Source organism: Condylostylus longicornis, unplaced genomic scaffold (assembly GCF_029603195.1).
Source record: "Condylostylus longicornis isolate FDR11 unplaced genomic scaffold, ASM2960319v2 ptg000153l, whole genome shotgun sequence".
Lineage (NCBI taxonomy): Eukaryota > Metazoa > Arthropoda > Insecta > Diptera > Dolichopodidae > Condylostylus > Condylostylus longicornis.
In genome coordinates, this window is record NW_026578121.1 from 2,214,745 (window position 1) to 2,286,833 (window position 72,089).

Genomic DNA, 72,089 nt, shown 5'->3' on the forward strand with positions numbered 1-72,089 from the left:
TCATCGACACTCTCACATATGAATGCAAAAAAAAGCCGTCAAAGGCTACTGCACTTGAGAAAATAATAATTCTCAATATTCTTTTTTCTCTCTTTCAAGCTATTAAATTATGTCACGATATTTATTAATTATACGTGATATGTAAATAGTAGGTATGTACGTATAGCTCAAATTATATACATACATATGTACATATATAAATTTTAAAAGAACTAAAATTTTAGTTTACGAAAAAACTTAAAAAAATGAGAGAATACAAAAAAAAAAATTGAAATATTTTAGATGTAATAAGTGTATGTACGTACGTCACACAGAAAAAAAATTCATATGTACAGAATTCATAAAACACATTATATACATACCGTATTGGAAAACACACACACTAATGCCAATCTTCGAGGTACATGTAAAATTTACAACGTTATTTTTCAGAAAATACTAACGTTAGGGTTACGTGGGTTATTTTTATAAAGATAGTTTAGAAAATTTTAAGTTTTTCTGTATATATAAGTAACTCAAAACTCTCAAAAAAGTAGTTTCGTGACTCCTCCATAATACCGACGATGTACTTATTTCATATCAAAATGTTAATATAAGAATGCTCATATTATGTACATACATACATACATACAGGTACACAATATGTTCACATGAACTAATAAATATACATAATATAAATACTTACATATATACATACATACTTATTAAAATTTAAAAATATGGACATGGCTCTCAAAAGACTGAAAATGTGCATACACAATCTGTGGTCTAACAAAAAGTTAAAAAATCATTTTATTTCGAATAAATTAATGTCAAAATTAAGACATGTCATGTTTTTGAAAACAAAAGTGTTACATATTTAATACTGTTATATATGCCTCCAGAACTTAATTTCATTAATAAAAAAAAATAAATTTTTCCAGAATACTTATATATTATTCGACAAAGAAATTCAATGGTTAATTAATTGAAGTATACTTGTACTTACGCATTTTTTACTTGTAACCACAGAATATTTACATACATTCATATGTACAGATGTGTGGTATAATGGAAAATGTACAAAATTTAGTCATGATCGTTTTTTAATGTACAAAAAATGTTGGTGCCTGCTTATTACTTTTGTTTCTTTCGTTTTTTTAATCATTTTTCACATCACATCAATTAAAAATAAACGAAAAATAATAAAGAAAGACAAAAATAGGACAAAACAGAATAAAAAACCAAAAAAAAAAATAAAAGAAGAAAAAACAACACTAAATGACGTACATACCTTCGTTTTTAAAGGGGCTTGGCATTTTTCATTTCATTCTTTCAAATACAAAATCAAATATTAAAAACAAAAAAAAAAATTAAATAATATTTTCTTATTCAAATATTCGTATGATTTTTCAATATAGCTATAATAAATTGTTAAAGATTGTATATGACATACACACATGCAAACATATTTATCTATACATAATATACAATATGAGCATAATATACATACATTATGTATGTACCTACGCAATTATGTTATTTCAATGCGATATTACGAGTGATTGTGGTTGATACGTATGTATGTATATGTATGTATGTACCATAATACAATTGCGATATTATCAACATTGTTAATAAACGCATGCTTAATTTATGAATGCACTCATATACATATGTACATACTTATATTATGTATTTTCAAATACATATGTATGTATGCTTATTTAGATCATTTAGTTTTGTATATAATTATGGTGATCATACATTTGCGATGTTGGTAAATTCCCGATAATGGAAGCGTCAAAATCATTATTAACTTATGTTTGTCTTATTGGTATCTTATGTACATATAATATACATGGTATAATTAATATTTATGATAATTGTTTTGTTTTCATTTTCCACTTTATATTAAAAATATTTTAGGCGACGACATTAATTTTTTTTATTTATAGTTTTTTTTTTTTCTTTTTTGCATAAATATAAAATTGATATTATTTTTTTCACTATAGGCAGTTAATAAAAATTTTACTGATTACAAATTATAAAGAATTTTGCATTTATATTGCATTTTCAAATTTTCTTTTACTTTCGTAATTCTTGGTAATTCTTGGTAATTCTTTTATCTTATGGTCATAAATTCAATGAATACATAGAGACAGCCATATATAAATGTATTTAATTAAAAATTCAGGATTATTTCTATTTCAGAATTAATAATATGTATTTATGTATGTACATACATATATATATTGTGTACATAAATATTTGGTACGTAAATGGTAACAAAATCTTCAACTAATTTATAATTTATATTGAGTCACTCTTTATAATATTATGTAACAATAAAAATTCTAAGAAAAGAATAAGTTAATATTGAAATGTATGTATGTACGTATGTATGTACATATGCACTTGATATGGTTAAAGAATCTTTTTCATCATCAACTCAAAATTATGTACAACTTATTTATGTACATATGTACATTTAAATTGTTTCGGAAAGCTAACCTAAAATCTGGAAAGTACTAGTGTAACTAAAACTATAGTAAATTTCAAAATAAATAAATGTATGTATGTACATATAAATTTAGTTTCTAGACTGTTTTACATACTTTAATAATTTTTCTATTTTTTTATATTTTATAACATTTAAGTATTTAATAAAAAAAATTCTAAATTTTGTGAGTATAAAATTCTTATAAAATATTTTTTATAACATTGACAAACAGTGCAAATTATTTTTTTTTAATAAATGAAAATTTCATTCTTTACATATAAGAATATGCTCAAAATATTTTATTTCATGACATAAAAATATTTAGTGTAGGCACTTATTAATATAATTTGAATAGTTCCACTTTATGTCATTAATTTTATTTATATTATCCGCATAAATTACTCAGTGTGTGGCCGATATAATAAATTAAAATATTGTTGAATTCGTAAACGCATACATAATAAGTATGTTTGCGTGTGTATATTTACGAGTACTCATATTTACATACATACATATACATATTATGTATTTTTTTTTATTTTTTAATATTTTTTTTTTTGAAATACATACATACATACATACATACATAATATTTTAATTTTAGACATACATAAATAAATGTAAATGACATGTTATTGGTAAATAAATTTTAAGAATTAATAAAAATAAAATAGAATACTCGTAATGCAAATTTACATATATTTTTCCAATTATTCATATGTATATATATATGTTTGTATTATGTATATTATGGTAATAATTGTAAATTTGGTTCACTTACAATATACAATAGCTGAGTGAGCAGTTCTTTTACTTTAATTTTATTTTTCTTATAGAATAACCTGCCTTGAACAAAATTGCATTATAGATTACAGGTTGTGTTTACAAATCAAGCGAAATTGGACAACTAAATTATACAAATAATTGACAATAAATCGAAAATTTTAGTAATAACCATTTTTTTTTAATTGTTTCAGTAATCCAAAAATTGATTAGAAACTTGAAAAAGATTCTATTTTTGTCATACAATTTTGTTTGATTTGTAAACGTTGCTTTAAATTAGAACAAAGAGTACCCAATTTGAATATCCCGATTTTGTACTAAGTTGACGTGCTTAGCATGTCAACTTAGACATTTTTGTGTAATTGCTACAGATTATCTTAATTATAATTATTATAATGCACTTATATGTATGTACATAATATGCACTTGTATATGGAAGAATTCATTTGGGGAACGGTTTTCAACACAAGTTATACATGTATGTACATACAAATTCATACCATATTCTTTATTTTTAACGTGCAAACATACCTAACGTGTATATAATCAAATTTAATTTAGTTTATTTCTTTATAAATTATACAAACATACAATGCTATTAATTTAAAGAATTACATATGTTATTACTATGGTTAATGCGTCACAACCAAGTTGAAATTTAATTAAAGTGGTGTTTTTTTTACAAATAATTACACAAACTATAAAATTTCCTTAAAATTACAAAAATCATTTTTCTCCCCCGTCACTTCGTTCATATGTCAAACAAAATACATATTATGTGTCTACATACTTATGTATGGATGTGTGTACCATTAATTATTGTAATAAAGTTCCTTTTTTATGATTGTAAATTAAATAATGATGTAAACATACATAGTTGTCGCTGATATTTACCCTAAAATTTAAAGAAAATTAACCTTCTATATCAAATTCAAATAAAATATCTCATTTCGTTATCATTAAAAATATTTCTTTTAAAGAGTCTATCTTATATGAAAAAAAATATATAAAATATCAAAAATTCTTGATTTAATTAATAGATTAAGTAACAAAAATCAAAACATCAACATCCTTTTATTGAAGGTCATGAACGTAATAAAAATTTTGTAATAAAGTTCAAAACAAAACAAAAAAAAAAAAATTTGAAAATAAGTCATGGCTGTACAACGCACACATTTTCTCTCACCCTTAAACTCTCATTTGTTTTTTTCTATTGAATACTTGTTAAAGTAAATCGCTGTTATTGAACTTAGTGCGTAGCATAAATTTTATAATAAAATTAATGTGACCAATTCAGTTTTTCACATTTTCATAACAAATGAGAATTTCATTTTTGTTTCGAATTATGAATGTCAGTCAGTTTGGTCTTTCAAAAGAAAAATGGTGTCCCTAAGTGACACAGTAAACAAAAATTAAATTTTCCATAATTGGTGCAATTTGAGCTCAGATCCTAATTAATATACTAATTTACAAAATTTTCGATTTTGTTTAAATTTCAAATTTTTAATTAATTGTATTCTGAAACATAAACAAATAAAATTACTTTGACTCTTTACAAATCCTGTAATTTAATATTAACTCAATTTTTAATTCAAAATATAAATTACAAACATAAATATTTAAATACATACATACAAACTTAATGAATTCAAATATTACGTAGAAATGTATGTATGTATAACAAAATATTAAGTGTAAAATATTTTGACACAAAAAATTTTGTAATATCATCTGTACTTGTACTACATAATTTTGAATAATTTTTTTACTTTTAAAACTGATAAGGATAGAAAATTTTATAAATAATTTTATTTCTATTTTAAAAGAAAGTGAAATGTGCGTATGTAAAGTATGTTTTCTGACACACCCCTCAAATTTCATAAAAATTTTGTGTTATCTAAATAAATATAACAAAAATGTGAAAGAGCAATACAATTTCAATATAATGTAAACTTGTATGTAGAAAATTTGTATAGTGGGGTGGCAGATGTGTTTGAAAAAATTTTAATCAGATTTATGTAAAATTAATAATATGTTGGTTTCAAGAATGAGTGAAGTCCTCCGAACAACATTATAGGCAACAGTTCTGATCCTTATATTACAAAATCTATGAAAATTTAGCAAGCAATTGGGGGACGTTATTTCCTTTTGTATGAAATACTTTAGCAAGAAAAGAATTTTCGAATATTCTGAAACAGTTAAATTTTTTAATGTGTCTTTATTTTACAACCGGTTTTGCATTTTATTTGACATATTAAAAATATTTTAACAAATATTTACGTTTATTAATTTTTCAAACGTAATAATTACTAGCAAGGTGGCAGAAAGTACTAGAACATTAACTTTTTACGAACGCTTAATAAGATTTTGCTATGCTTATCAAAAAAATGTCAATAATTTTGTTATACGAAACAATGCAATATGTAAGTGATGAGTTGTTGTACACAATGTCAATAAAAACTGTATTTTATATTTTTCTGTAATCATACATTAATTACTTATACGAGTATTTACATATGTATGTATGTACATATATTAAATAAGAATCGCGTATATTGTATATTTTATGAAAGATTAAAAGGAAACTGTCACAATATTTACATACATATAAATTGATACGACCTGTCAGTTTTTTTTTTTAATTTATTTTCAGAAAAAAATAATATTTTATTTAATTATTTTTATGTAATTATTTTTATTAATCTACAATATTATTTAATTATTTCCTATTTTTTTCTTTTATTTTCAAAGAATTATTGTATGTGATTTTTAACCGAGAAACCGAAATTTATAAAGATTTCATATCAAAATCACAATATTTAAATATAACAATAATAATTATTGACCCTTAGTTTCAAATATTTTCAAAGCAATATCAAAACAGTGCAAAAGAATATGATAACAGCAGCTTGTATAGCAAATAATTATGTACATCCATATATGTACATACAGATAATCACTTGTTCGAAAAATAACGCAGACAAAGTGAAAAGAGGAAGCTTATCTTAAATTTACCAAAAAAAAAAAAACAATTGCTTTGAAATATGCAAAAAAAATTTTCATCATTCAATGAAACACAAACAAATTAATTGCATTCAGGGAATAAATACTTCAAGCATTTAGTTTCCATAAGCATTCACAGCAGTATTTACAGTTTGAGTTCGATCATATTTGAAATAATTATGATATCATATTATTTTCTTGTATTACATACAACTACATACATACATACTTATGTGTATTTCGTTGAAAAATTTATGATGCACAATTTATTTTTAGCAGATCCTCTTCAAAATTTACACACAACTTAATTTTAATTTTGTTATACAAGTGCAAAATTGAGTCGATTAATAAAATTATCCGCTGTAAATATTATATCATGACATAAAAATATTGCAAGCGATATTATTGTTTATACATGAATAGAAGAGAATGTAAGAATACAAAAATCGCATCACTATTGAATAAAATAATGACGAATTAAATTTTTATATTTAATTTTTATTTTTAAAATTTAAAAATAACATAAAAAATAATATTAAAATAATTTTCATAATGAATAATCACAAAATGCTCTAAACATTTTTCAAGAAAATTCACAAAAAAACCAAAAAAAAAAATTAAACTACAAATTAAAGCGTAATATGAATAAAAAAAAAATTTTAAAAATTAAATAATTTATGAAAACTAAAAAAAAAAAACAAAATGAAACAAAAAACTACTTAAGTTCATATGAACTTTTCTAAATTTATATCATGTAGCAGAAAATGTGTATAATAAACTCATGACTCTAATTTATATGTACGATACATTTTATTTTATGAATACATAATTATATCCATTTACATACATATCTATGTAGAATATTCCGGCTACATATGTGTATATGTATGTAATTAACAAAATAAATTTTTAATTTATTTATTTATTACTTTAATTTTTCTTTTTTCGTTTTCAATATATGTAAGAGTAAAAAATCATGTTGACAAACAACAATCAATTCAAAAAAAAAAAATACAAAACAAAAATAATTTTAACAACAAAAGTAAATGTTTAGACACATCTATATCTCATATAAAATATACAAAATAATATATTCAACAGTAACGTTGAAAAGGAATGATGATAAAATTAATATAGTAACAAAACAATAACAGAAATAACAGCAAAAGTAATAATAAAGAGAGAACAAGAATAAAAAAAAAAAAAAAAAACATATCAAGCGAGAAGAAAAATATTTAAGTTGCTGGCAGTGGCACTCGCATTATCAATATTCGTCATCATTTAATATAGCGCCGCTTATTTTAATTTTTTATTCAGTTGGTGTTTAACTTTTGTGGTGGCAACATTTAAGCAAATAAAATAAAATAAAAGCGGAGGAGACTTTTTTTTTGTGATTTTTTTATTTTATAAATTTAAAATTAAAAAGAAAAACAAAAGGAGAATTAATTAAAAGGGACATTTAATATTTTAAATATTTTTTCATTTTGAAAATAGAACAATTCAGTTTTTTTTTTTTTAAATAATTCTTTATTATTTCTTGTATTTGTGATATTAATTTTAGTTTAAAGAAATAAAAGTAAAAATTAAATTAGAAAAATAATTTAACTTAAAAATAGTGAATTTTTCCCTAGTATTCTTACATTTTTTTTTTTTTTGGAAAAAATTCTTATTTGCTATAAATAAATAAAAAGGTTGGTTTATGCTAAATAAAAAAAAAAATTCTATATGCTACATTTAGTTTTTATTAATAAATAAGTATGAAGTGTGAATGTTTTTATATTTAATTTTTTTTATTACCAAAATTTTATATACTTTTATACAATTATAAATATATTTCATTAAAAATACGTACTCTAATTCAATATAAAAATATATACATATATATGTATATATACATGTATAATATGATATGATATATTATGTATTTATGTATGTATGCGATTATTTTACCTTATCCTTTCGGTGTACACACATTCATACATACAAAATATAAGTATAATTCAGAAATATTTTTGCTCAATTTAATTGCATCTTAAAATTTATATAATATAAAATATTTAATACTATACAATTTATATTTAAATGTTATAATGTACATTTTTGTATATATTTATGTATGTACGTACATATGTATAGAATCTAATATTTATATTAGAATTTGAAAAACGTGCTCGATTTCTTAGAAAACCAAAAAAAGAACACAAAAAAGAAAAAGAAGAGAAAAAGTACGCATATTTTAAAAATAAAATAACAATGTAACAAAAATAAAAAAAAATCTAAAAAAAACAAAATCAAACAAAATGTTTATAAACATAAATTGCCAAAATATATTTTTGTGATACATTTTCTGTAATATTAATTAGAATATTTTAAAAAAATTCCTTGTGAGATTTCCTATTAGTAAAATATTTCTTTAGATTTATTATTTCGTATTTCCATTTTATAACTAGAATATTGAAATTATTAAGTATATATATGTACCTATTTTCTGTTACTTATATGTAATTTGTGCAAATTATGTATTTATGTATATTAAAAAAAATTACAAATTAAAATATAAAAGAAATCTTAGAATAACACTAACGATAGAAGTTCTTTCACTGCATTAAATAAATAAAAATCCTACAAATAACTACTTAATGTAAAAAATAAATAAAATATTGTTAATTAAAAAGTTAAATGGAAGGTTTTTATAGTTTGAATTTTAGAATTTACATAAATATTTCATATAATAAAATTTCTCAATTGTTATACATTGACAATAAATTATACAAGAATTGTGAATAATTAGAATAAAATATTGACAAAATTGATAACCTGTGCATATTATGAACATAATTTAATTAAGAAAGGTTCTTAAAGAATTTATTCATGTATTTCCTTATTAGTCATTTATTTTATTGTAAGTAAATTGAGTTAATTATTAATTAATTTTTATCTTATTAAAATTATAAAAAAACAGAATTTTATTCAATTTAATAATGAATATTATTTATTATAAAAATATTTAATAAACTTCTAGTAATATTAAAAAAAAATCCAGAAAAGAAAGAAAAATAGGGTTTCATATTTCATTCATTATATATTTATATATATTTATTAATTTATGTTAAAGATTTTTATTATTTAATTCAAGTAGATTGCAGTAATTTAATTAGTAAAGATTAAATTTTGTACTATACTTAAGTCGTTCTTGTATACACTGCTTTTAATGTAATTGTATTAATTCAGAGTACGGTAAGTACGTCCCAAATCTACAAAATATAAAATAAATTGTTATCACAGTTACATTATGTATATTGTTATACTTGTTCTTAAGTACAATCATATTTTATTTCCGGCCTGTAATGATTTCAGTTACAATGTTTCTAAAATTCAGAAAAAAAAATCTTAAATTTTTGTTAATTTTTAATGTGAATAAGTTTTTTGTCACTAAAATATTTTTTATATTTTGATAAAAGCATATGATTTAGAAATAAATTTGTTTTCTTAAGTAAATGATAATTACTTAACTCCTATACTGTAACCCGATGAATATGCAAGTTTTGTCATAAATATTTAATGTACATATTTACTTATATATGTATGTATATTTAAATACATGTCATTTGAATATTATTGACATAAGTAGGTACGAATAACAAAATATCGAATAAATGAACTATTTATTTGATTTCCTTTTCTTTTTTTGTGTTGTTTTTTTTTTTATAGAACCACCTGCGGGACATTTTGATTATCTTTTATTTACACATATGTATAATTATTACGAGTATTTGTAAGAAATTATATACGTACCTATATGTTATATTCAAAAAATTATTTTGAATGAAATAATAAAAAAAAATTATGAATTCAGAAATATAATTAAGAAGTACGAATAATATAATATGAACTTACAAATACATATTATGTTCCTATCTACAAGTTACACACATAAGTATTATTTATTTGATATAAACATATGTGCATATATTTAATATAATTTATTTATGATAAACAGTGCGTACAATTTTATAAGTATATATACTTATAGTGTACTTTAATAAAATATAATAGTGAAATATTTATAGAACAATTAATACTTTATATTATTATACCCTGCACTTCGTGAAGGGTATATTAACTTTGGTATGGAGTTTGTAACTACTTGAAGGAGTCATCTGCGGTATGGACATATATATATATTCTTGCTCAGCGTAAAATTCTGAGTCGATTTAGACATGTCCGTCCGTCCGTCCGTCCGTCCGTCCGTCCGTCCGTCCGTCCGTCCGTCCGTCCGATCGCACGATAACTCAAAAACGAATAATGCAATCGACACCAAACTTTCACAAGTTTTTTCTTTTGTGCCAAGGACGAACCCTATTGTTATTGGATTAAATCGGACAACGGGTTCGGGTAGCTGCCATACAACTCCAAGAGTTTATTTTAAATATTTCAAAAACTAATAAAGCTATAAATATAAAATTTTGTATAAATGTGTCCAATTATATTCTACACATGCTCTAAAAATTATAATGGGATAGCTGCACCGGTTCGGGTGGCTGCCATACAACTCCAACAGCAAATTTTTTATATTCGCCAAAATAATAAAGTCAGATTCATGAAACTTGGCAGTCATGTGTCCAATTATAGGTCAAATATATTTCCGAAGTTTTGGAGGAATTGCTTGACAGGTTCGGGTACCTGCCATACAACTCCATAAGCTAATTTTAAATATTTGGAAAAGTAATAAAGTCAGATTCATGAAACTTGGCAGTTGTGTGTACGATTATAGATCAGATATATTTGTGAAGTTTTAGTGGAATTGCTTGACAGGTTCGGGTACTTGCCATACAACCCCAAAAGCTTATTTTAAATATTTGGAAAAATAATAAAGTCAAATTCATGAGACTTGGCAGTCGTGTGTCCAATTATGGGTCAGACATATTTCTAAAGTTTTGGTGCGATTGCTTGACAGGTTCGAGTAGCTCCCATACAAGTCTAAAAGCTAATTTTAAATATTTGGAAAAATAATAAAATCAGATTCATGAAACTTGGCAGTTGTTTGTCCGGTTATAGATCAGATATATTTGTGAAGTTTTGATGGAATTGCTTGACAGGTTTAGGTACTTACCATACAACTCCAAAAGCTAATTTTAAATATTTTTAAAAATTATAAGGTCAGATTGATGAAACTTGGCAGTCGGATGTCCAATCATAGGTCAGACATGTCCGTGAAGTTTCTATAGAATGATCTCACAGGTTCGAGTAATTGCTACACAATAACGAAAGGTGCAGGGTATAATTCAATCGGTTTATACCGACTGAAACGTTTTTACTTGTTATTATACATTTAAGTATGTTATGCCTAATATAAAACTAAAATCAAGAATAATAATATATTTAAATTGTAAATTGTCGGTCAGCGACTTCTAATAGACAGAATTAATTGAGTAGTATGAATTTACAATACATATATAATTGTGCATAAGGGTTCATAAGTAGGTATAAGAAAAGAAATAAAAATATTACATTAATAAAAATAATTAATGAGAATAAGTATAAATATAAAATGTTTCTAGGCCACTAGAAGAATGAGAGGAAAATGAAAACTATTTTCGTTTTTTTTTTTTTTTTTGTGCATAAAGTACATACAAACATAAGTACAGATGTATGTATATTTTATAACTTTAATAAAGGGAAGAAAATATATATGTACTTGTTATTATAATGTTATATTTATCTAAATAGTTACTTTACCATTCATAAAAATTTTATAATTTAATAGAATGAATCTTACAATATTTGTAATTTAGTTTAATATTTAAAAATAACTACCTATACTTAGTAGTTTGTAAAAATAGGTATATTAGGTATTATTACTTGATATAAAGGCACCAGAGAACGTACTGATATAAATAATTCAATTCTAACTAAGTTTTTAATATTGAGCACGCTCGATTAACTTAAACTGCAAAATCTGTCACAATAACGTGCTAGGTAATGAAAGTTGTGCTTAAAGTCGTAAAGAAATAATTAAAGTCTTTTTTTATAACTATATACTGTAAAAATATTACAAATTGGAAAAAGAGTATAACAGAAAAATTTTGTATATTGAAGAATTATTCGAATATGTTACAAATTTGCAAAAGTAAGATATTCAGTTTCTGCAAATTTGTAAGTGTGTGTTTGAATTATTGAAAATTCTCTTAATTATTATACTTAAATCTTTTAAAATTGTATTTTTATTCTCTCGGAATTGAATATATACATACATATAAGTATATATATTTAGAACTTTAGACTGATAATTATTTTTATAGTAATTTGTAATATTGTAGAAATTGTAAAGCTGTTCAGGCATAATTAATTTACTAAGTATATGATTGCTTGAATAAATAAATGTAAAATGTATTAAATGCCCTAATTATATCAAAAATGAATAATTTATTATAATTAAGTCTTATCAAAAAATAAAAAAAATAAATGGTTTTCCCAATTTAATAACAGACATATTATGTAACGTAGTATATGTAAGTATGTATATGTAGTATTAAACTTTTACAATTTCAAAGCTATTTTTAAAAGAATATTATGTTGAGTTTATTATTCATTCATTTAATTTAGACCACAGTTCAAATATCAAAATTAAAATTTTATTTATCTAAAACCAAAGTCGCCTACATTTTATTATATATTAATTTACTTACTTTACTGTATATGATTATGATTGGTTAAAGTAGTGATTAAAAAAGTACCGTTTATAATTAATTTATTTAATTATAAAGTACCGTTTAATTAATTTTTGCTTTTTGATTTATGTACTTTGAAGTGCTAATATAAGTTATTCCATTATATTTGCTATATCATTGGCAGCACAGATAAGTACATACAGATAAACTACTATATTCACATATACATATACATACATATACATATATGCAAACTTATACTTACATATACAGCTTTGTATATATTGATAATAAAGTACTTTAAAGTACCTATAAGTAGTTTAATTATGATTTTGAAAATATTCCATTTATGATTTTGTAGAACTGATTTTTTTTTTTGCTGTTGATTTTTTTTTTTTCTGTTATATTACTCTGATAAGCTATACGTGAAGATGATAAATATTTCTTAATACTTTTTTAACTTAATTAAATTAGACGAAAATAAAAACGTGATTCTAAGTGAATAATCAATAATTGATTTATTACTTATTCCTATAATACTTAAGAAACAATAAAAATTTTTATTAAAAGTGATTATATTTTGCTTATTTTATAATTAATATTAAAAAATATTATAAGTGTATATAATACTTCTTCACATATGATTTCTAATGTACTTAATGAGTAGAATTTCGGCTTAAATTAATGTAAAAGAAAAAGGTGTGTCTGAGCTTTACTACTTATCGAAATAAAAGCTAAATAGAAGTATGAATGTACGAGTATATATATATATTTAATATGTAGGTAAATTTGGAAGTATTAAGTATTCTTACATAAAAATTATTGAACTTCCTGCGTGGATTAATTATAAATTATGATTAGAAATACAATGGGTATTTCCGAAATTATTTTAATTATTAATTAAGTATACTAAGTATTTATTTGATAAAATTATTACAAATGAAATTTAAATATTAAATTTCATTTATTAATTTTATTTATTAATATAAAATTAGGTCGTCTGGGATTACATTATATCAAATCGAATTAAGAAATTAATTAGAAAATTTTAGAAAATGTATAGAAAATAAAATTTATGATTCATAATAAAATATTGAAAATTTGCAATATCATTCCTTGGTATGTACTAAAATTTGATTCCAAGAAAAAAGTATTAAGTATGAGTACTTTAAATTGGAAAAAGAAGACAGGAAATATTGTTTATAAATTCGGTTTTATATAAAATTTTTAACCTGTAAGTAAACATTTGTACGTTTGCTAACTATTTGTGCTATTTATTTATAAAATTTGGCATTGACAAAAATTCAGTAGAAAATCAGTAAGAAATTCAAATTTTATTATTTACATAATTTCATTATTAACTTCATTATATACATACAATATTAAAAATGTTGTTTGATAAATATCACTGTTGATGTTTTGTCATTAAAAACTGTAAATATGCGTAACTTGCAGCTCAAGCCGCAAACTCAGTTGGTGTAGTTTTTTCTTAAGGCCATTAAACATTTATTTAAAAAATTTTAATACTTACTTAATATTTTTTTTAAATACACGATTCACCTTATGAATTGTAATTGCTGAATTGTTTAAAAATGCAGTATTATTGCAATTTTGATGTCACGGTATTTTTTAATTTGTTCTCTAACTATTATATACGAGTATGTATATGCAATTTATTGCATTAAAATATTTATATAGAAAAATCGTGATAGTTATTTTGTTTTCTTCATTTTTTTTTTTGTTTATAGGTATTATAAGTTAATTATGGAAAATTATATATTGTAATTTATACATTATTTTTGCAGATATATATACATATATCTATATATATAGGTATAATAAATCGTTGAATATTTATATAAATTTTCATACAATTCATACTATGTATATATAGTTATTTATTAATTATTTTCTTTTCTACTAATGTTTACATTATGGCGAGACATAGATTTCAATTTATTTATTAACTTTTGTTTATTCAATATAATTAGGATGAGAACCTATACAATATGGTATGAGTTAGGTTAAAATAGATACAAAATTCAATTTAGTATGCTGTTTGAACAAGCTAAAATGTCAAGGTTTTTTTTTTTTATCATTACAAACTATATTTACATTAGTTAAAGTTATATTTATTTTATATTGTCGCTAAAATGGCATTCACAAGAGATCCTATAATAAAATTTTTATATAGGATATTTTATTAATTCCTTTGTTATTTACAATGTAATTTATATACATTTTTCTGTTATAACAGTATAAAATTTAATTGTAGAAGGACAATCATACTATGTATTTCTTTATTTAATATTAAATTTATTATGTTTATTGTGTGCATTAGAAAAGCCTTCTATTATAAAATTTGTGATTAATAAAAAAATTAAGAATAATAATTTTTATGATAATTTTTTTATTTCTTCATTGAAAGTTGTAAATTTTAAATATGTAAGTATTTTTTATATTGAAAAATTTTAGTTATTTTATTACAATTTTATGGTAGATAAAATATTTAACAATATTAGAAATAATTTACATTCTAGACATTTTTATTTGATTTTTGATAAGAAATTTAATGAAAAATGGGGGGCTTGTGTATAATTTACAATAACGAAAAATTGTTTGTTTTTTTTTTTTGTAAAATTTTTGTCACGTGTGAATTACAAATAAGTGATCGAGTACAGTAATAAATAATTAAAATCCAAAAGCTTTAATATTAGACATTTTTTTTAATTAAACATTTTTTATATTATTTTTTATAAATTTAAATAATTTGTGTTATGCTAAAACTGTTTATGTATAGCACAAATAATATAACAGTTTATAATATATAATTTTTATTGTATATGTTAGTATATTTAATTATTATTTGAAATAAATATTTATAAATTAAAATTGAACTCATTTATTTAGCAGTAAGTTTAATGAGAAAGTATAAACAGAATTTTGTTTATTTTAAAATTTAAAAAAATATATAATTGAGTCGGTAATATTTTTGTGTTATTTGTTAACTCCTGTTAAATTTTATTGCTAAAATATAATTTTTCACTAATAACGAAATTTTGATATTTTTTATTAATTAGCAATATTTTATTAAATAATTAGAATACTTTCAAAATATTAATATAAGTTACAGAATTTAGACTACTAACGCATTCATAATTCAACTGATTTTAAGAACTTAAGCAAATAAAATTTCGAACTTTCGTCCGTATACATACATATGTTATATGTATGCAAACGTATATTTGTATTATTTTAAATTGAAAATAATGGTAAAAATTTCGCTAAAAATGCTAATTAATTATTGCGACAAAAAATTTTGTCAAAATTTTCAAATACAATTTAAACTTACACACATTTAAGAACACTTTTAAAATACCATCAACATAGCAAATTTTATATTTGTATTTTGTTATACATAATTTTTAAAAAAAAATTTAAGTTTCAAAAACTTTCAATTAAAATAATTTAAAATTACAAATTAACATGACAGTGCTAAAATAATTATTAAAAAAAAAAAAAAGAAATTTATTAGCATGATAATATGAGAGGCCAAAATAGAATTTCTAATTGCTGTTAATTAAAATACCCTTCTGTATTAATTATTTTGAAGTAAAATTTTTTTTTTTTAGAACTTTAGGTTTAGAACGGTGTAAAATGAATTTTTGGTTAACAACAATACTGTAGAAATTATGAATTAAATGTTTAGATTACAAATTTAATTATTATAAATTTTCAGAATTATATTAGTGATCCCCTAGGGATCGAAATTTCGATGAATCACTCATATATATAATAGAAATTGAAAGTAAAAAAATACATTGTCTGTTATAAAATATCGAATAAAATGTCTTCTTATGTCCTAATACTACAATTAACGTAGTTTACTCGTACTTTGAATGCTGTTAGCTTATTCCAGTTTGTCATTTATTCTCGCTTCGGAAATTCGAACGTATGACGCATGAGAGAAATTCAAAATTCTCATTTTATATGAGAATTTAAAATTTCTCTCAATTCTGAGCAACCGTTATAATTTTGATATATCCAAAACCCAACCATAAGTACACCTATAAGTATATACATATTATAATTGTATTGTATTGTTTATTGCAGAAATTATTTAAATATGCGTATTTGTGTTTTATAATTTTTTTTTTTTTGAAAAATATTTAATAATTAAACAATTTAATGTTAATTTTACTTTGATTTATTGAATTCAAATTCGATAGATATTACGAGATATAAAATATTATGTGGTATGAATGTTTGTGTAGATTAATATTTTTAATTTATTATTAAACATTGTAATTTATAATCTTATTTATTAATTTTCTCTCGTTTCAGATTATTTATACATATATAAAATAATTAGATAAGCAACAAAAAACAAATAAAAAATTATATAATGACTAATATTGAAAGACGTAGTAAAGTAAACCGTTTTACAAGTAAGTAAATAAAATTATTAATTTTATATTTGTACCTATCCATATTTACGACAAATTAAATAGTTGTAATTACATACTTTTATTATTTACTTAAGTAAATAGAACGGAAAAGTTTTGTTGATAACTTAAATGCACCTTTGCCAAAAATAAAAATTTATTCATACATACTTATACGTATGTATGTATGTATGTATGTATAGGTATATTGAAATTATCAAACCTGTAGAATATTTTACGGTATTTAAATACACGTTTAACTCAGTCAATATTGATTTATTTGATAAATATTTTAAAATTTTATATATGTACATACTAATGTATATTGTATGTTTATATTGTTACAAAAGTTATAATAGTTTTAATTATTGAGAAAATGTTAATGAAATTTTCATTATCACAATTATACTGTATAAAAGATTCGTGCTTTGTAATATTGTTAGAAGCTTTTCTTTATAACAATATACCCTTTTATTATAACAAATTTTAAAATATAAACAGGTGGTTTTAAATTGGAATTTCATCGTTATATTGTAATTTAAGGTTAAATTAAATATGTATGTATTTACTTTTAAGATAATTTTTAAGCATACATATAAGTAAGATATGCTAAGTAGAAAGTTCATTGTCAACATTATGTTTGTATATGCATAATATTTTATGTTAAAATTTACATATACATATATATAAATTTAAAGAGTACTCAATATAAACTGTTATACGTGCATATATTTGCACAAATATAAAAGAAAATATACTTTGTTCTGAAAATATTCATAATAATAGTTGATGCATATACCACATACATACATTTACCATAATTTAGAGCAGCACCCGGCAAACTATGACCCGCGGGTCACGAAGTGACCCGAAGCATGATTTTATGTTACCCGCTTCGAGTTTTTAAAGTAACTTTCCAAATCTATGTAAGAAAAATAACAAAAAATTGAACGAAATTAAAGAATTTTTTATTTTCCAAACCATTTATTCAAATGTTATAATGGATCAAGTTATAATTGTGAACAAACATTTTCACAAATGAAGTATATATTAAATAAAAACAGGAGTAGTTTGACTACGGAGCATTCTGATGAATGTGTCCGACTTAAGGTATCAACATATGAACCAAACTTGTCCAAATTAACTGCAACAGCACAGCATTATGGAAGTCACTGATTTTGAACTTATAATATTAAATATTGGTTTTGTTATTTTTTGATTTATTTTTATTATATGTGTATTGAATTTATTTCTGTTATGTTTCTATTTATTTTAATATATAATAAATGAATTAACTTTTCGTTTAACTATTCTTTTTAATTGCTTTTTTATAAAATTGCCGCTGATCCGCTATGAGTTTAAAAAAATCTGATTTTTGACCAATTTTACCCACGACCAAAAAAGTTTGCCGACCACTGATTTAGAGTCTTCTGTTTTTTATATTCAAAAATTTTGTATACGAAAATTTTTTTTCTGTGTAAAAAGTTTAGGCACGTACATACATAATTTGATTAATGTTATATTTCGGAACATTTTACAACTTTAGTTTGCAGACGAATCGAATCAGCGACCAGATTCCGAAGAAAAACATTGGTAAAAATTTATCATTATAGAACTATGAATACGGTAGGGTTTTCACATATAACAAAATCAAAAGACTCTGGCAAAAAAAATGACTGGACTCCGGTACAATTTATGCCATGCGGAGAAGAGTTTTATAGATTTTATATAGTTAGTGTAATTATTGGGAGCACACTTTTTGCTCTTTCAGAACTATTGTCTATCTATGAATTTCTAGTTAGTGATGTTATAATTTTTCAATATACGAGTATTCAAAATATTCATGAATAATAAAATATTCAAATATGAATTAAAAATTAATTTTAATCAGAAAATTTCTAGCTTTAATATAAAAATAAAAATAGCAATGTTATTTATTACTCACATTTATTATTATTGATCTAAATTTCATGTGTAGGTTTTTAAGATGTTAAGCAGATCTGTTAAATATTTTTTTTCTAAAAACTTAATGTAATAATAAATATAACTTTAATTATTTATAAATGATAGATGATCGAATACAATATGCAAACTTCTATTTTTTTAATTTTTAAAATGGAATTCCACAATTTTTATGTGGGTGATTATATTTGAACATATGCACACACACAGGTACTTCAGTTCTTTCTTCTAATTCTAGATTTTAACTGCATGGGGTAAAATATTTTGTTTGTTTAATTTTAAAAATGAATATACAGTATAAATTATGATGCAATAAGTAATTATTAAGCAATTAGAACAGATGATTTATTATTTCCAAAACGAGATATTATTCTTATAATAAATTAAACAAGATTACAGTTGAATTTTGATAAGAAGAATTGCAAGGGATCGAAATATTTGTTCAATTAATAGAAATTGTTCATTTATTCTGTTTTAACACAAATATCACTTAATATGTATATATTCGGAAAATTACTTGCACTTACAGCGTAAAAGAAACTACACTACTTATAGATAGGAAAATTATTAGTAATTCAACTTTTGCAATTTAATAAATAATAGTTGTCCTCCGTATTATTACTACAGACACACAAAGATTTGTGTATTATGAATTAAATTTAGCATAGACAAGAACCCACTCAATAACTACACATTATACAAATCAATTGTTTCGTGGAATTTTCAGGTTTTTCGACGAATTTTCTTTTTCGGATAGTGAAACTTAAGAAATACTGTTAAATAGTGAAATTTAAGAAATTGAAGAAATTTTTTTTTTTATTTTATAATCAAAGAGCAAGAGCAAACGCTTCTTGCCCCAGTTATTTTCGCTTAAATCTTAAAGAAATTTTTATTTTTTTTTGATCCATTTTAAAATGTGTTTATTGTTCCTCATTCACAAAATTATACGATAAAAATTAAAATTTATCATTTTTGTCCTTGTTCTTAACCTCAATGGTGCAAATGGTTAAATAAGTTCAATTGAGGAAAAAAAAAGTTCGAAAACGTGTTGTACTCGTAATTGAACTTGAGCCAAAAAAAAATAATTTCTTTAACATTTCATAATTTTAATATTAAACATTTTTTTAAAATGTTGTTATTGAAAATTTTTTCTTTTGCAAAAAAGAAAAAAACAACTTGCGAATATCAGATGAACAACAATATAATAACAGTGGAACACAACACAATCATACTTACTATATACAAAAACAAGAAAAACGAAAGAGAAAACATTCGCTCATGTGATCTAATAAATTATTTTGTGGCGTGATTTTGTTTAGGTTTATTGTTTTTCTACTTGTTTTTTTTTGTGTTTTACCAATATTCGTGTATATGATTATATAAATTAAGAGATTATTAGAAACAAATTTAAATAATCTAAATAAATAAATAAATTAAAAATAGATGGCGTTTTTTTTGGTTTGTTGTTTACTTCCAAAAATGAATGCTGACCTTTTTTTTTGCTGCGTCTTTTTAAAAGTTGCGATTTTATCTCAATTTTTTTTTTATTTTTTGCCTGTCTTAAATCTCAACAGAATATTCGCATATTATGTGTGATGTGATGCGGCAGCTGTTTGACGTCAAAATATCAAAAAGTAAAAAAAAAAGGAGGTACGAATTTTTAATTTTTTTTTTTAAATCGTTGTTTTTTTTATACTTTTATAAGAAAAATCTTATACTAATACATACAAAATTTGACGTTTCAAAGCAGTTCATTTGTGATAAATTTTTTAATTAAATTTGGGGTGCTTAGAATATATTCTTCGAATTTTATACGACTAAAGTCTAAGAACGCTTCTTTTTCTTGTGTACCTTCCGAAACGGGTCAATTAAGAAATAAGAATAATTACTTTATAAATTAGGTACATATTTTATAACCTGTGACTGGTTAAAGCAGTTATTAGTATAGGTTACAAAAGATTTTTACATTAGAGTAACCAAGAGCCTGCAGTTGTTTATCCTGTTAAGAGATTATGTCGTATACATCGTATGCGTCAATTTCAAAAGTTCATTTTTTAATTAATGTCGTATATGTGCATTATGCCGAAAAAGAAAATTACATTTTGCTTTGAAATTTAAAGTTAAGCAAAAAACGAAAATTTCGTTGTTAATAAAATTACGTGAATGCGCGTCTTCGCTTGAAATTAATTCAGCACAGTAAATCGAGCTTTCTAAGAAAAACTAATCGCTTAACAGGCTTTTTGTCCGATAATGTAATTATTATTAAATAATTAATAGCATTTTCTTTGCGTCTGTACTTAGAATGATGTAAATTACGGAATGATAATTTTTCATTGTTATTTTGTCTTACTTATATTATATAACTATGTCTTTTTAGTGAAAATATTTTTTTAATAGGATTTTTTCTAAATTTTCTTTTTATGCTCCCAACATGTCTCTGTTGCAATAAGAGTGGTCGCCTTATTTATTGTCATTTTCATATTAAATGAAAAATAGCATCGAAGAAACTCTGTCAATGATGACATTCAACTTTAAATACAAATGAATTTTGCAATAAAATTTGAAAATTCTAATTAATTTTTGATAAACCCAATTTGGGAAATTTTCAAAAAAAATTCCCAGTCTTCTGATTTTTTTCAAATCAAATGCTACAAAAAATTATTGTACGGACACCATTGACTGTACAGTTAAAACAGAGGTATGAGGATGTAGATATGTACAAATGTATGTACATATGTATGTATAAAACTTATAAAACTTTCAAAAATTTAATCTTTTGTTTTTTGTTTTATTTGAATTTTTTAATTAAAAAAAAACATGTGATCTACCATTGATGTAGATAAAACGGAACATGTTGTTTTATTAATTTTTTTTTGTTATTTATAAAAATTTTGTTTATAAAATTATTTTCTATTTTTTATTTCATTACTGATATTCTCTTTTTTAATGACAAGATTATAAATTGTGAAATAAAATTGGCTTGGTAACCTAATCTATTATTTTAGAAATTATAAAGCATATTGTATAAGGAGGTTGTTATACGTACTACGTAAATTCATTTTTGTCCTTTTCAACTTCATTCTATACCGTGTTGTATGTACGTACGTAGGTGTGATTATAGTTACTAGGGTTAATTTTTTTTTGTCACGTAAATTATATATTGAAAATTATACTGTTAATTTGCTCATGTATTCGTACATGTAAGTAAATGTGTATATCCATGATTATGTTTGATTTTATAGCTAAAATTTGTAAACACATACATACTATACATAGGTATAAATATATTATAGAAAATTAAAATTCATAGCCTTGAAAAATATGTACAGATAAATAAAAAAAAAAGCAATGAATCGCAAAATAAGTAGAAAATTTTCTATTAAGTCTCTACTTTGGTATTATAGCTTTTATTTATTTTTTGTTTTTTTGTTAAAAAATAATGTATGTACGTCAATAGATTTGTTGGCAGCACAAAAACAAAAAAAAATATATCTAATTTTTCAGTTCGCGATTTTGGTATTTGTTTTCGATTTATTTTGGTTTTTAATGTTTCCAAAAGATTTAAGTACATTCATAATTAGTAGAAATAATATAAGCTATACATTGTCATTAAAATAATTATTAAATTCGAGGATGGATTTGTAAATTTTAAAGAAGTTCCAAGAGACTGATTGTTTCTAGTATATTAATTAAAATATCTATATGATCTATAAAGATATCTATTGATGATGATTTCAGTATCAAGGTTTCATTCACTTATGAATTTGTTGAAATTGCAAAAAATGGTTTCGAATTTTAGATTTCAAAATTAAAATAATATTATATTATTTGTAACTTGAATAAGTAATACAAAATTTTGAAATTAGAGAAATTTTTTTTTGTTGTGATCGCAGCCCGCCATTGTAGACCTCTCAAATCCCTCTACCCTGGCCCTAAATTTAAAAAATAAGCATCAGGGAATTTGATGTGAACTCCGCAACGCTGGGAAAAGCCCCGTCCAAATCCTGTGTGCTTCTTGACAGAAAGAGTAGAATAGTATTGCCATACAGAATATGTATTGCCGTCTCCTTATCGTCTCGGCAGATTCTACAAAAAAAGGAAGTCCAATTTTATGATGATTCACCAGAAAATGTACAGTAAAAAAAATACAAATCTGGTCTCGATTCATTCCCAACACCTCGATTCCCCTCAAACAGAATGCCAAGTATATTCCTATGTCAGACATTAAGAGTTCCTAGAACAGGACGGGCCGAGTGAAGGAATCTTAAATTCCCTCCGGTGATAATTAATTATTACTATATATGAAATAAATTACTGTAATGTTACTCATTAGGTGTTACTTATAGTTTCGCAAAAATATAATAGGTCAAATTACTTAAAACTCATATACATAAATAATTGTCATCAACAATTTAATATGAAAAATGCTAATTTAATAGCATCAATTATTATTATAATTTTTTGAACTTAATTAATTTTTGATTTATGAACGGTCATATATAATAATTTATGGCTGGTTTATTGTTGTATGTAATTTCATATTTTTATTATAATTTTAATTATTATTTACTATAAAAGTAATCGTATATTATTTTTTAAAAGCTCAATTATAATTTTAATTAATAACAATAATTATTATTAATAATAATTAATGAATTGTTCATGAATTATTTTTTTAATAAAATATTTAGTTATTTACTTATTTTTTTTAAATTGAATTGAGCTATTAAATTGCATATATCATTTAATTAACATGCCATTTAATTGCATATATTAGAGGGAAATTACATCGTGGTTCCTGTAGATATTTACCGGGGAAAATGTAATAATCAACACCTAAAAAAAAAAAAAACAAAATTAAAATAATTTGTTATTTTAACTAAACTTTATGAATATTAAATATTTTTTAAATAAATTTGAAAATCATTTTGGAATTTAAAATGAATAACGATACTAGAATAATAATTAATTTGATATGGTAACTTTTATACTAAATAGAAGCGCGGTAGAAAAGTAGCAAATTTTTTTGCTTAAATTTTTTGCAAATTTTATTTCGAAATTATTTTTTATGTGTGTAAGAGTAGTTTTTTTACATTATCATACTGTTTTAATTAAAACTATTGTAATAAATTTTGGAATCTAGTTAATTGTGACCACGAATTAATGAAATTTTAAAAAATTTTGTTTAATAGTTGGTTTTAAATTTGATTTCATAATATTTTTGCTATAGCAAAAATTTAAGAGAGAAACATTAAGAGAGAATCAGAAAATCCAATTGAAAAATGAGTAGTTTTGTTATAAAAATTTACAAATTTAATTTTTCATTACAAAGTGATGGGAGTAAGGTGACTGAAACAGTGAAATACAAAATGAGGCAATTAAAATATTATATAAACTTAATTTAATTAACAAACCACAGAAAAATTTTGAAATTTCAAGAAAAATTTTTTATAAATTTAAAAATGCCTAAAATTAACAACAACATCAGTTGCATTTTTGAATAAAAAATGAGTTCATTAAGTACGTCACTATAATTATTTGAAATCGAAAGTTGTTTTTGGTTAATTAACATAAAAATTATTTAATTTTACCTTTTTTTTTTTAATTATATACTTACCCATGTATTTTTCATGTTTTCCATCAAAATATTGATTAAATACGTCATACAAACTGATTATTACGCTCAGCGCTAAGCATACTTATTGTAAGCACTAAAAATACGTGAAAATTTCTGTTTCTTATTAAAAAATAAATACATTAACCTGTATATAGTAAAATTATAGAGGTGAATATAAAATATAATATATAACGGAATAAAATACCAATATTGTATACATATTATTATAAAAACAGCGTGTTATTAAAATTCGTTGGTAATTTTCTCAGAAAAAAACAAAAATTATTAAAAAATACTATTAAGTTGATTTTTAATTTTTTATTCACTATAACTTGTTTTATTTAGTTGTATATGTGTATGTCTATGATAATTTAAGTAGAATTCAATAAAAATATCAACACCATTAATGATTCTTAATCCTTCTTTTCTTGATTTTATTGAAATATTTTTATGACAGTTTTATTAACCGTGTCAATAATAGTTAGTCATTAGTGTTAATAATAAAAAAAAAAAATAGTAATTAAAACTGAGGTTTCTTAAGTTCAAATAAAATAATTTACATATTTATGTTAGTGTGTAACCGAATACAATTACATGTACAGGTGAATGTATGCTTGCTTGCAAAACACAAAAATATATTTCATGTGGGCAAAATCTTAGGAAATCGGGGTATCCTGACGATGTCTCGGGGTAGCCTAGACGGAAGAACGATGATCTACAAAGGACACCGGCTGTTTAGGGGGGATAGGCATGGGGCTAGACTAGGGTTGTCTTTCAATGCATCATGCTGCAGCTGGCGGCAGATAACCAAAATGGCGAGATTTTTCACTATTTATGCGAGTGACCGTTTCTAGGTGGGGTCAGACTAGTTACTGTCAGAAAAGTGCCAGTACATTTTTTTTGTTTTTTACATATACAATGTATTTACAAATAATTAATTAATTACCCTATATATGATTGGTATACTCAAATTTAGATTTTTCCTTATTTAAAATTGTGTTTAATGTTGTGATTCATTTAACAAAACCGATACCCGTACGTATTTACTGTCTTTTGATTTATGGTTTTCTTTTAATCGTCTAATTAAATAATAAAATTTTTATTGTTTTCAATACATACATATTTAAACTTGTAATATGAGAGAATATTACTTCATGTATGTATGTATGAACAATTTTAATATGAAAAACGTTAAGGTAAATTTTGTCTAAACGGTCTATTATTGATATTTGATATCTTACTCATATTTGATGTGTTTATTTATTTATGTATGAGATTTTTACACATTTTGCTATGCAAAAAAAATTTTATTTACAAAAGTGTGTTGGTTGGGTCGGTACTTTTGAAGTTTTTATATGAAAATAATTTTTATTTAAAAATAGCTTCAATTTCATGGAATAATAATAAGAAAATTAAAATGAAAAAAATTGACAATGTTATCACAATTTGATATATTTTTTATTTGCATATATGTATAAGCAACAAACATACAAAGATTTTTATACAGGGTAACCAAATATGTTTGTAGATTTGCCTAGTTGCGTTTCAAAAAGATTGACTCTTATTAAGTATTCACGGAAATGAAAAAGTGTTCAATGGAATTTATTCAAATTTTTGGAAAATTATTAAATACTCCATTAAATTTAAAATATTAAGAAGTAAGGAAATTAATCAAAAAAATGTTGCCCTATTTTGTAAGCTAAATTTTTCGGACTTAGAGCTCACATTTAACCAGTTCCAACGATATGGTCGAATTTAGAGTTTTTTTTTTTTCGGTATCTGTTGAAATTTTACTTTATACTGGAGTTGCTGTCTTGACTATATCCCAGTCACAGACGAAAGATATTATTTACGTATCGAGTAAGAATATTTACGTAATTTTAAAAAATTCGAGGGTAAATTCGTTTCAGTTTTTGATCTTTTAATTTTCTATTCGCTTTTTTAATGAATTTTGAATTTTTCTAAGATAATTTACTGCATTTGTTGGATAACTTAAGTTATAAATTGAAGAAAATAAGTGTATATATGAAAAATAATTGCGCACTTTAAAATAATTTTTTAATTTTACTTAAGTCTTCATATAAATAATTAAAATTCCTTATACATACAAACTTTTCTTTAAGTATTTAGATTTTTATTTTAAGCGCTAAAGTTCAACTATTTAAACTATACAGACATACATCTATACTTTGTTTTTAAGTTTGATTTATTTTTTTTATGCAAATTAAACATCGGTCCGATGCTCATTTTTCACTCTTTATAGTTTTGTGTATACCGTATATAAAATTAGTATTCAACATGAGTCTGGTTTTATTTTTTTTTAAAGATAAATTTAATCCTGAATTTTAAAATACATAAAAATTATAATTTGAATATCATTTAACTACTTATACATAAAATGTAAATGTACGACATTGTATTGTACTTTTATACCTGTATACTAAGTAAAATAAGATAATAATTTCAATTAATTTTAATGATCACATTAAAACGCCCTCTAAATTAAATATATACAGAATTAGTAATTGTCATAATAAATGAAAATGATTAAAGTGTTAAAAGGTAAAACTTTCACAATTTTCTTCAAATAACACGATCATATAAAAAATTATTGGATATTTGAACATTCATACAGGTACTTAATTATACCTGTATACTAACATTTTTTTTTTTTTTGAACATTTATTTAGTTACTACAATTGTAATTAAATTGCTCAAGTACAAGTTGATTACAATTTTCTTGTAACTTTCTAAAAAACAATAACTTTCATTATATTTTTACTAGTTTATTAAATATTTTGTTTTTCTCTCATAAGTTTTTAAAGGAATCTATAAATAATAATTTTTTATATATACATATGTAGATGACGCTTTTATGTCTGATTTAGAGCGCTACAGTAGCTACAACATAAATCATGTTCGAAATTTACTTTTATATATTGGATTTTGATATTGAAATATTTACGAGTAGAATTGTGAGTCAAAGTGTTTTGTGAACAAATTGTTTCGCGTAGCTATACAATAGTATTTCTTTAATAGTAACAATTAATTACGACATGTATATTGATTTGACAATTTGATATTTCAGTTGTAATCATGCTGTTTATTGCATATTGTTTTAAGTTTAATGATTCAAAATGATTTTCTTGTCACATTTTTATTTTTTATATATGTATATAATAAATGTCTTAATAATTAATAAAGAAAAATTTATGTCAATTATTTAATAACATTTACAATAATACATTAGAAAGTGTATATTCAGTAAATATATCGCACCCCTGCAACAAAATTGTTTTATACTTAAATAATGTGATTTCTTAAGTTTTGAAATTATTGAGAAAATTTTAATATTAATTTATTAACTGTATTTCATTTGTTTACTTAGTTTAAAAATACATTGAGCAGCCCTTTCATTCCAGAGAAGCAATATGTTATGTACATCCCTGAATATTTTTTGTTGATTTGAAGAATTATTGTTATTAATGAACTAATTTTAAAACAATAAGAATTCTATTATATTGTTTGTTGCGTAAACACATATACATTTATAATTCTTGGAAAATATTACTCTCATAAGTGTATTATAACTTTTATTTAAACTTATTAGTGACATTGTTTACAAATTTCGGAAAAAAATTCCAAAATTTTTCAATCATCTTTATTCTGTTAATGACTCTTTTTCTCATTATGTGTACTCAAATATACATATGTATGCATACATAGCACGTAAGAGTCCTAATTAAATTAGAATCGCAAATATTCTTGTGAAGAAAAAAAAATGGAGTTAATAATTAAGATATTTGAGGATAAATGAAATTTAAAAAAAAATAAAAAATAATAAGAAAATTTCGTGAGTCTTTTATTTTCGAGAATGATTGATGATCAATAAATATTTCAGTAATATGGAATACATACTTAAAATAAGTTTATGTGCGCCCCTGTGCATATAAATGTATATAATTAAATGTGTATATGTGCTTGATTAATTTGAACATTATATAAAATGATAATTATTTGGCCAAATTCTCAATATAATTATTAATTATTTTTAAATATTCTTCTTATGATTAATGCAATATGAATTCACAATGTAAAATGTCAAAAGATTTAAAAAGATCTCAATAATTATTAATTATCATTCGTATTTTCTCGAAATTATTGATTACTTGGAAAAAAGTTTCGAATAAATGATTTAGCAATAAGTGTTAATTTTTTTTTGTAGTTGCGCAGTTCGAATATATGTAGGTTAAGAATTTTACATTTAAATTTAATGTTAGTACATACTACAAATTTTTTGTACGAAGAATTACCTGAAACTAATTTAATTATTACCATGAATAACCATTCAATTTGCAATTTTTTACTGGGATGTGTCATATACTTGTTTGACATGAAATACTTGATATTTATAAAGGAGCTAAAAGTAATTAGAAAAATGTGGAAACGATATAATTGAACATTTTCTTAAAATAGATTCATGATAAACAAGTTCGTGTACACCATAAAATAACAAATAAATCAAAATTTGAATTAACATTTGACACAAACTTTCATATAAATTTAAAATGTTATTTAATAAAGTCTCATATCAGGCGGTACTTAGAATTCTGAATAAAGAGAAAAAATATTATTAAATTTACGGCCACAGCACGACAATAAAGGGTCATAGAAGGTCGGTATGAAATAATGATAACATAATTTAAAAAATTTTTTTTTGTGTATTTAAATACTTTTCGGTTTTTTTTTTTTTTTTCGGCTGTTACTTAATCTGACAAATTTTTGACGTAAATTCAATAAAATTTACGGTTATGACGTTCAATATTATAATTCGATTAATAAGAGAATAAATTTGAAAGTTTTAAATGGTCCGCAACTTTATAATACTTACAGTCGTATGGTATATACATATATGCATGTATTTTATTAGTCGTAAAAACCGCATGATTTTTTTTATATTTTTATTAATAATTAATAAATTTAATTTTTTCTTCTCTTGTTTTCTTTTATTGACGTAGTTTTGAATAGATTAAAATGATTGTTATATGTTAAATGTTTAATACATGTTTTAACAACTGGCTACCACTAGTTAAAACCTGAGAGCATCACTTTAAATAAAAATTCTTATTAATCTGTTGTATTAAAAATATAACACTATTATAAAATAACTGAAATAGATGAAGCCATAATGTTCATATTTGTTCATAGCCATAATGTGAGATTTTAAGTAAATTTTTAAAAATATATATTGCCTAAAATTATTTGCCTTTATAAGTTTTATTAATAAAATTGTAAAATATGTTTTGGCATTTTATTATTTATTTATAAACATTAATTACAATACAAAAATTATAATCAATAAAATAAAGAACTAGTTACCAAAGCTATCGACGCATTTAGAGATTTTATATTCGACGTGTTTTATGGACATAGTTGAAGGAAATTTCTTCATTTTGCAGAATATTTGGATGACTTTTAGTTGACAGAACGAATTAAAGCAGAAAAATTATAAAAAAATTTTTCTCACACTATGGACTCGAACCACTATTACCCTCCCGCTTTCTTAATGGATGTTCTACCAATTGAGCTATAAAGAAGTATACAAAAATGAGTGGCAAATTGTTCTTCACATTCCTTTCTGAGTATACTTAGTGATTCTCTTTAGTTATTTTCGATAGCATTTCATGGAGTTAAAACACTTCACAAACTTTTCTATGACATTTTTATTTTAAGAGTATTTATTACATAATATTAGATTTTCTATGTTTCCGTTCCAAGTATTTTTAATATGAACAGATTTTCACATATAATATAAAACTATCGTCAGGAAGTGGGTGGTTATAGAATTAAAAAATTTTAATTGTTAAAAATTTTAACAAAAAAGATGAATAGTTTTTTAAATTAACAATAGTGAGAAAAAAAAAACAAACATGTTCTCAATTTCTTAGGTGAGAGAGAATATTGAAAATAAAAGTTTTAAAGTATTTTATCTGTAAACAATATATTAATTCTATATCACTTGAATAAATTAAATTCAATATATTATACAAATATTTATTAAAATTCTTATAAACATTTAAAAAACATTAAATAACCTTCAAACCGGTTAACATTATTTAAATTTAGAATTCATTATATAGGGGTATGTACAAGTGTAGTTTCTATTTTTTTTTTTATTTTTATTTTTACTAGAAAAAGAAGGTGTGAATTAAAATGATAATAGTATGCTAAATATCTGCTATTAAAATAACACCTCATTTAAAAATAAAAATAATTTAAATAAAAAAAAAAAATTCGAAAACCATAAGTAAATTCAAATAAGTTTAGAATTTAATTAAAATTTTTTGAGGACACGAGACGATCAAGGGGTACTTATACATATACTATTTGTAATCCCGATTTTTTCGATATACGACACCATAAAATTCATAATTGTAGAAAGTTAATTAATGTTGCCATTTGATTTTAGTTTTAACAAAAAAAAAAAAAACAAAAAATAATTATTTATTTGCTTATTTATTTTTTCATAGAAAATAATTATTTTGTTTAATTTTATCTGTACATATCTATAATACACCATTACTATATTCAGTGGGTTACTTAAAAATTATAGTAATTAACGAAATAATTACTTTTTAAATAGAATTACATATAGTATACTCACATAATAATTAACACTTATAATGTAAAATTAGTAGTTTCGCATTTAAAAAAAAAAAAATTTATGTTGTAGATTATTAACATAACAGCGTGTACTGCTTTATTCATAAATCTTAAAATAAATTGTTAAAAACCCGTATTTCGGAGCACAGCTATCTTCGGCGGCTAGATTGGAAGTAAAAGTCTAAATCGTAGAAATCGATTGTTTGGTGTTTCCTCTATTAAAGCAGTTGAAAGATCACAATGGATAACGAAACATGGAGAAGAGGAAAATGTTTTGGATTGGCAAAACTGTCTAATTGCAAATTGTGGCTGAAAACAAACGAGACAAAAAGGGAAAGTTATTAAGTAGACATTTAGATTACACAGATTTCAGAACAGAGATCGGTTCTTCGGGACGGGATACTATTTCCCGGGCTGACTAAGATACTGTGAACGACTGTTTGCTTTGATTAACAAGGTTTTGATATCTGCCACGGGTCTAATTTTTGTTTGCTTAAATCTAAATTCGACATTTCCTTCTCTTAATAACCAACTAATCACATTTTATTAAAATTTTTATCAAGCACAACCACAACATAAAATTCTAATTAAAGTAAATTTGATTATTAAAATATTGAAAGTGTTAAAAGTTCACATTTAATTAACACCTTAAAAATTATAATGGATACTGAAAATTTTAATTATTCTTTTTCTATTTTTCCATTTTAAAATAATATTAAGTATATAAGTGTAAAGAAACTGGAACAAAATGACCAGTTCAATGTTTTTTTCTCATATATAACATACATAACATGTGATTATAACAGTTTAATATTATGTGTATCAAAACCACTTATTAAAGTGTTGTAAGAATTTTTTAAGTGGTTGTAATGTAAAGCAAAAGTACTTATATGCAATTAATTTGTGCGTATAACATATACTTAAGTATACAATTATGAGTGTTTGACACTTGTATTTATTTCCATCTAATTACATTTATTTTTTTGGAATTCGTGTTTTTGTTAAATTTTGTATATTGATTGAGTTTTGAGATTTCTATTGATTTCTGTAATTAATATTTTTTTTGTAGAAATATTATTGGTTTCTTAATTAAATTTTCTGTAATTATGTAATGAGTTTCAGGTAAATTGTCAACAATTTTATTATTTATGCGAAAATGATCTCTTTATTTTCTTTATGTATATTTTAGTTTTTCGAGTATATTTGTTATAAAGTCGACTAATTATTGACCACAGTTAATTAATTTATTTTAATTTATATTCGACCATTGAATGGTTTTTAGGATTTTTTCTTAATTAACCTCAGTTACTTTATTAAACGCAATGATAATTGAATGTGTTCTATTCAATACACATTTATGCACATTAAACTTTGTTCAAATTTTAAACAAACTAAACAAATTCCATTTTTGAACACAATGTTTGATGGGTGTGTTTTATACACACTGTCTAACTGAATATGCGCATTTCTTTAAAATGAAACATGTTTATCTGCTTTAAATGTTAAAAGAATAATTAAATAAATATATGTATGTACAAGAAATAATTTTAATTAGAATAATTATTTTGTATAAAACATGCAATAAAATTTAGCTTGTTCTGTTCACTAGTGAAAAATTATTTAAAACTAAATTTTAAGGGACAGATAAGTACAATAGTGAGTATACTTATGTGACGAGCAAAAATGTTATCTACTGATCAGCTGCAAGTTTAACTTGTTATAATTATACTCCCACATTGGATGTATATATACATATATGTATGTATATACGAATATAAAATAAGTTGAAAAGATTATAACAAGTTTTAGTTTTTGATATTTTTGTTTGAGTTTTCCTTTTTATAAAAATATGAAACAATAAGTTGAATAAATTACATCATATTCTACATTTTATTATTATATAATATTTATAATTATAATAGAAAGAGAAAAGAATAATATACTTATAATAATATTCAATTTATTCAAAATTAAAAAAAAATTGATATTGATAAGCATTTTAATAAAGAATTCAAATATTAATTTAAGTCTAGCTTTCGAATATAATGAAGTGACGCATGACGTTCCTATTAAAATTTATTTTATTAGCATTTTAACTGATTTGAATATATGCGCTCAATAAAATGTATTTCTTTTACAAAATATACAAACACATACATACATACATATACTTACACATATAATCAATTAAAATCAGATTTAGTGTAAAACTTTAATTTATAAAACAAGATTTTGAATATTATCGAAAAAAATATGAACGTAATAACCCAATTATCAAAAAAAAAAAATGAAATTTATAATATTGTTGACCTTATTTATAGACAATCGATGCTCAAAGAATTACATTTGTGTGTGTTCATACGTATACAATATTTCTAAATTTGTAGAGTAATTTGAATTCTGCAAAATGAATTTTAATTTAATTTAATATTAAAATTAAAATTTTATGAACCCAATTAATCATAACTCTTGATCTATTCATTGTTTGTGAGTGCAAATATTTTAAATGTACGTTATGATATGAAATTACATTAATTACTGTGAAAGTAGAATCAAAGTCGTAAACGGCTATACGGCGAACTATTTTCTATTAACCCAGAACAAAAAAGAAACGGCAACATCAATTGAATAGTATATTTTGCATATAATGTCGCACACACAGATAATGTCAAAAAGCCGTCAGAGGAAAAATAATAATTTAGGCTATTTCACGGCGGAAATTTCACTGGATTCTGGGCATTTCCATCTAAATGTGTGTAATATGTGCAGAAAATCGTACTTGTTCAACTTAAAACATAAATTTTTTATGAAATTTAATAGTTTTATTTGGGTTTTCTTGACTGTTCAAGAGTTAAATTTACGAGGTATGCAGTTGCCAAATCAAAATTTGTTTAACATGTTTATTTAAATATAGATCACCCAAAATTCTGTGCACAAACCGTACCGGTTTTGAATTTTGAATTCCAAACGAGTAGTGTAAATACTGAAAAAAAAATATTTTTGTCGTTTTTGACATTTTATATATACATAAGTAAAGATCAATCATCTATTTACCGCGTCCATTTAGGCAAGCAATTAAGATATTATGTTCTGCATTCTCTGTAAAATAATGTAGAATATATTTTGGATTTGTTTATGTACATACAAATGTGTTATACTATTGCTTGTAGATAAAAATGTAGTTATTGCTGCGTATAACAGGTTGTTCACAAAAAATGTCAATACAACTTTCAATTTTTCTTACTTCATATCAATTTGAACTTGTCTTTAAAATAACCGGATATAGAGAATAACAGTTATAATAACATAACATTACTATATTGTAATTCTTGTTTCTTTTTATTGTATTTTATTAATTTTGATTCAAAAAATCAAAAATAAGTTTTTGATTTTTCTTTTTATTTCCCCTTTTTTTTATGATTATTCAGAATCATTCATTTTATTTTGCTTCTCTCTTTATTTTTCAATTTTATATTATATTTCTGCGTATTTAAATGAATTTTTGCCAAAAATTTATTTTTAGTAGGTACGTATTATGTTTAGGTATAATAAAATTATAATAAAAATCTATAAAAAGAATCACCGTTATGGTGTGTACATATATACATACATACAAAAAAATAATAAAAGAAAATGTCGCTGTTACCAAATTTAAATAACAAAAATTTTTTATTGTGTATTGGATATTATTCTCCTGGGGTTATCAACTTTAGAAGTGTTTAATAAAAACCGAAAAATTACTAATGAACTAGTTAAAATTATTATTATTAGTTACTACCAAAAAAAAAATTTAGAAGAAAATAATACAGAGTTTTTCCAACAAGTGAATGTGAGTTACATATACAATAAAAACAGGTTTTTAAAATTACTTTCTGATCTCAATGTATCATACCAGTGTGTTTGAGTTAGCCTTCATGAATTTAAAGTATACAATTACTGTTTATAAATACGACAAAATCTAAGTTTAAATTGTGGATAAAGTCTAAAGAATTAAAAATATTAGAAATATTAGACTGAAATTATGTGATGACGCTCAGACTTTACGTCTTTGCTACGAAAAAGATAATCGTAACGAAAGTCAGCTGTTCGCAGTTACAAACTACCACAAAAGAAAATAATTGTCATTTTACTTTTAAAAATCTGACAAATCTGAAAATTTGATGGGGATAGAGTAATTTCTATTATTATTTTCCCTTTAGACAAACTCAAGTGTCAAACAAGATACGACTTTCATCGGACTCAGATTATATCGTAAATTTTGTCGTATATGTACATTACATACATACTTACATGTGTAAACAGAAAGTAATTTTCCTGTTTTGTTTGTTTATAATTTTTGATTTTTTTTTCAATAATTTTAGTACATCCTATCTCTATCTTGGGTAGGTTCGCGCACTTATATTCTACATTACTTAACTATACGTACCGTATGTACATATTTATACATACATGCATACGTACATTTTTTAGGTACAAAAAGAAAGAAAGGCATGTACTGCCATCTACATATATTTCTTAACTACAAAATAAATAATAAAGAATAAAACCCTTCGTATGCAGGAGCCACATGTTTATGCCACGAGTTCATATTCAAAAGAATTGTGTGTGAAAAATCAACCTTTTTTTTATCTTTAAAGCAAATACAAGTGAATAAAGTTTTTATTTTTTTTGGAGGCTTGTCATTTTAATTTTTTGTTAATTTTGTTTTTTCTTTATTTTTTTCATTATCAACTTTTTAACTTTGCTTGCGTGTATTTTCGCTATTTTAATAACACGAAAAAACAAAAAAAATTAAAACAGAAAAATTAAAAAAAAAGCTACCTACCAGAAAAATCGAGCGACCGGTTTAGTTAAAAAAAAAAAAATTTCTTTTATGAATTTTTTTTTGATAATTTATAGCATTATTATTAAAAAAAAAGTTTCTGCGGTTTCGTGCGTTAGATTTTTCAATCAACAAGCTATAAGGAACAAAAACAAAAAAAAAAAAACTGTGATCTTGAACTTTAGTCATTTTTGTACTTTAATTTATTAAGTTTTTCTTTTTTTATTTTATTGCCATTAAAAACTGTACCACATTTTAGTGGAATTTATATAAAAAAACAGAAGAAGAAGAAAAGGAAATAACTTTCTGATAAATCATAACTTCACCGATTACGTAATTGGGGGCATGTCAATATCTATTGATTTTTTTTTATTATTAATGAATAATGGGTCTATTATAGATTTGAATTGCATGCATGTACATAAGTACATACATATATGCTTTGTTGCTATATTCGACTATGAAATACTTTTAATTCCGATAAAAATTAATATGTAAAGGTGGTGAGTGTATATAGCTCCATGCTATCTTAATTTCCTCGGTGAACCTGGAATAGTATAACTACAGAAATAAATACATAGATACATAGGTATGTTGGCAGCTGTGCTTTCCTTAAACTGACTCGAGTTATCACTCATCTTAGTGATGGCAATAAAACTATGTATGTGCAAATAAATAAGGTTTTTTATTGGTTTTAATATTTTATTTTTAAACTATCGGGCGTCCAATAAAATGCAGATGTGACATCAATTTGACTTACTCTGTAATTAAAACAGTTTTGATGAAATAGTCAAGTTGACGTTAGATTTGCATTAAGAATCGTTTATTAAATTTTGCCGGCAAGTATCTCTTAGGAAATCCTTGTCGAGCATTACATCGAAATTAAGAAGTAACTTCAAGAAGTTTGTGATTTTAAAGGAAGCTAATTTCTAGGGTCAGACTAAAAATTTTACATAAAAAATTATAAATATTATTAGATTTTCGTGTAGTTTCCATGACCGTCAATTCTCTTATTTGTTTTTTTCGATAAATAATTTAATTTAATCGACAATTTAGTTCAACACTAATTTTTTAAAAAAGGAAGAATCAATGTACAAAATTTAAAATAAATTTTTATTAAAATTTTATTTCGGAAGTAAAGAATCATAAAAAGAATTGACAAGATGTTTTCATTTAATACAGTTATTTTTTTTTGATTGACGTATTAGAGTTCTTAATGTTTTATAAATTTGACATTTATATTGTTATATTGCCTTTTCGAATAACTTAATAAAATTAGGAATATTATATTTGTACATATTGAGTATATCAAGAAAAATATCTTACTTATTAAAAAAAAAAAAAAATCAATATAAAAATTTTAAAGTCAAAATGACAATGTCAAATTAATTTTATATACAAAAATTTTTCGACAATATTAAATTGCTTAATAAAAAGTAAAGAGAAAATTAAAATTTAATAAAAATTTAACACGTTTTTTTCTTATAAACATTTCAATTTTCTTAAATTGGCAAACTACATAATAACAACATTAATAACATTATTAGTACGAGAGTATAACGTAATTATTACAAAAAAAAAAAAAACGGAATATTAATTGAATATTATGTTTGTTGGTATGTATGGATGTACGCATGTATAATTTTGTTGTATTTTATTGAATTTAATTCGACTAATTTTTATTAATTTTAATTTTTTTGCGTTAGGAATTTATAATTTAATTGAATTGTTGTGATGCGGTTGAAAACATTCTAAATTGTACAAGGTTTTCTCTATTATTTAATTTTTCGCTAATATTATTTTAAATATGATTTGACATAGAAAATTATTGTATATTTTATGACAATTTTTATTTTAATAATTTTCCTGATTATTATTTTATTATTTGTTATAATTTTAATTCATTCAAAGGTTGTGTTTAACCAATTCAGCTCAAAATGATTCACCATTTAATTTTTAATACTTATTAAGCAGAGAAAAATTGGATATAATTTCGAACGATCATAAAAAATTCAAGGAATTGTTTTTTTTTTTTTTAATTTTAAAAGTAATAAAACTTTTGCTTAAAATTTTAGTAATAGAGCAATAGAATTGAGTTAAAAAAGTATAGATATGCTTGTATTTAAGTTATCGACATGTTTGACTTTAACTATTAAAAACAAAACAGATGACCTTTACGTGTGTCTTTACTAAATGACATTTTATTACTTTAATTTTGACATTAACAGTAGCGCAATTAAAGAAGAAATTAAAAAAATATGTAATAAAATTTAAAAAAAAAAACATTGTTGTACATAAAACTTATTAAATTCAAATATCGAATATTTTTGTTTTTCTTTTTCTTGTAGATCTTTTATCATGTCGTCAAATATTAAATATAATGGTATGTCTTGGTTTTATGTTAAATTATGCATTACGTGTAAATTTAACAATAGCAATTGTTGCTATGGTTGAACCATTAACACCATCAACATCAGAATCAATAATTGATAATGAAACATTTCGTAATTATGAAAGAGATCATAATTTAACAGCATTATCATTAATTGCACATCCACCATTAAATGATACATTATCAACATATGAAAATAAAATGACAACTGATGCAGAACCAAGATTTAATTGGGATACATATCAACAGAATTTTGTATTAGGAAGTTTCTTTTGGGGTTATATATTAACTGAATTACCTGGCGGTCGTTTAGCTGAATTAATTGGTGGTAGACGTGTATTTGGACATTCCATGTTATGGGCTAGTTTATTAACATTAATAACACCATTTGCTGCATATACACATTATGTATTTTTAATTGTTGTACGTGTTGTATTAGGTTTTATGTTAGGTGCATCATGGCCAGCTATACATCCAATGGCAGCTGTATGGATAAAACCAATGGATAGATCAAAATTTATGTCAAATATGATGGGTATGTTAAAAAGAATCAATAATAATTGATAAATTTTTATCTAAATTTTTATTTTTTAAATTGTAGCATCATCACTTGGAGCAGCAATTACAATGCCAATTTGTGGAGTTTTAATTTCATCATTTGGATGGGCTAGTGTATTTTATGCAACTGGTATGTTTTAACTTATATGAAAATCATTCAAATTCGGAGTATTGAGAGAAAGTTTAAAATTTTGGATTTTTCATACATTTAAATTGTATGAATTTCAATTTAATATTTACTGTTGATTTTAAAAACTGTTCTCTTCAATTCCAAATCTCAATTTTAAATCACGTTTTACTAAAAATGAGTTCATTTTGAGTTGCTACAGCTTCAGTTATTAATTTTATCTCTGAAATTCTTGATTTCTGTTATATTTTTGAAAAAATATTTAGAATTTAGTTGGCTATTCTTATACATATTTAGTTACCCTATTTTAATAGCTATATATAGGAAATTAATTAATATTGAAAATTCTATAGTTTTAATATTAAATAAACAATTTCTATGAAAATCCGAAAATTATAATTGAATTAATTGAAGCGATTTATAAATTAATTTATACATTGGTTTATACCCAATCTCCAAAAAAAATGTTGTAACCAACAAATGATAATGTTTTAAAAATAGATCATAAATTTTAATCAATTGTGTCTTAATTGTTAATTAAATTTATTAAAATTAAAAGAACGCAAAAATATTTTTTTTCCATTATGAAAGTTTGAATACAAGGGAAAATTTATAAATTTTTATTGTTTCTTGTACACTTGAATAATTTTCAAATTTTTAAAATTTTAAAACTGTGCAAATAATTAAACAATTTAAAAATTCTAAACTGAAAAGACGAAGAAATTCATGATAAGAGAAACAATAAAACCAATTAATATTAAAAAAAAATTTTATTTATTTTAAAAAAAAATAAAAATTAATTTTTTTTATCACACCTTATTTTCATACATTTTGTGATCTCATGAATATATGTACAAGTTTTAAAAAATTTCTTTTGTATGACAATTAATCTGTTAGTGTTGCCGTACTAAATATAATGGAATGGCTAAAATAGGCATGTTCAATATGTGAAAAGTGAAAATATGAGACACATAACATACATAGTTGAAAGTTCTTAAAACTGACCACATGATATGCTTATTTATGCTTATTTTTTCCGCATGCAAATCACTATTTGTTACTAAAATACCATTACAGTAAGAATTCAGTAAAATAAATTTATTTTTTTTGTTTGTTTGTTTTTTTAAAGTGAAATTTCTGTAAACAATAAATTCTGAAATGTTAAGCTTTTATACTAATTTTTCTTATTTATTTCCAATCGCAAATTTAATTTCCGCAAATATGTACATTTATATTTATATAAATGCATTTATAATACTGCAATATATTTGTAAAATTAAAATATTTAAGTCTGGTGGGATCAATCATTCAAGGTGTGCCAGTTTAAATTGTTTACTGTAATTAAAAAAAGAAATTAAATAAAAGAGGAAACTATACAAAATATTGAAAAAAAATGAATATAGTAAATTTTATCGCAAACATAATTAACAAATTTAAGCTATTTTATATTATTTATATTGATGGTATTATGTATAACACTGTTTTTTTTTTTTTGCAAAACACACACAGCCCAGGTATTTTCATGGTATTTATGTATTTTTTTTTTAATATTGTTTTTATGTCATCGTCGCGTCGTTATTGTCGGCAATGAAATACGCTAATAATAAATAAAAATAATAATTTTCATTCATTTATTCATATAAACTTAATTAATTAATTCTTATTTTTAAATTGAAAGAAATAAACAAGGTATTTAAAAAAAAAAAAAATTTAATAAATTTTTTAGATCACGTTTCAGAAAAAAAAAATGAATAATTAATTATCCCGTAATTTTAAGGAAAAAATAAAATTAAAACAATTTTTTCTAATATTTTTCTTATTTATTCAAGTAGAAGAAGTTAAGAAATCTTAACTATTTCTTTAATCAGAAAACAAGGAAACTTTAATATAATCAAATTTTCTACTAATTTTTTTGCAGATATCGAAATTTATGCAGTTAAAGTGCTACCATTTTTTCAGTGTTTTTTCAAAACAAACTTCATGTTGAGTGAATGTTTTTCGGGGTATTTGTATTTTGCAGCAATTGTATATTTGTATTTTGCTCCTATATATTTTACAATGTTGTAAAGCTTCTTATTCTAAACCTTCTATTGCTTTACTTTATATATAAAGCATTTCCTATATTAAAATGGAATTCTTCAAAATGGTTAAAATTTTAATGTTGTTCAAAAATATCACCAATTCTTATTAGATAAAATTCTTGAAATTCATTCTTAATAATCGAAGCTAGAATAAATCTATTTCTGGTTCTACTAAAAGAATTAAAATTTTATGGATAATACAATTTTTAATTTGAATTTTTAACCTGAAAAACTGATCCTAAATTAAAAACAAAATGAATTTAAGAAAGGAAATCAATTTTGCAAATCTACTTCAATAACTTCCTTTAATGAATTTGTATTAGATCTATAAAACATTAAAATATTTTTGATAAAGTAAGATTTGCTAATTATTATTTATGCAAATATAAAATAAAACTTTTTGGAAAGTATCTTCTTCTTCTTTTTTTTTTGCATATTTTTTCTGTTTCAGGTTAAATGTTAATTAGCAACACTGACCGAAAAGTAAAATTCATTTTTTTTTTTGATATTGGCCCCCTTTTATTATCTGGTTTTTTTGATTTTGTTTTTATTTTTTCTTTCTTTAAATTTTAAGTATTTTGTGAATTTTTAATTAAAGATTGTATTTTTTTTTTTTTTTGAAAAAATAATTAAAATTTGAACAAATAAATTTTGCATGATTGTTTTTTTTTAGAATTAGAATTTTTAATTTTTTTGTTTGCTCAATAATTTTTTTCTTCTTGAAGGTCACACGTTTTTAAAACTTGATATAAAAATTTCATCATATTTAATTCAGGAATAGTTGCTGAGTTTTTTCGTTTTTTTTCTTTTTCGTCTAAGATGAACTTATGCAAAACTTAATGTTTCGATTCCGGTTTAAGACTTTAAGATTGAGAAAAAAAAAATTAGGTTGACAATTTGTTTTTAAAAAAAAGGATGAGAAAATTTTCGACGGCAACACCAAAATTTTTGTTATTTAATATTTTAATTTGTAAATTATTTTTACATCAATATTGCAATTAAATTAAAATCAAGAATTTAATTAAATTTTTTCAATTAAGTTAAATTTATTTTGATTACAACATTTTAAATTAAGTATATTACGACTTATTCAATTGTAGCATAATTCAATTGAGAGAATTTGTTTATTTAAAAAAAAAATCAATTCACAAAATCAATTAAAAATTGTATTGTAGGATTTTTTTTTTAAATTAATTTTAATTGAAGATTTCATAACAAATTATTATAAATAATTATTTGTTTACGTTTTTACAAAGTATTTCCCTATTTCCTGATTACCAAATCAATAATCTTAAAATTTATTTTAATTAAGAATTGCATTTCTTCTATGGTATTGACTATTGACCATAGTGATTCATGTAATATTAAATTGATTTAATGAGTATATCAAAATATTTTAAACTTTCTTAAATATTTTTTTAAAAAAAATACTATTTTATCTATAATAAATATTAATTTTTTTTTTTTTTAAATTCTTTTAGGTGGTGTTGGTTTATTATGGTCAATTTTATGGTTCATTTTTATATTTGATACACCAGCAACACATCCAAGAATAACACCTGAGGAAAGAAATGAAATTGAAGAAGCAATTGGTAGTTCAACATCAAAAACACGACCAAGTTATGTACCATGGAAACAAATGTTAACATCGGCAGCTGTTTGGGCAATAATTTTAACACATGGTCTATCTGTATTTGGTTTCTTTACTCTAATAAATCAATTACCAACATATATGAGAACAATATTACAATTTAATATTAAGAGTGTAAGTATAAGAAATTATATAAAGGCAATATTATTTCTAGTTCGGGGTAATATTTTAATTTCTGTCCAATCTTCATATTCTTTTTAAAGCGTTTATATACATACATAAATTTATTTTGCAAATAACAAGAAAAGAATTAGTTTTATTTTATTTATTGTTTATTTAATAAGAATTTTATTATAAGATTTAAATTAGAAATAGTGTTAATTACAATTATATTTTGTATTTTATATGTAATAGGACAATTTTTGTAAATTTTCTCAATTCCATTTGTAATAATTTTTTTATTTGTTAAACTTTATTATAATCAAATGGAAAATTTATTTCCATAATTGAAATTACATTGGTTTTTGTCTATTAATTTTCTGTTCTTATTCAATATTATTTAAATTCGTCTATCTACATCCATAAACGTACAAATACAATAAATTATTAAATATTTTGATTATATATATATATAGATTTTTATAAAAATAGCTTTTGTTTCTGATAACGAATCTATTGTAATAAATTTAAAATGTTCATTTAAATATTAAAAACAAAAAAAAAATGAGCAGATATTTTTCTATACAAAAATATATTTTTTATCATCATTAACGTAGACAAAAAATTTCCATTGATTAAATTATTAAAATTATATAAAAAAAATAATACAAAAAAAAAAAAATTGAAATTTCTTATTTTAAATTTCATTTTTTAAATATTATTGTTATGTTGCTACTTGCCATTCAAAATTTTTACTAAATGATTATTTAAAAAAATGAGAAGTATTGTAATGATATTGAAAATTTTGTGATAATTTTCATGATTTTGGTATTTATTTCAATTAACTATAATCGAAAATGTTAACAATATTGTAATATGAAAGATGATTTTTGAAAATCTAAATAATTTTAAATTAAAATTTCATGGATAATAAATAGTAAACATAAAAGTACGTATTTTACAAAATAAATAAAATTAGAGTTTGAGAGTTTGAATCAAACTCAATTAACTTGAATCAGACTAAATTTATGGTTGATTAAAGTATTGTCAAATGAAATACGATTAATAATTGTAATTTAACACTAAATATATTAAAATATATTAAAATTGTACTAGTTAAGACCTTAGCATGTAACTAAATTGATTAGATTTATGATTAAGATTTAAAAGGTAAAAATTTATTGTACCATTAAAGTAATTCAATATTTAGAGCAATTTTATGCTAGTAACAGATAAAATAGGTTTTTATTTCAGAAGTTCTTTTAAAAGATCCTATATTAATATTTTTAGAAGGCATATAAGAAAGTCAAATTTAATATAAAAAAAATTATTTTTGAATACTAATCAGTTTCCAAATTTAAAAATTGATTTTTTTTTAATTTAGTGTTTTTGTTTTTTTTGCAACCTTATTAATCTCATTCTGTTGTGATCTTTTAAAGGTTATTTCAGTTTTATTTATATGTAAAATAATTCACTTTTAATTTGTAAATCGTATTAATGAGGTGAATGAACGCTTTTTTTTCGTAAATAGTCCGGTTACATTCAATATTCGTGTTTAAATACTATTTAAGTATTTAAAAATTTTCTTAATCAGAAATTTTAATTTTCCATAATTGGAAACAAATTCAATTATTATTAAACTAAATCTGAATTTATTAAGTTTTTCAGATTTTTATTAATTTATTTATTTATATTTTATTTTTAGAATGGATTATACTCATCTTTACCATACCTTGGTAAATATATAATGGCATTAAGTTCATCATTCCTTGTTGATTATTTGAGACAAAATGACAAATTGACAACAACACAAGCTAGAAAAGTTTTCACATCATTCGGTAAGCTTTTTTTTTTTTCTTTGTTTTTTTGAAATATATAGCTCTAATCAATGTTTAGTGAAATCAAAAAATAAGAGTTACATAATTATTGTTATGTTTTATTAATTTATTTAAAAAAAAATTTTTTTTGTATTGCAGCTTTGATGTCACCTGGACTTTTAATGATTTTACAAGCTTTTTATGGTAAAACAGCTGTATGGTCTATTACAATTTTTACACTTACATTATTTACACATGGTGCTGTAACAGCTGGTTATTTGGGTAATGGTTTAGATATTGCACCAAATTTCAGTGGAACAATCTTTGGTTTAGCAAATACATTATCATCATTTGGTGGTTTCTTATCAACATGGATGGTTGGAGCTTTAACATATGAAGATGTATGTATTTAATTTAAAACGAAGAATTTTTTTTTTATTTTTAATTTAATTTTTTAATTAAATTTGACATTTTAGAAAACATATTTAGCCTGGCAAAAAGTATTTTCGATATTAGCTGCTACTTATATTGGCGGTGCTGTAATATATTTAATTTTTGGTACTGGTGAATTACAATCATGGAATAATCCACCAGAAAGGAAAAAGAAACACAATGATACTGATCTTGAACAACAAGAACCTTTAAAGAATGGAAAAATTTAAAAATGAAAAAAGTAAAAAAATTAAGATGCCAGGAAATGTTTATTTTTTTTTTTTAAATATCAACAAACCTAAATTGAATTTTTTTTATTTTATTAACACTGGGCATTGATTTTATTAAAAATATAAAATAAAATTTAAAATGAAAATAATTATTGTTGAACGAATTAAAAACGTTTGTTAAATAATTACGGAAAAATGTTCCAAAAATTAATTTTGGGTTTTTCAAAAAAATTTTCCTTTTTTAATCAAAGAACGTTTCTTTTTAATTTTTTTTTTTTTTAAATTATTGAAAACATTGTTTCGATATTCGAAATAATGTTTTTCAAATATAAAATCTCAGATTTGATATTTTGTATATATGTATTTAAAAACAAACAAAAGAAAAAAAAAAAACAGAAAATTTGTAAAATAAAATAATATATTTTTTACCATAAAGTACTTATGTACAACTTTAATGTATATTTTATACATTTTTTATATGAATATTTCATTAAATATTAAATTAAATAAAACAATTATTATTTGTGAAACAAAAAAATTTTAATTTAATATTTGGTAAACCAAATCATAAAAGTAAGATTTATAAAATTCTGAATGTAATAAATAGAGAAGAAAAATTAATATTTTTCATATTATTTAAGAAAGATCATGAAAATGTTTGTAGTTGAGTGAGACTGTAAATAAAATATAATTTTTTAAGAATAATTTAAATATAATACATGTACATTACTACTACTTATAGTATAATCAAAATTGTTTTCTTAACTTTCAAGTTAGAGAGAAATTTATAGCTCCTTTATGTCAATTATTTTTAATAATTTTATTATTATTATTAAAAAAAAAAATAATATTAAAGAAAAAATATTTATTATTTATGTTTTTTTTGTTGATATTATTAATATTTATTTTCTTCTTTTAATACAATAAATATTATTTAAAATTTTAAAACATTAGACACAATTTTACGATATTTTTAAATAAAAATCGTCTGTATTTAATAAATGTGAATTTAATATTTTTTGTTAATTTTTATTTTAAAATTTGTTTGGTTTTTAAAAATATGTTTAATTATGTTCTTAATTTTTAATTATTCAATTATTTCATTTTAATGTTTTTATATCTCTAAATTTTATTTTATTATTTATGTTTTTTTTTTAAATGCATAAAAAAGTATTATATTTGAAACTCCAACAAGTGATTTATGAAATTTATAATTTAATGTTTGTAAAATGAGATTTATAAATTAATAATTTTTATTTTTAAATTTAAACTTAACCAATTATGTTTTATTTACAGTATAAAATTGCTTATAATTATATAATATTAAAATTCAAAATAAATTCTGGTTTTGTTTCTTTTTATTTTTTTCTTCATGCTGATAGGAGAATATGTTTACCATGATATTTTAGTATTTTTTAAGAGTGTAGAAATTTGTTAAAACAAAATAAAATAAAATATATGATTTTGTTAAATGATAATCATTATTTATAATAGATCGTTTGCTTGTTTAATTGTATGTTTCTGTTATACGATTAGGATTATATAATTAAGAATTTATTTTTAAAATAGTATCTTTTAATAATTATAATATTTAATTATGTTTATAAATAACAACAGAACTGAATATAAAATTAGATTTGTTGTTATTTATTTTATTTGCTTCTTTAAAATAATATTTTAATATTTTTTTTTAAAGTTTAGCTTTATGAGCTTTTTATATTTATATGTTATTTTATTATAAATTTTTGTACAATTAAATAAGTAAACGATATAAAATGAAATTAAATGTGAAAAAAAGTAAATACATATAGGTATAGTAATTAAAAATGATAAAGTTAAAAATGTAGAAGAAAATGTGTAAATTTTATAAATTAAAAATTGAGGATATTTAAAAAATTTTAATTATATTTGTATTTGAAATCGAATTTTAAATAAGAAAATATAGGTAATATCTAAAATTAACGAACAGTTTGAAACGTTGAACGTTCAACTATAAAAATAAATTAATTTTAAATACTTTTTAAAATTCATTCCACAATAAAAAAATGGTGTATCTTTAATATTTATTGGAAAATTATAAATTGTTAAATTTTTTTATTTGAATATTTTTTTATTAAAATTTCACTCGCTATATTAAAGCATTTATTTGATGAATAATTTTATTTGTTCACTTTTTACTTTACTTATCCAAATGAGAGATAAACTAATTCTATATGTTTTTAATATTTTCATGGATCATTGCAATTGCAAAGAAATTTTTGATTTATGAAGGTTCAAGAATTTTGTATGATATTTAAAATTTCATAATAATTTCATACCATTAGAGTACAAACAAAAAATAAATTTTAAAAATAATTATTATTAAAAAAAATGTTCATAAAAACAATTAATTTTCCATTAAAAATTTTTAAAGAAAAATATTTACACAAATTCCTCGCAATATTTCATCTATTTTTAACTTTTATATTTTTTTAATATGTGCTACATTAACATAATGTGTTTAAAAATTAATTATATTAAAAAATTATTAAATATAAATGAAAATAAAAAATATAATTTTTAAAAGAGTATTTTATCTCTTATACAAGAAACAAGTGTAATATAAAATAAATATTCTTATAAGGTACACATAATATATATGTATATTTTTTTGTTATTCTAATTTTAAACGATTTAATACTATAAGTATATAATACAATATCTAAATTTTGTAAATTATATAATAAATAATAGTGTATAAAATAAGATTACATATTAAATAATAAACGTATAATAAATTAATAAAAATTGAAATAATAGTGTTTTTTAATAATGAAAAAATAAAAAATAATTTTGAACATTTCGTTTAAATATTCAGTCATATTTTGTTAGTCGAATCATTTGAAATGATGGGCTGTTATTTAAAAATCTTGTAATTTTCTGAATAAAATTAATTTCGAAATTCGAAATTCTATTTAGAAAAACGAAATTCTTTCCAATAATATTACATCATCTCAAGTGATACGACTAACAGAATAAGGGTAATTAATAAAATCTAATGCAATGAAGTGTAGTGATGAAAACGGTGGGTATTGAAACCACATAATGAGGAAATTTGAATATCGAATTGAAAATTTCGAATATATCGGAATATTTTTTGTATAATTATACAATATGTTTAAAAAAATATGGAATTTTAGTATGTTCTCATGCAAATTTAATTTAAGAAATTTTTCTATAAGTAAAAACCTTCCCACTTTCAATTTTTATAAATGAAATTGAATTGAATCGCCTTTTTTTTTGGAAATAGTATTTTCACAGTATTCTTTAAAAATTGCAGCGATAAATATTAGATAAAATTTTTCAATTAAATTAAGAAAAATTTATGGAAAATTAAATTTTTAATCGGACTTAAATCCAAAATCTCTCAAATTTTCTTTTTTCTTTTAAATTGTTGAAAGAATTTAATTTCTTCTTTTCGATAGTAGATGGCGTTTAAACAAATAATTTAATTTTTTTTAATTTAAGTATGTATGTTTGTTTAAAGCAGCATCTGTCGGTCAATTATTAAACTATAATTTTGTAATATTTCAAGAAAACTAATCATGAAGGTTTTTGTCTTAACTAATTTTATTTTACATATTTTCAATGAAATGAGTCTCTAACAACTAAATCGAGTCTCTTTTTCTATACGGTTTAATTTAAATTAAAAACCTATAGGAAATTTTATTACAAATGAATTCAAAGAAAAAGAATTAAGCCCAATTTTGGATTTCTAAAACTAAAAAATATTCGGTTTTGTAGACAGGAATTTTTTTTACATAAGAATGCATTAAAATATCAAAAACAGTTTTAGAATTAATGTTCTTGTGAACGTTAATTTAATGCATGGATGCATGATATAATTTGCTATGAACACAATGCATGGGTGCTGATTTAAATATTGACTTCTGGTTTCATGTATAAACACTGCAGTCTATACAGTGGCCTGAGTACCAATGTTAAATAATGAAGAAATTGAATTATGCTAACATGCACTCTAGTTAAAGTAAGTTTTTGCTTAATATTAACACAAATCTCTACTAGATGCACGCGGTAGCTAAAATAGGTAAATTCTGTAAATAAAATGCTTCAATGTTATATACATACATTTTTTGGATTAATTGGACAAAGTATCGTTTTCTCTTTTAGAATTTTTTTTGTTGGTTCATTTTATTTCTTGTGTAGTTGATTTTTTTGCTTATTAAAATGTTGAATAATAATAAATGCACCGGTTTACATATGCCCTATATACCTAACACCGTATATACTTGTTATAATCAGCAACAGTTTTACCAATATAATTATTCCATCCCCATAAATTCTGAAATTACAATGATGCTATGATAATTTAAACATGTCCAATTTATTATAATAAAGAAGTACAAAGGTAAAAAATCTATTTTCAAAGAATATTAGAAACGTGATGCCTATTAGAAACAAAAGGATTTTGTTGAAATGAAGACAAGATTTAAAGTAAATTAACGCGAAGAAGGGGTCAATAATAAAATCAGGAAAAAAAAACAGGAATATAATTATAAGTAGAAATTGAAAAGTCCTATGTGGATTCAAACTTAGTATGTGTTCATTTGGATAAGAGATAAATTTGGATAATGCAATGTTGATTAGGATGCAAAATGTTTTAAAGTTCGAATCCTTTTAATGTAATTATTTATACATGTTTCATTTTGCATTTCCGTTTTACATATATTTTGATGATGGAACGATGGTTTGCTTGTAATTTGGACTGATAATTAGAATAATTATACGTATACGGGTATATATACATACAGACATATCACATATATGTGAATAAAAATAAGAAACCTATACAGCATGTCTCACTTTTCCTTTTCTAAATTATAATTATTGTGTCCCATCAATTCGACGTTTTGAATTTAAAACGATTCACGCAACACGATTCATAATATAATGTGCTTCAACAGCAGGGATGTACAATTGGGACACTGTGAAAAAAAATGTCTCTTCATACCTAAATTACATTGACAATATTCTATGGCAAATCACGTTTGAAGTGTTAGAAAGGAAACCATGCGAAACATGCCGAAAAATCTTCAATTTTATGAAGACGTCCTTCATAATATCTTGACAAAAGAAATTGCTAGTCTAAACAAAATCATTCAAATCGTTAGAATATTTTGTTGAAAAGCCTTTTGAATTTTATTCTCAACTTAATATTGAAGTATAATTAAAATTTTTCTTTATTTTCAAAAAAATTTCAGAAAAATGAGTAAAAACTATCATTGCTCCCCTTTTAACTAGTAATTAAACTCTTTTAACTAGTAATCAAACACGTATCAACAACAAATCAAACACGTATTAACGAGGAATCAAACATGTGTCAATAATTAATCATACGCGTTCTTTAATCAAAAATAGCTCTAGTAAGAGATATTGCTGAAGCATCGAATATAACTTATGGTAAATCTATGATCTAGCATTCCATATACATTCTGTATTAATATATTTAGGTATAGACTTGGTTGTATTAAGCCAACATAAATAATGTTATAAATTTGTGTATAACAATTTGATTATTATTATTGTAATAATAATAATAATAAATTATTGCCTTCGTTCATATACCATAAAGTCTATGATCTTCTATATATACACATAAACATACTCTTCTAATATATGTATCGGATAATGTAACACTTATGTATACACATAGTCTAATATTTTAATGATGAATGTTAATTTTTGGATAATATTACACGTAAGTTGTGACATTCAAACATTAACATTCAAATCATGAAACAGAAGAAAAGACCAGGAAAATTTTTGGAGTACATTCACTGCTTCAATGTAACATGCACATATACATATATATATATATAGATATTTATATGTGTTTAACTTATATACGTATAATAATTGCAAGAATTCATGCTGTTCTATTTCCTATATTATAAAAGACAACAAGTTTACGATAATAATTATTATAAAAATAAGAAAATGGTTGGTTACGATAAAATTAACTGGTCACTTGCGCGTATATGTATGTAAAATTTCCAATATATTCAATAGTAATTCAAGTGAATTGAGAGGGGATGGTGTACTTGTATAATGAATGCATTTAAAAAGGATAATAATTAAAGGTATATATATATACGTATATAAGTATGTAATTAAGTAAATAATTTATAGAAAATTGAAGTTTTTTTTTATTTTTCCTATTATATTTACTGTTATAATATTAGATAAAAATCAATGAAAATAGGATTTATTTTCTGTTATAATTTTTAGTTCGTTCTAATATACGGGAATTTTCGATGACTTGTTAGGTATTATATGTTTGCCATTTGGAAGACAGCGAATTTCGAATATGGAATGCTGTATAGAATTTATAAAATTAAATTAAAGAGGATGTAAGTAAGATCATATAAAAGTATCGAGATCATATAAATCGGGAGTAGTTTTATATATGAATAATGTTGGGTCAAACCAATGATTTGTATTGTAGCACTTTTCCCTTCAACAAGTGAAAATTCTGCTTTTAAATACAGTCTATGTATACCTATCACACTATTAAAATTATTTTCATTCATATACAAAACTATTACTAGGATTGCATATATTTAGGATGATGCAAACATGCAGTCTTTGAAATAAAGATAAAGTTAATATAAAGTGGGGTTAACATAATGCTCGATTTTAAGGGATAATTTTGTGAGTTAAGAAAAATAATTATATTTTTTAATGTCATGGAATTTTCCGTTAGCTTTTTGTGTTTATAGAAATTTGGAAGTGAAACTAATAAGCACTTTTTTTCAAAAATTTTTTGGAAAAGTGCTAAAAATTAAGAGCATTCAAAATAGGTTCACCTGAAATCTCAAAGTATAATTATTATAAGAAGAAGCTTGATAATATACTTAAGAAATTGGAAAATCGCTCAAACTAGTTTCTGAAGAACAGAATCAGCTTTACCGAAAATTTAAGAAAAAATGGCGCCTGAACAGAGACCTGCAATTTCTAATAACATTTTTGATTTGCTCTTAAACGCTGAGCCTTTAAAAATTGCAGTAACATGGTTTGTTAATACGCAATCAACTATATCGATTTGTTTTGAAAATTACGTGATTACAATTATTGTATCCTATAGTTGATGGTATGATTTATGTATTACTTCCTTTTATTTAATCGATATTGTTTGTAATTATTTTATGTGTATACAATGGTAAATTGCACTGATTTTTGCATTTACTTGAAAAAATAAATCTTGAATTAATTAAGACCTAATATTTGTTATTCATGTAGTTTGTTAATAACTATACGTAATATCGTATTGCATTTTGTGTCTTACGTTTTCTTTATAATAATTGCAACGTGTCTAGGATTAATAATTCTTTTTTTTTTTTTGGGCTAAATTTTTTTTTTGTTAAATTTGTTCAGTTGTAAGATTTTTTATACTTTACTAATTTCTAATAAAAATAATTCTAGAATAATAACATAGACGCATTCTTTATCTTATATGGTCAGCAATCTGTATTTAAAAATAAAGACGATTTAAAAGTAAAATAAGAATAAAAAAATAGTTATTTTTTTTTTTGAGGCAATTAGACACAAATAGTAAGGGTACCTTACTATTATAGTAAGGGTTGTTATGTAAGTTTCCTTTCTTGAATATTTGATTTCAATGCAAATGGCAACTTCTTGAATTTTGTTTATCTAAAATATAATTAAAAATTTTGATGTATGTTTATTAATAGAGGGGTAAATGGTAGTGAATTTCGAATTTTGGAAATTACGAGATGAAATTATGAAGTTTTTGGTAGTTTGTTTGATCTTATCGTATAAATTGTACATTAATATTTAAATTTTCTATTCTAAATTTATGTAAAATTTTAATTTAATATTAAATTTTTGATAGCTTATGTAATATGTCAAAATTTATGACGTTGTAATTATAAATGTCATTAATATTGTAACTCAATTCAAATCATAGACCACAACCTGTATACAAAATGACATTTCTGGCAATACCTTCTATATAATATTTCAGTAAATAACTCATTTTCTGATTATTACTGGTAAGTAACACCAAAAAAAATTTGAAAAAAGGTGTTTATTATTTTCACTCTTCGTTCATATATTCAAACACCCCCCCCCCCCCTTTACAAGACTATTTTGAGGGGCTATCCCCTCAAAATTTTGAAAATGCCTTTTTTGCAAGTACTTTTTGTAGGAAAACCAGAAACATTTTGTAAATTCTGCAAACGTAGAAAAGTATGGGTGGTTTCTTCTATCGGGGTATAACATATTTTAACTTTAAAAAATCAATTGACCTCTAGATCGCAAGTTGCAGGAGTTTGAAATTCTAGCACCTTTTTTAGATATCTTTGAGTATTTGACTCCGTTAGAAGAAATTTTGGTTTTTCCACCTTCTCCCTTTGTCAAGTTATCGTCTCTCGAAATTCGTAAAATTCGAATTTTCGGTAACCTTTGTTTCCGAAACTGCAAACTTTTACAAAATGCTGAATACTAAAGATAAATGCCATACTATTAAAAAATATAATTATATTTCCTATCTCACGCAATTAACCCTTGAATTCGGCCATTATGTTAACAAAATTTTAATTTATTTTTTTTTTTGCCTCATCCTAAATGTATGCAATTTTTGAATTATTTTCGTATATAAATTACACTTGCTTGAAATCCTTCATTCTCACTTGTTGAAGGGAAAAGAGATTCTTTACAAATTATTGGTTTGATTCCACTTTTTTTATGATGCATCCTCATAATTTATTTGCATTGCTTAATATTGCCAAAGAAATATTGAAATTCTTTTTAAAATTCTTTGCAATTTTTTTCTATATTATTTCTACACTGAATTTTTTCTTATACGCACTATTGGAAATCCCCCCTGCACAAAATCCCAAGTTTAACAATATTTTTTTTTTTTTTCAATAATAATTTTTGAATTTTTTTTCTCTCCAGAATAATAGAAATATAATTTGACCTTTTACACTCCTTTCAAAAAAAAAAAAACAGGAGAAAATCAAAATGATGAACTTTGCTCTACAAAATTCAAGATGAAATTTTTTCAATTCAATGGAATTTTCAAAAAAAATAACAAGAAAAAAATATAATAAAAATTTTAATGCCTTTAAATCAACCATGACTGTGCGTACATTTTGGTTTTTTTACCAAAAGAAAAAAAGAAGAAAAATCAGGGACGTCAGTCTTACCACTTCATTAAATTTATTTAAAAAAAAATCTTAAAAGAAATTTTTTTTTTGTGTTCATTTTATGCCTCACGGCATGTCACAATTATTTTTTTTTTTTCCAGTATATTTTTTTGTAATTGTTGTTCTTGTTTTTGTAACCATTATCCTTAGAAAAAATATCAAAATTATTGTAATAATTTTTCCATAATTTTTCCCTTCAATTTAAAAAATTTTAAGCCAACACAAGTCATATTCAATGTAAATGTGGGTATTTGTGTTTGTATACATTATCCTTGCGAATCCTTCTTCTAAAAAATTTTTACCTCATCAGCCTCAGTCCATAATAATTGTAATGTTGTTTTGATATCTCACATGTTATTTTAGTTTTTTTTTCTTGTTATTTGACTTCATTTTAAAATAAAATTTTATTTTTTTTTTATTATTTGAATTGTGCGTAGATAAAAAAATTACTTACGGTAAATTTTCACATAATTCTTTGTTATTATTATTCATACGAGTATGTGTATGTAAACATGAGTTTAAGGATAATGCAATACATTTGAAATCGTACATTATTAAAAAAAAAAGAAAATAAAAAGATTCAAAAGCACATATTTTCGAATTTTGAATAAATTGAGGGTTCCTTGTACATATTTCTATAAATTTGTTGTTTTTTGATTTTTTTTTTATTTTTAAATAAAATTCATATTGTAAATAACACGGATATATGAATGTTTTTCAAGTTTTAATAAATTTATAAAAGGAAAACAAAAATTTCTAAAATATGCAGGGCAAACCTGTAACGTGATATAAATCTCTCATGGGGCAGAAAGGCGGAGAAGTGGGGCAATTTTCAGAAAAATATCGTTCCAAGGGATGATTTTTCCCGGAAACCGTCAAGTTTACAACCGAATAAGCTCGAAAATGTGGCACTGCACAAAAAAAAAATTATTAAGTGGTAATTTGAAGATCAGCTCAAAATTTTGCAAATTATATATAAAAAAAAAAAATTTAAATAGGGTAAATTTTTTAGTAATTGGGCACTTGGTAAAAAATTTGAATTTTTCGAAATTTCCTCTTTGGTGACTTGTTTCCTCAATAACTTTTTAAGTAATGCCTCGTAAATGCCATACTGCTTTCATTTAAAAATAAAGAGCCACTTTGAGCTCTTTCCAGTGCATATTGATTTTTTTAAATTGGTTAATAATTATAGAAGTTACAGTCATTTAAATCGATACATCTTTTTATTTAAACCAAAAATTTTCAACTATAACTTTAGGGGGAACCCTTCCTCCCCTCCACCGGAACGATTTTTTCTTCATACAATTGCCACGAATTTCTGCCGATATGAGATTATATTACGTTACAGGTGTTCACCCTGTATATAACAGTAAATTTATAACGGTAAAATAAATGCTCTTGGTATATACAACCAGTCATACATATATATACAATGTATTTTGACATTTATTTTATGTATATACAATTGAAGAAAAGATACTGTAAAAATTGGTAACAGTTTATTATTTTATATAAAATGAATTTTATATTTTATAGTGTTAATGTGTGTTTGTATTTAATGATTGTTCATACATACACGCAGTATATTAGATTTGATGTTGGAATTTTTAATGTTTTTATGATGATCTCTGTATATTTTCTATATATATAATATACATGTACGGACATTTTTGGGGTCAAATAATTTGGGGTCGCCCTTTTCTAAACGTATATAACAAATATTTTAAAATTGAATTAAAAATTTTTTAAAATTATTTTGATAATTGTTATAAATAGTGTAAACGTTCATAATACCATCAATGTATATTATGCAAATATATCAGAATAAATTGTTTTTGACATTTTTTGACAAGTTGTTTTATAATGCGGATAATTCTTGGTTTATTGGTTTTCAGATTATTATATAATCGATTTGGAATAATCGAAATAATCGATTTTGAATATAAACTTTGAGATTTAATTAACTATAAATTGTGTATATTTATACGTAATATGACGTTTTCAAAAAAAATGCGCAGTGGTGAAATATTGAACTAATTAAATATTTATTCATTTTATTGTACTAGTTGTTATTGTATTATTCTTTTTCATCTGTCATATTGGAATCAGTTTAGGAACCAACTTAAATGTGTGTGTAACGCGTAATACGTATGATACGTTCGTACAACATTTAACGTATAACATAACCGAATTAAACACATCGCGTAGTTTGACATTTTATTGTCAATTTTTTCAATTTGATGTTAGAAAAAGAAATATAGATAAACCTTGTTAAAATAAAAAATTCCAATGTGTTGCGTAGGGGCGTAGCTTACTTAGGTTTTTTGATTTAAAATGTACGGGTATGAGAAAATTTTAATAAAAGATTTACGTAGATTACATTTAAGCAGATCTCTTACGCCGAAATCTTAAATTAAAGTAAAACATTGAGAAAAGGGAGACAATAAGAGATAAGAAGAAAGAAGGAGTAGAATTAATAAAGAAATTTAAATGTCAAATATATGATCAAATGGATGGTCATAAAGTCCTAAAACTAGTCAAGGTGATTAACCATTAGTTTTGCTCTATCGTGTTTTTGTGATTATATTCCCTGGTATGTGATTATGCTAAATCGAGAGGTTTCGTTCGGTTCATTCTTTCTTTTCCAAAACCTCTCTCCTATAAGTCGAGAGGTTTCCACATTTACACGCTCTTCCAAATGCGTCCTATGCTTCATGGAACATTTCCTCACTTACTTGGGAGACACTTAAATTCCTATGAATATTACTATTGTGGACATATCAGGGAGCACCCACCATATCACGTTCAATTTTGCTCTGGAAAGTTTGTATCTGTTTGATATGTGTTTGCTTGGCTCAACCCCATAACTGTAAGCCATACGTTCATATAGGCTTTATCATTTTGTTATTATATCAACACCTCATTGTATGTTGCCAAGTTAGACCTACGAGGTAAGATCCAATAGTTTTCTTTATATTTGTTTTCTTATTCCATTCTTTTCTTCTTTACATGTTCTTTCCATCAGTATAGAACAAGATGAATTCAGATTATTAAAATTCGATCAATTCAAAACAAAAAAAAAAATATTTTTTTCCTATATTATGTAAAATTTACTGTTATTCTTCGATACATGAGTAAAAATTTTTGTTAACAAATCAAATTGTTAAAGCCCGAAGGAATTGTTTCCTTTTCCTTTTACAAAAAGAAAACTGAATCCCTCTAATAATCCTAGTTTTGTTTTTTGTTGTATGTCAGCCTTTTTTATGTTTTTATAATTTCGATTGTATACGATAATAATAACAGTAATCTTAGTTAAGACATGAATTTTTGACATTTTTGAGAATTTTTATTTTTTTTTTAAATTTCAATTTTTTTTACAATTTTTTCTTTTTTTTTTGCCAGATTTTTGGAAAATTTATTTTTAAGGGATTTAAAATCAATGAGAGAGAAGAGAAGAAAAGAAAAAAACATAATCGAAAATTGTTCAGGATTTTGTGGTAATGGGGTGAATAATGCTGAAATGAAAATAAAAAAGAAGACAAAAATTTTGGGTGGTGGGCTTTTTTTTTATTTTAAAGCGAAAGCGCGTGTTTTTATTTTCGGAAGGTTACTTTTCAAGAAATTATGAAAGTCAAAAAAAAAAAAAAATTTTTTTTTTTATGCAAAGACAGCGAAATATTTTTCTTTTTTATGATTTTTATTTTATTTTGATTTTCAAAGTAAACAAAAATAATTTTTTATTTTTTTGAATCGGAAACGGGAAGTTATTCATTATGCATTACAAAAATAATTTAATTTTTCATGAATATTTTTTTTCTTCTTTTTTATGATGATTTTATTTAGTATCTTATGTGCGTATGTATGTATACAAGGATAATGCCTATATAGAGAAACAACAACAAAAAAAAAATGGAAATTTTTACTGATAAAAATTCAATAAAAATTTCATTGTGCAGAAAATTAAAATGGAAGGTTTACAAAAAAAGCATATTTCCTTGGAAAGCATAGAAGAATTCAACTACAGTAAAAGAAAAATTTCACTTCAGCATAGTATTGGAATGGCCGGCATAGCACATAGGGTTCTGTCTTTTAGGTAATAAGTTAGAATGCAATATTCTGAAATAGAAAAATTTAGAAGCAATACAAAACCCGCATGTTTCATTAAGAACATAGTGTAAAGAAAAGCTAGATATCAGATTCAATAATATTAGAATTGATACTGTAAACTATTACAAATAATTTTGACTTTGTATGTAACTGGAATCATCATGTAAATGAAATTGCTGTAGTGTGTTGAAGGTTGGCAAACCTAGTCCCAAATAGGATAGAAAAATTCATTTATTATAGTTTATATTATTACTACTATAAAATTTATGGAAACTTCAGACTTCCTTGCAAAAACAATGCAATAAAAAATTTGGTCTCTAGAACAAAAGATGAGCTCTACTTATCTCCATACAGAAAATATAATATAAATACAATTCAACACTAGCTGAAAATAGTGCAAAGCTGATCGTAAAGTTCGAAATGGTTTGCTATTTAATATTTTTACAAATTGTAAAAATATTAAATTTTTTATTACTTAACTCCTATGTGCACTGTCAATATCATCTTCTATTAAGTTTCTAGAGTAATCACAGTTGAAAATATATGAAAAATTAATGATGTTCTATCCGAGCAAACCGATTTTCGTCAAAATGATAGTTAACCTCTTTGTCCATTGTCAAAATTTGCGTAAAATAGAGGAAAATTAATTGCCTATTGTTTTTAAGTGAAATTGCATATTTTTAGGGATTCAGTATTAAAATCACAGCCGATAACGAATTATTATGTTGAATGATTATAGATTGAATGATTTTAGATTTGTGACTTGAGATGATCATATGAAATACGTTCACAGGAAGCGAGATATTTTATACCGTAACCAAGCGATTTATGGAGAGCTGATCATTTATTGTAGAAAATTTACTTGTAGTATCTTTCGGGGAATTGATCGATTAGATTTAGAATATCAAGCTCGTTTGCGGGAAGGTAGTTGCATAGAACTCTTCTCTCTAAAAATTAACACGAGCTGTGAAGGCTGTACGTTAGTAGTTTTCTCATCTGTTTTTTATTAAATTTACTATTGAAAATGTACTAAAAAAATAAAAGAGATTTAAGGAACATTGATTTTAGGAAAATTCAGAATAAGAAATTTATTTATTTATTATTTTTGTTTCTCTTTATTTATAAATATTAAAATGAAATTGATGTAATTCAGTTTTGTTTTCCATAAGAAAACAGAAAACAAAGAAAAAATAAATATTCTTAAAATATTTTTATTAAATATTCTTATACATAGCTAATAACATTTATTTATGTATTTAGTTATTTACTTTGCTCCTTAAATGAATAACATTAAATAGACATAGAAATTGAGCCTGTATACGTAGCTAATTCTGTTAGTTTTCTGCCTTTGTCTACAAATTGTCTAGTATATTAGAAAAATTTTTAAATAAATTTTATAATTTTTTACAAAATTTTTAATATAATGAAGTTTTTATAACTATATAATTATTAATTATTATATTGAATTAATCATATCGTATATGTAGATATAGAAAATTATTATTATAAGAGTATACTATTTAAGTATTGTATAGGGGGAAAGGAGCATAATTGGTTTAGAAGCTACTTATACAAATGGGCAGAATGTGAGGTATGCAATATCAACATTTAGATAAATGAATTCGGGGTTATCTAGTTTAAATATAGTTAAAAGCTCAAAAAATTTGATATCATTACATTTAATGAAATAATGATAAATTGCATATATTATAGGCGCAAATATAACATCCTAAATTTATGCAATTTTTTTTTTTATTTGTGTATGAAGTTATTTACTAATTTATTTGAGATTTAAGAATCAATTGTTAAAAATGTACATTAGTCTTATACTAAGTTTTGTATTTTAGCTACTATAAAAACTAATCAGATGGAGAAGAACAAAAACATAAGAAGTAAATTTACAGAATAATTGAGAAAAAATAGGTAACGTACGATCATCTCTAAAATCTTACCCCGATTAATTTTTATTATTGGAAAAACTATAGTCGTTCTTTCTTGACTAGAGTCAGTTTTTTTGATATATGCAGATGAGATATGTATTTAGGGAGTTGTGTTCTATAACTGTCTGGAAGAAACACTTGTGCCTTTAAAAGCATGGTTTTAGTTGAATTTACGATATTTGTTGGCATCAGTTTGCCCTTGTTAATTTGAAACTTCTGTGTTGAATTAGTGGTACGCATCGATAAATTTTAATAATTCTTTTTGTTACCGAAAATCAATTTTCTCTTAAAGATATTATGTTAGGAAGCTTTAAAAAATAAAATTTGTTTGTTTACAAAATGAACAATTCATAAAGTTCTCATATCATAAAAAATTAGAAAAATTATACGAGTAGTATAAAAATTATAACAACATTACAATTTTTTTTTTGTTTTTATAACGTTCTTAAAGTTCAATGTCCTTTAGAAGAATTCCTAAAATAAATATGAATATAACAGTGTTAAAATAATCAGACATAACAGCAGCCAGACCATCTGTTGTACTTAGCATTCTATAAATATACAAGTATATATATATATATATATATATATATATATATATATATATATATATATATATATATATATACAAGGATATGTTAATATAGTTATAATTTTCTTATTTATAAGAAAAATGTTAACCCATTCTACTCTGTTTTTCAGAAAACTTTCATAAAAATTTTATCATTAAATACACTACTATAAAAATATAAAAATATATAATCAAAATATATTCACACATACTATAATATAATTTCGCAATATATATGGGTATATAGTGAGAAACAGAAAAAATTATCACTCCTTTAATATGGCGTCAATATTTTGATCTTTATATGTATATATCAAAATATTGATATATGTATATATATATGATATATATATATATATATGCTATATATATATATATATTGTTTTCTTTTTAGCATTCTATATTTAGTATCCGTGTCTACCCAACGATAACAAAAATTTTACTTAGTGTACATACATATATATATGTATATATATATACCAATGTACCATAGATATACCGGGAATTTATAAGTTTTTGCTTCTGTTTTTCGAATTATCAATATTGATTTTCTATTTAGATTCAAATCAAAAGCAATTATAACAAAATTATATTTTCTATACGTATTCAAATATCTATATATAGAATATATATATATATTCTGGTGGCTGTGCATAATATGACGAAATATAAAATAAGGATTAAAATATTGTTGTTGTTTCTATTTTGAATATAATATTTTTATTCTTTAATATTACTCGTATATATAGTGATATAAAATTGTTATACTATTATATGGGTATAATATCTAATTAAATAAAGATTTTAACTAATAACGAAGAGACAAGTTGTATATGATAACATAAATTATTGGAACTTTAAAGGTATCTGGGATATTTTCTTTTTCCTTTAAGTTCCTCTATAATAATTAAAGGGGGAATAATAAAATATATATTTAAATATTACAGTTTTAATACAAAATGCTCAAAAATATAAGAAATTTGATAAAATAATTATTAATTCTTCTTGAATGAGGTGCTTTCTATATTGATGATGTTTAACTGATAAGGTTCTCTTTTCAAGCCACTCTAATATATGTAAATGTATTGAATTAAAAATTAATTGAATTAAGTATTACAATTAAAAAATATATGAAATTACATTGATGATCAATGAGTAGCTAGGGATCCGTACACTACAGCTATACGTATATAGTTGCCCCTGCTGATATTGTTTCGATGGAATTCCGTTCGTGATAGTCCAGTAAATGCATCGATAATTAACTATAACTTTCAACTATCAACATTGAATTTTAGTTAAATCCTATTTCTAAATCACATTGGAATAGATGAATCTTTATCAGATAAACTGCAATTATTGTGTTCGCAAAAGCATAAATAGTGCGCACTAAAATATTTTCGGGAAGTGCTAGTGCGAAATACAAGTGCGAAGTGGTAGTCGTGCAATACTTTCGGAAACAGCCTAAGGTTTGTACTTCTTTCTGTTTCACAAATAATAAAACCGAACCCATAATTATTTTTCGCAACTAAAAGAATAAAACTTTGTTGGCTAAATCGAAATTCGAATTCAACGATTCGAAACAACGAAGTGACATTCTTTTTTTTCAAGAAAATTTTAAATTCATATTGCATAAATAATGAATAAATTCTTAAGATTGCAAGCAGACATCATTTTAAAAATTTCATATTCTTCACTTGTTCATTTTTTCTTAATTTTGAAGGTAAATGTTGCATAAAATTGTTTTTACCAAATTTTGAAAATTAAATGAATATTTCATTGTTATTTTATGATAAAATTGCCTTTCTAATATAATTTAAAATAGGAAAAAGAAAAATGGAGTAAAATGAAAATTTCTAAAGAATACTTGAACCTGTAATAATTTCATTTTTAACATTTTTCTTCTCATATTTTTTTATGATTTAATTTTCAGCCCCTTATTATTTTTTCGAATAAAATGTCGAACTATAAGCATACGTATTGAAAAATTTTGTTATATTTTCAATTCCAAACCAATTTTTTTGTGTTTTTCATAGACTTCGCAGTGGGCGCACTTGACAGAATTAAAAAAAAAAATGAAATTCAATAAAAGTCGAAAAAAAGGCATCCCATTTTATAAGGTGAAATGATCAACATAGCAACATTTAAATGTTGGCGGGATATACACAGCTTCATTAAAAAAGCAAAATAATAAAAAAATAAAATTTATATCGCCCTTGATTTACTTTAAAATAACCACAATTGAAAATTTATTGGGTTCAGTTTATAAATGAATAACAACAACAACAAGAAAAAAATGTAAAAAATTAGCAAAGCAATTTTTCGTTTGTATTTGCACACAAGATTATTAAGAAAATGTATGATGATACTTAATTTTCGTTTGGCATATAGCTTAGACCAGAGAATATCAGAAGTAAATTACTCGATTTCACCATGGGTCTCCAGAAATCAATCAACTTGAAAAAAAAATAAGTATTTTCTAATTTTCTAATAAGAAAAACGGCAGGTGACTGGTTTGAGTCCAGGTCGAGAAGAAAAATTTTTAATAAATTTTTTCTGCCTTAACTTGTTCTTTTGATTACGTCATCCATTTGCTCTTCAAAATTTATTCATGTTTCTGTAGTTCAGTTGGTGGAACGTCCGCCTAAAAAGCGGTGAATCATTGGTTAGAGTCCAGGTCGAAGGAGGAAAAGTTTTTAATAAATTTTTCTGTCTTGATTCGTTTGATTACGTCATGTCGTCATCCATTTGTTTTGCATTTGACTTATTCTGAGATTCACTTTTAATTGTTGAGTTAAATTATATTTGACTTTTTCAATAATTGCCTGTGGCTTCTATAAATTTGGAGTTTCTTTTTTTAATATTGAATTAATATTGAAATGATCGAACAAAAGTTGACCAATACGTGACATTGCCAAAGTAAACTCATATACAAAATAAATTTTCATAGAAATCGGTTCAGCGGAATGTGAGATACACGAGTATGTATAAAGTTCGACAAACCGACTAATAAAAATGGTTTATTTACACTTCTCTATCATGGAGAAATGTGTGCTGTCATCACACATTCGTAGTTATTGTATGCAATGCGGTCGGCAATTAATAAATAAATTGCGAAACTATTGTGGCTCTTTTTCATTTCAAATTTTCAAATATGGCCACCAAATGCATTTCGTTTAAACATAACTGGTTGTTAGGAAATTTTTATATCCCATAGTTGTTCAAAAATAACTACTTTATCTATTTGTTTTTTTTTTTAAATAAAAAAACTAAATTGAAAAAAAAATTTTTTTGAAAGAAAAATTATTTTTATTATTTTTTTTTAACCAAAGAATCACCAAAAAAAAAAAAAAATAACTAGCAATAAAAATTTCAAATTGAATTTATTGCGGATAATTTAAAATAAAAATTATTGAGGGTGCTCGGATGATTGGTTATTTATGGAATTAAAGAGAAAATTTAGATTTTTCTTATATACATAACTATACTCTACATACATACATGCATAATATGTATGTAAAGATGTTATGTATGGAAGACTCGTCCATTATTTTAAAAAAAATAAATCTATAACATTTCTTTTGTGGGTTGATTGTAAATTTGGATGAAATAACTGTTAATATTAATCTATTTACAGCAAGTAAATTTATAAATCTTATACTTCCATAGCTATATAGCAAAAACAAACTTAAAATTTCCGAAAAATTCTTAATTTAGTACTAAAAATACGCACATAAATTATAAGGTTTAAATAATAAACATTTTGAGGAAAATGAATTTTTAATGAAATTAAAAGCCAAAATTAAAAAATTTTTTATACAAAATAATTAATTAAAGGGAATTAATTTTTTACTCACGGGGACCGAGGCCCTTAGGCCCTCATCATGTCGACCCATAGTATCTTTTATGATTCCCATCCCCATCTACATTAGCTCTATACCTAGGCCCCTGACAAACCGCAGTATGGCAGCCACATTAAGCTGCGAAATCCTCCCCGGGGTCACAAAGCCCCCCCCCGAAGCATCTCATCGTAGGCGAGCAACCGCCTCGCACTCACACAGTAAGTGCTCCATGGTTCCGTCCTCCTCCAGGCATAAACAGCTGACTTCATCCGCCACCCTGCCCATCCTTTTCAGATGGACCCTCGAGAGGCAGTGTCCTATGAGAACCCCCACTAATGTCCTCAAATTTGGACGACTGAGCATGATCAGACTCCGCACCCCCCCCCCCCCCCCCCCACGTCACAGGGGAGACACAAATTTTTTATGCTTCCACTTACTTGGACACAGAGTTTTTAATATTAGCCTGATAAATTAATTTTTTGTTGTTTCGTCTAAAAGTGAATGAAATAGAACCATATTTCGGCTTTTTAATGCGAATTTTCTTTTTATTTAAAACCTTCACAATAGCTGCGGATATGGGGTGACTGATTGCAATAAATAATAGATCCTACAGATTCAATTAAATTTAAAACTCAACGTTCTGTTCCCGATGAAGCGTAAGGGAGGCTGAACAGAATTTGTTGTATGCTCATTCTATCTTCCAGGGGGACAATGACCGTCCAGAGGAACAATCGAAGGATCTACTGAACTTCTGGTGAAAGAGGAACTTCCAAATAATAATAGGAAGTTATGTAAACGCACAACATACCATCTGAGGAGTATGCATATAAATGAGAGAGGTGAGTGCTTACTTTAATTTATATATAGTAATAAACTAGTAATTATAAATGAAGATAATAGGCTAATATTTGTAAACGTAATTAGGGAAGAAGTCCTTGATATCACTCTATGCACTGAATTAATAGCAATATGGTTCTCAAATGTCAAACGAGACATCTATGTCCGACTACAGGCATATAAGACTCAACATCCTGATCTGGAGAGATTTTACGGAAGAGATGTACCATATACCAGGTGCCTTAGTCCACAGATGTGGTATGTTCCGTCCTACTTCTGTCAGGATTATGACGAACATTGAGTTTGTGCTATTATTGATGTCTATCATAGGAGTTGTCTTGACAAGTAACAGGAAATGCCCTTGGTAAGATGGGGAGCTTTCAAGACTCAGACTGAAAATCAAACCAAGACGTCATAAGTTCGTGAAAAAAGTATGGACGCTCACCCACGAAATAGAGTAAAGAGGTAAGGAAAGCAAAGGAGAACCCATAGAGAACATTCTGCAATGAATTAAATGAGCTTTTTATAGAAGTGTGAGATTACTAAGATAAGGTAAGGTAAATAGTATGCCAACGGGATGCGTCTAATGGCTCTACGACTGAAGACGAGAAGCAGACGTTAGATCTGATTACAGTCATTATCTCTGGAGTTACGTTAACTCTCTGATTTGTGCCTGTTACTGAAAGACTATAACAAACGGCTAGGAACTAAAATTGAAAATTTTCATTCATTCCATTCATTTTATCAATAAAAATGAATACATAATTAATATAAATATTATGCATTTAATATAAATGACGTGTGCATCACATAATGCACGCTAATAAATTACATAAATAAAATTTGGAAATAATAATAATTTAATATATGCGCTCATTTTATAATTTTTATTTTGTACAAATACACACACTCATACTGTATATGTACTTTTTTTTTTATATTCAAATACAAATAAAAATTCCATTAATTTCAAAAGAATTACAATAAATATCTTGAAAATAAATTTTAATATAAATCAAAGCAAACGTTTAAACACGAAAGTATGCTTTCACGTATACATACATGTTTTGTTAAGTACTTTTGTGCTCATATTATGTGTGGCGTACTCTAAGTTTGCTTATTATAATTATGTGCACATGTGTGTACGTATAAAAACTAATATATTTTATTTTAAATGTCTGGCATAATTATTTACATAATATACATTTATTGCACATAAATATTACGTATGTATTTACATACGCTATATACGCATATAAATTTATATCCACGTATACGTTGAATTTTCTAATTTAATGTCATTTTCGCTTGACTACCACACACTATTAAAAGTAAATAGCAAAAGAGAAAGAGAGGAGAAAACAAACAAGTGAACAAAAGTTAAGTATACAGTAAAATATTCTGTTACACACATGCATCTATACATATTTATATATTTGTGTGTATGGATATAAATTTAAGACAAAATATAATATGAGAAGAAACTTATAAAAGAAATCCTTATAATTTTTAATGAATGCATGAATATTTTGTGATGTTATAATTCACAAAATAATGAATTATCCTTTATTTTTGTCCCCCTTTTTTCTATTCAATGCATTCTTAAGAAAAAGGATACATATAAAGTTCATCGTACAAAATAATATGTAAATATAAGAATTATGTATATGCGTAAAAGAAAATGTCATTGACACTTATTGTAGAAATAAAAAAGGACTAAATTTGAAGTTAAATTAAAGGAAAACTTTTCATCGCAAACATATTAGATTTATTTAAGTACAGACGACAGGTTGATGCACAAGGTATCTTATAGTTGTGTTGTGTTACCCTGTAATTTGAATTCTACAATAAACTGCACAATAATCTACTTATTGATATTGCTGAATATATCTTGTGTTGAAGGCCGTCCAGCAAACATTGATTGAATTATACTGGATTGGACAATGCCGTTCTATTTCATTATAAAAACTTCACTTGTTCTTATTTTACAATTGTTTCTTTTTAAAGTTTTCCCAGTATTTTGCAAATTTCCTTTCTTCTCCCTAACATAATCTCTAGGTATAGTTTGCTAACACAGTAACTTCATTTTCTAGCGTTATTCTAACAAAATTTTTATTGTTGCTCTTACTATTTCCATGACAGTAATATTTCTATTCTCAATTTTTCCTGCCTATATTATTTGAACCGACTGCCTTCGGAGCTCTATACTTTTCCGATTTTAATCTAATGGTTTCTTAACAAATATTTTTTGACAAACAACAGAAATTGTATGGTGTTGCAGTTGATCTCACCTTCTTTTTCCATGAAATTGCAAGTCTTAATTATTTGGCTGCATTCTATTGACTTTTGCTTGCTGCCTTTGTTTCATATTCATTTCGTTTTAATCATATCATCTATATTTCTACTAGACATTTTGTTCTCTTTCAGCACCAGCTTCTTTTTGCTAGATTTAAGAAGCACCCTGTTAATTTTACATATTTATATAATATGCATAAGTAGATTTCAAGAAACTCTTGCATATTTATTGGTTTTTTTTTCCAGATTTTTTTTTTCTTTCATGGGGAAACTTTTTCATGGGGACAAAAATTATATTTTTTTTTCTCATTATAATGACAAATATGTGTGTATGTAATTATTAGTACATAGTTATATGAGTATGTATACATTACGTTTTATACACATGATATGGTTGCGTTGGTAAATTAAGATAAAAGTCTGCATAAAATAATTATTTTCAGATTAATGCCAATAAATACAATTAAGGATTAATAAAAAGGACTGCAAAAATAATATTTTATGTGACTGCTTTTGAAGTCTATATATGTATTATAAAATGTGTTATATGTATATTAAATAAAATATGTAATAAATAGTATTCGATATGAATAATATTTCAAAAAGTGTATATAGAAGAAATCGGTAGAAATAAATTGCTTTTAATTGCTAAAATTGTATGTGCATTAAGTGCGGTTTAATTAAAAATTTAAATAATCAAAAAACATGTTCTCTTTGAGAACATGAAGTTTGTTATGGGGTTAGAAATTGGACAGAATTCTTATTGAGTACATTATTATAATATTGCGCATAGTTAAATTTTAATGATCTTTCCAGATATTATGCATTAGTGAATTTATTGAATTAATAGCTTTGTATATAGGCTTGTCTTTAATTGAGCCTTTTGTATATTTAAAATTTTATTGTATAAAACACAAATACACGAATTGCATATAAAGTTGTGTACTATAATGTGAAAAGTAATAATGTCGGGTGTTTTTTTCTCAACTTGGAAATATAAGATATAAGATGATAAGAGAGAGTTGATTAAACTGATGTAAAAAGACGACTTAGAGGCAGAAAAGAAATTTGTAGCCAGAAGTCATCAATCACTTTTCGGTTAAACCTACTAACAATTTTATCAAGAAATTTACAACGAATAAAATAGGCCCCACTACAAAGCCCAAAAGCTCTCGTAATAGCCACACATACCCAAAAACCCAAGTATATAGCCATCATTAAGTAAAACAAAATCACAAGGGAGACTACCTCTGAGAACAGAATAGCCGATTCGCATATATAATGAATTTATTATAATATAGTATAATATTTATTCCATAATTAGTACTCTCAAAAGAAACATCTAAAAAGCCTGGCATTCTGATAATTATCTTGTCAATCCTAAAAGAAACACGTTCAAGGATATGAAAAGCGATCATTTTGCCAGTCATATTACTAAATATAAATAGAATTTGATATTGGCTATCAAAGACAAATTCAATAAAAATAATGGATTCGGGGTGTAGATGATAAGATGCAGTGTTGGCGACAAATTTGAAACAAATGCTAATTGAACAATAACTTAATTTTCAACAATAACAAGATGGAAGGTGAATATATGAATAAAATATAATGGACTCGATTTATATATTAAATAATTTTAATATTACAAAAGAGTTAAGAAGAACAATTTACAAATGTTATAAATTTAATTATGGACTACCAGTAGGTGATGGTAAAACGATGATGGTATTTTAAGACGATGATGGTATTTGACAATTCTATAATATTATGGTTCTCGTGAGTCTCTAAATCTAAAGCGATTCATTTTGACAACTCTCGATTATTATAGTATGCTACGAATTAATTTGTCATCCAGAATATACACTTTGTCAAAAATAGCTGCGGTAGTAATTTGACCAAATATTTTCAATATTTGATCAAATTCCTACCGCTCGCTATTATTAGTTATAATAACTCCTAATTATAGCTCCTAATTTCTAATATTAATCTCTCAGTAAGTTAGAGATTTTTGTTTAAAACGTGAATATTTGAGTTGAGTTGAAAGTTCTATAGAGGTTATAAAAACGATATTTGCGACTTATTTAATCAATTTTTTTGGCAGGTTACTTAAAATTATAATAGAGCTAAATTTTGTAATATAATTAAAGAAAGTGATTTTCATAATTTAAGATAGTTCCATAGTTGTAACGAAGACTCGTCTTTGAGAATATTCTAAATAAAATATTGGGGATGGAAAATGAAAATTTTCCACCATGTTGTTCAGATTTCCTATTTTAATATAAAATAAAATTCAATTAATTATGATATGTGAGTTCATTTTTTTTTTGATATGATCAATTTTATTTTTTTTCTACAAAATGTTTACATGGTAACATTTTTTAATACTATTATGAATTAAATGAATTATTTATAAATATTTATAATACAAATAAAAGTTTTATTTTACAAGAAAATTATAAAAATTAAAATTGTTTTTGTTTTTTTTTTCTTATTTATAGAAAATAATCGAAAAATATTATTTTTATGGTATCGTCGTCATTGGAATTGAAAATTGTATACAAAAATTTCATATATTAAAAATACACGAAACTATTATTGTACACTGAAAAAAAATATGTAGAAGAAGAAGAAGAAGAAGAAAAAAAGTAACAAAATAAATTTGTAATAATTTTGAATCTTTTGTTTACGCATCACTTTCCATTATAGTTGATGTTTTTCCAAAAAAAAAAAAAAAAAAAAAAAAACTAGAGGAAAAATAACCCAACCTAAAAAGAAAATTATTTGACCAATGTAAATATTTAACCGTAAAAAAAACTAAAAATGTATACAGAAAAGGACAAAAATTATTCAAGAAAAAAAAAGAAAGGAACAAACAAAGAACATAAAAAAAAATTGTTAAAAAACAGAAAAATAAATAAAAAAAAAACGAAAATAAAAAGAAGAAATGCAAAGAAAATTTTAAGCGAAACCTTAAAGAAACATCTTTCTTGTATCCACCTTCAAAAGACTCTTTCATTTGAAGATCTTAATTTCAAACGGGTTTCAATGTGGCATTTTCGAAAAGAATTTCGAAAAATGGGCTGTTTGGTAGGTTCAGATTGGCATTTCGGGCTAATTCCGACCGGGAATCAGGCAAACTCTTGCATAAAACAACATGTTGGTATTAGTTTACAGTCACTTAAAACTAAGACAATATGCCGAATAATCATTTTCGCAGATTGTTATTAAGCCTTAGTTCTCGGTATTTTGAATCATACAGATTGTTATTTAAATATGCCTGCAAACATAAATTGTAGTTTTATCTGGTGTTTTCAAGCAAAATCCGCATGCTAATGATTTTTTTTTGAATTTCAAGGCATTGTAGAATAAATTTACAAAAAAAAATTTGTTGACAAAATTTATAGGCCTTTTAAAGGCATCAATATTGGCGAG

The 72,089-nt window shown here is 23.6% G+C and overlaps 1 protein-coding gene across 1 annotated transcript; it reads left to right on the forward strand.

Annotated features, from left to right (window-relative positions):
- Window positions 1-7,602: 7,602 nt before the first annotated feature.
- LOC129615883 (sialin) lies at window positions 7,603-46,136 on the forward strand. Its single transcript, XM_055531292.1, has 8 exons — window positions 7,603-7,959; window positions 17,284-17,387; window positions 38,797-39,375; window positions 39,442-39,528; window positions 43,088-43,371; window positions 45,062-45,194; window positions 45,333-45,574; window positions 45,650-46,136. Exons 2-8 carry the CDS (start codon window positions 17,345-17,347, stop codon window positions 45,833-45,835), a joined length of 1,554 nt encoding a protein of 517 aa, XP_055387267.1. The 5' UTR covers window positions 7,603-7,959; window positions 17,284-17,344; the 3' UTR covers window positions 45,836-46,136.
- Window positions 46,137-72,089: the final 25,953 nt, after the last annotated feature.

Coding starts and splice junctions, on each gene's coding strand:
- LOC129615883 (XM_055531292.1), top strand. CDS start 17,345: ATGACTAATATTGAAAGACGTAGTAAAGTAAACCGTTTTACAA. Junction 39,376..39,441: donor ATTTATGTCAAATATGATGG/GTATGTTAAAAA, acceptor TTTAAATTGTAG/CATCATCACTTGGAGCAGCA. Junction 43,372..45,061: donor TACAATTTAATATTAAGAGT/GTAAGTATAAGA, acceptor TTTTATTTTTAG/AATGGATTATACTCATCTTT.